The 71512-nt window shown below is 40.2% G+C and overlaps 3 protein-coding genes and 1 non-coding gene across 9 annotated transcripts; all 4 read left to right on the top strand.

Annotated features, from left to right (window-relative positions):
* The first annotated feature begins 25416 nt into the window (after positions 1–25416).
* Positions 25417–25489, top strand: trnat-ugu (transfer RNA threonine (anticodon UGU)). The gene has a single exon. It is a non-coding gene; the product is annotated as a tRNA-Thr (tRNA).
* A 1024-nt stretch (positions 25490–26513) lies between these two features.
* Positions 26514–32017, top strand: zc3h14 (zinc finger CCCH-type containing 14). Of its 3 annotated transcripts, none has more exons than XM_075459389.1 (17): positions 26514–26643; positions 26970–27012; positions 27095–27209; positions 27300–27340; positions 27490–27658; positions 27752–27974; positions 28198–28361; positions 29008–29108; positions 29204–29362; positions 29483–29551; positions 29777–29921; positions 30033–30238; positions 30374–30512; positions 30604–30743; positions 31166–31248; positions 31335–31441; positions 31793–32017. In XM_075459389.1, exons 1-17 carry the CDS (start codon positions 26608–26610, stop codon positions 31794–31796), a joined length of 1944 nt encoding a protein of 647 aa, XP_075315504.1. In that variant the 5' UTR covers positions 26514–26607; the 3' UTR covers positions 31797–32017. The 3 variants fall into 3 exon arrangements, with proteins under 3 accessions (XP_075315504.1, XP_075315503.1, XP_075315502.1); XM_075459388.1 differs by having other exon boundaries at positions 27752–28073; positions 30036–30238; XM_075459387.1 differs by having other exon boundaries at positions 27752–28073.
* A 6387-nt stretch (positions 32018–38404) lies between these two features.
* On the top strand, positions 38405–44223 carry batf (basic leucine zipper transcription factor, ATF-like). Its single transcript, XM_075458996.1, has 3 exons — positions 38405–38694; positions 39611–39715; positions 43102–44223. The coding sequence occupies exons 1-3, from the start codon at positions 38422–38424 to the stop codon at positions 43303–43305; spliced, it is 582 nt and encodes a 193-aa protein (XP_075315111.1). The 5' UTR covers positions 38405–38421; the 3' UTR covers positions 43306–44223.
* A 189-nt stretch (positions 44224–44412) lies between these two features.
* flvcr2b (FLVCR choline and putative heme transporter 2b) lies at positions 44413–64841 on the top strand. Of its 4 annotated transcripts, none has more exons than XM_075458659.1 (11): positions 44413–45505; positions 48602–48743; positions 52309–52449; positions 54092–54159; positions 55000–55103; positions 56794–56904; positions 58345–58450; positions 58753–58864; positions 60703–60758; positions 62704–62858; positions 64401–64841. In XM_075458659.1, exons 1-10 carry the CDS (start codon positions 44918–44920, stop codon positions 62782–62784), a joined length of 1509 nt encoding a protein of 502 aa, XP_075314774.1. In that variant the 5' UTR covers positions 44413–44917; the 3' UTR covers positions 62785–62858; positions 64401–64841. The 4 variants fall into 4 exon arrangements, with proteins under 4 accessions (XP_075314774.1, XP_075314772.1, XP_075314775.1 ...); XM_075458657.1 differs by lacking the exon at positions 44413–45505 and adding an exon at positions 47045–47858; XM_075458660.1 differs by lacking the exons at positions 44413–45505; positions 56794–56904 and adding an exon at positions 47045–47858.
* The last annotated feature ends 6671 nt before the right edge of the window (positions 64842–71512 follow it).

Raw genomic sequence — 71512 nt, 5'->3', positions numbered from 1 at the left:
TCAAACTAAATAGTCTCATTAACTCTTGGATGAATTACAGTGCAATTTGGTTTCAAATTTCAACATAAGATTTGGCAATTCACTGGCTTTTTACTTAGCGTCACCATAAGCATAAATTTATGTACAACGATCATTACTGGCTAACTTCAGCTCGGCTAAATTTCTGACATGCAGGAATCTGAGGTGGAAAGTCAAGCATCTGGATCTATAGTCTTTATCTCATAAAGTGATATTCAACTCCCAAAATTACTCCCAACTCGACAAAATTATCCTCATAAGCTGGCTTTCTCGTCACAGCTTGCTACCCATCATGACATAACTTCACGTTCTCCATAACAACACTAAACGAAATTATACCTTAGAATAATGGTGAAAAAGTGTGGGTGTGTAAAAATTTTTTTGCTGAATATCTCCTTTAATTTCGTTTAATGGTAAATTCTGTATTTTAGATTACATTAAGTGAAAGTAAGATAACAGTGGGTTTTATGCAGTCTTAAAGTAGTCCATGTTACTTTTATTTACACAGTGATTTTTTTGTTGTTGATAAAAAACAAGAAATATTTTGCAGAAACACAAATTAAAACTTTGTTTATGTAGTAATGTTTACTCTAATGCATAAGGTACAGGACATGGAACGAAAGTAAGACTGATGAACAGGTGGCGGACGCTGTATCCTCTCCAAAGTTGTCTGCAGCTACTGATCTTGCCGTTGATAAGTAAGGACGGGTGACGAAATCACTGGAGAAAAATGAGAAACTATCATACACTCGTGTTTAAACCAGCAACCATCCAGACTCCTGGTGCAGTCGGTTATCATCAACATGCTGAGGCCAGCATCCTAATGGAACAAATACTGGCTCCAATACAATCCAACTGCAGACTTCACTTCTCAGGCCCCCCATGTGAACTCTTTCCTCAGAGCTCTGCACTCTGAGCCAATCAGATTTGATCACAAGTAGACAGCTTCTACAAAATGAATGGACCAGAATTTTACTTATTTCACCTTAACCCTCCTCTAAAATCCATTTTTAAAAAGATTTGAGGCCAGAACTAAGCAGTGTAGTTGCTTAATTGCCATTCATATTAGAGGTATAAGGCCACATTGAAAACCCTGGTCTAACTTAATCAGCAGAGGAAATGAAGGACAGATCAAACTTTAGTAATATACAGTTGTTGATGGCAATTTGCTGCACATAGCTCTGATCTGCTAAAGAAGAAGCAATTTCAACAGCAAATCTTGTCGAGACTGTAGGTGCTACCAGCCAAGGCAGTGAGACTTGTGAACTTTGGGATCTTCACTGGCCAAATCAGAAGCTGCTTTTAGAAAGGACATAGCCTCTCCCAGCTTGAAGCCACCCGAGAGGGATGCAACTCTTTGCTTGTCAGTGCTAAAAACTCAGTAAACCGTGTTGACAAAAATGGAACATCTTCGCAAAATGCCATTTCACAGCTGACACTGAGCCCCTGTTTTCACTTCAAATATAAAACCCACCAAAGCTAAAGTTTCTCAGAGTGAGTAGGCCTTATTAGAAAAACTGCACTGCCAGTCACTGAGACTGAGAACATTAAACTTCTGGTTGCTCAGCGGCGCACAGGGAATCAGCCTCTGGCACCGTAGACACTTACAAAAGGCCAAAAGGGGAGCCAAGCGAAGCACACGCTAACATGAGTAATGACATCCAGCTGCTGATGCACACACACATGGACACACACTCACCCTGTTAGTCCACAATTCAGTAGTCTGTTTGTTTAACAAACAACATTATTATAGCTTTAGAAATCCTAACCAGGTGTTCTCTTCTGTGTGACAAATTGCTGTGAGTTTTGAGCTTTTACTCATTATGGAACAAGAAACTATCATCTAAACAATCAACCAACACCTTTTAGCTGCTTCTCAGACTTGTTTGGATATTTGCAAATGGCACAACCTTACTCATCTGGACAATAGTTGTGGGGGGAAGACACTTGTGTAGAATGCAATGCAATCAGTGTCTTGCATTGCTTCTATAAGTCTGTGGTGGTGAGTGCAGTCTGGTTTGCAATTGAAGCAGCATCACCGGAGCCGGTGACCCGGTGAAACCAAGCAAGCTGATAAAGAAGGCTGGCTCTGTCCTGGGGACTTCTCTGGAGATGATTATCCAAAGAAGAATGTTGCAAAAGCTGCTCCATTACATGGACAATGCTGCACACCTTCTAGGTGACATAGTGATCAAACAACAAAGTGGGGTTCAGTCAGAAGCTTTATTCCAGGAAGTCATTCCTGTCAGCAGCAATAACATCAATAAATTGTCATTCAGTTCAATTTGACTGTTGGATTTCATTTTCAGTATTTTCAATATTTTAGATAATCTGAGATATGACACCAAAGCACAAATTTTTACTATCTTACAACTGTGTTTTCAACCAACTTGAGATGTTGCATTAGTAAAATCCAAATAAATGTTAATGGACAGCATTTTAAAACTGACCCATTCACACACCAATTCATATTGTGATTCTTAGTTTGTACTGTCTGAGTCGGCCTACGCAGTGCTTTTTTCTATCATGCTACACACTTACACACAGATAAACACATCGAGGTCAATGTCAGTGTATAGTAGCCCGAGGACACTTTGCCTTGTGGGACTGGAATGGAACCTCTGACCTTCCGAGTGGCACACTACACCTACTGTAGACACAGCCTCAAAAACGAACTGAAAATGTTACAACGGCAAGGTGTCAAATGTTGAAAGCGAGAAATTGATGGCAGCAACACTACTGATACTCCAGTTTTAAATGTGAGAATGTGCCCTTGGAGAAACTGGAGTTTTAAATTTGAGGACGTGCCCTCTAATAGTCTTAACAAAAGCAGTCCTGATCCAGACAATAATTTAATGGGCACTTCCTTTGCCCAAGCTCCAGCTGTCCTCCGAGTCTCAGGAAATGTGTGTTGGGAGCTTCTGGGTAATCTTGTTAAAAATCAGAAAAACAAACAACAAAAAGTCTGCCTCTGCACAGACTTTGGTCAACTGTGTAATGATTGGATGCTACTTTCTTTTCCCCAAAATCATAGACACCTCCTCAGTACAAAGTTTAAAATTTGAGATGATATCGAGGTGCATTACTTTATATTTTCTGTTACATATATGGATTTTCTGATTTGAAAACCATTGCATTTGTTTTTTTTTTCATCATTTTAACCACCATACCAAGTTCTATGGATAAAGGGTATTGTAATGCAAGAATGTGATGATTTCCATTTCCATGTGTGCATCCTTTTGCATTAAAAAGACTAAATCCAAAGCCCTTTTTTTTGGGTAGAGACCTCACTTAACCAGTTTCTAGATGAGCTTGGACAGTGACACACTGGGGACTTTCCATGCAGTTCTTATCTAACACTAAAAGAGTTGACGTCATTGTCCATAGAGACTATCCTAATGCAGATATACTCACAGCATTGTCTCTGAATCTAAACGTAAACAGAGAGAGGAGTCCAGTGGGAATCCTTTTACTCTGTCAGGCCCACTTTTCTGTTCAATAAGCTGGCTTTCATGCCTTATTGACATATGCCTCTTTGTTTGTGTTGGTGCAGATGTGGGGGGACTCTTCGTTTATCTTGTCTACACGCTCAAAAAGCCATACCAGGCCAGTCCCAGAGATACACTTTAAAGGGAGAGAATTTGGGGTTTGTGGCCACTATTTGAAGAACAGATTAATGGATTGTCCCATCCCAGAGAGACTTCTCCATATATCATTGAGCCCCCACTGTGTTGATAGTATTGGAGCAAGACGGTCCAGTATACATGCAAAAGTCTTAAAACATTTTCAAAACTCTTAAACCCACAAAAGGTTTAAACTTTATAACCATCTAAAGTAATCTTACTTTACTTTGTGGTAAATTATTTGACATTGTAGTTATATTCAAAACAGTGAGAATAACACTCTGGAATTTCCATTTAAATCTCACAGGCAGACTGGACACTATGCCGAGTATATGTAGAGACGTAAGACAAATGCCTGAAAAACCCTGCAGTTCATCACGTGACACAACAACCTCTTAGGAGTATTTCACCTGTAAGTGACAAAACCCGCACCAAAGCCGTCATTTAGGATTGTTTGATTGTCCTTGTGCTTGGACTGCTTGAGGTACTCGCAGTATTTACAGCTTGGCCATCCGAACATTAAGAATGCACAGCATGAGGTTTTGTTTGGATAACATAGTTTCCGCTATCTATACAGAGACAAAATATGGGAATCAGGTGGGAGCAGCTGTGCTACAAGTATAAACAGCTTACCTATTAGACTGTCACCAAACTGTGTTCATGATTCATTCGTATGCAAAAAGCACATAAATAAGGGATTTTGGCAAGTTCTGACTTCAGTGTCAGTTGAGAGGAAGAAGAAGAAACCACTGTTTGAGGTTGTGAGGCACCAGCTGCGTTTCTCTGTCCAGGCAAAAGTCTCAGACAGGTTTTTTTTTTTTTAACATTCACTGTAACCTGAGATTGGGGATGAAGGGAATGGAGAAAAACAAACCCTTTCAGTGTGCTGTCTGTGTGCATTAAAGAGAGTGGGATGGATTAGTGCAGGGAGGGTTTGTACAGCATCCCTGCCCCCTCATTTACAGATAACGCCACGCTCTTACAGAAGGAGGTAAGGGAAGGTGTAAGTTATAGATGAAGAGAAAGAGGAGATACGACATACTTTAACAGCAACATAACCTTAAAGTGGACTAGAATAAGATTTAATTTCCATTGAAGTGAGGTGCTATCTGTTCTCAAGCCTATGGGCCTAGGGGTTCTGTAAACTATAACTGAAAGACATGTAGTCAAGCACCATGGAGGCACATGATGAGAACACAAAATTGAAAAGTGACCGTACATAATTGAAAAGGATGCAAAGAGACAAAAAACAAACAACACAAGCAAACAAAATATACAAACAGACTGCAAAGAGATGCAAACAACAAGCATGAGAAGCAAAATGATAAGAACAGATGCAAAGAGCATGACAATAGACATGTAAAATGACTTCAAAGAGTTGAAATGTCATTACAAAACAACAATAAAGAGGCGTCAAATGACTGTGACAAAGTGACAAAACAACACCAAAAAGACGCAAAATTACCACAAAGAATGAAAAAAAGGGTTAAACAGATGCAAAAGATAAAAGAGATGTAAAACGAGCACAAAGAGACTCCAACATGGCAAACAAAACGTAGCTGAGAAGAACATGCAAAGGAGCTTCAAAAAGATGTGTTAAAATGACAACTATGATCGCAATAGACCATTAGGGACCATCAGAGGCGGAGAGCTGCAGAAAAACTAAAAGAAACCATGTGACTCCACAGACTTAAAATCTATGTCTGTTTGTCTTATTAAGAAGATATGTTGAGGGATCAAACCTCTCAGGAATAAACAGGTATTTCAGCGCATAGTTAGCAAGTCCATACTAACTGAAGCTAGATTTTGAAAGATTTTTTTTGAGACAAATATCTGCTTATGTGCATTCAGTGGTTTCATAATTAAGACTGTCTCGGCATCTCTGCGCACACATCGTGGGCACCAGCTGTAATCCAGTGCTTGACCCCAACAACCCTCTGACCCACTTTGCAACCTGCACACAAGATGGGGTGGAAAAAAAATGCACGGTAAGAAAAATGATGAGATGAGAAAGATTAAAATTTTGTCCCACAGAAAACAACATTAACACCAACCAAAACAAAGGGGATATCCTGTTTTTCCAGAGCCCACTTCTCCCAGAATAGCACAGCACGGCAGGGAAGTTGTTATCGCTCTTATCGCAGCCTGCATTATAATGGGCTGGGTGACAAGGAAACATCATGCATTGTTTTCTCCCGGGCTTCCTTTCAGACTAAAGGCTGAAGTGCTTGAGATCGCTCTGTACTGCTGGTATCACTGTTGCTCTCCTTCTGCATAACCCACCTCATTAAGGCACAGTATCTCCATCAGCTAATGTTACACAGGCCGCGCCTGCAACCTTATCTTCTCTTGCCGGAGCATGTGGAGGAGGGTGTATTGTCCAAACATGTGCAGACACACTTATCACATAATCTCACCATCTCCCACTCTAACTGGTGCAGTGGCATGTGTACAGCATTATTTGCTGAAGTTACACAACCCCTACACTCCTGATAACCACTTTATTTTTGTAACAGTAGCATCAGCAGTGTTTCAGAAGCTATTAATAGCAGAACGATACGCACACTAAGATGCCCATTGCGCACATGCATTTCATAGCTTGGTAAGAATTTCAGGCATCCATATAGACCGCACATTGCTCACACTCAGCAATGGCTTTTGCGCCCCTAAACAAGTAAACTCGCACACACACGAGACACGTTCACACATCAGATACACCCATATCTCTGTCACTCTTTTGAGCGTGCCATTTCTCATATCCATACTCACTGATAGTTTGGTATGTAGAAGTATCACAGGCTCATAACAAGCAGCTTTACATGCAGCAGCTGAAGCTCTGCTCGTGTACGTGTCGCTGGGATGCCTCACTCCATAAGTAAACCCACACTCCAGGTATCTGTGGCATGCTATCCAGCCCAAGCCAGGGCCATTGTGCACTTGTGCGAGAGTCAAGGCAAGCTTGACAGGAGGTCAGAAAGTCAGCAATTTGAACAGCAAGGTCAGAACTTTCAGTTGGAGGGCAGGGTGAGCAGGCAGTTTGAGGAGGGATGGTGCTGCAGCTTCATTAAATCTTAGGAGGGGCTTCACTTCTTTGAGATTTTGTTGTGCTGTAAAAATTTATCTTTGGGTGGCAGGATAGAAACTCTGGCCTTTGCCAAACTGTCAATGCCAAGTGTTACGTTTGTGTTGTCACAGCATCTGCCCATCTGATGTGTTCAAATTTGTAAAAAAAACAAAAAAAAAACATGACGCTTGTGGAATTTTAAATCATGGTTTCAACATTTTGAAAAATGTCACTCAACTGTTAGTTGAATTTTGAAAACACCATGATTTACATTACAGCAATTCAAAAATAATTCTCATGGCCTTGAAATGGCTTGAGCATGACTGAACCTTTTTCCTCACCGAGGGAACGGGGATCACGCTCACAGCGCATACAAAATATCTGTACATCTCCGCTCTGTCACGATCGTCAGGGTTGGTTCCTCCAGTCTTCTACGTAGAACATATGGGATGTTGATGCAGGTGGTGCTCTGCAGATGTAAAGCAGCGACCCCCAGCCATAGCACTGATGGCTGCTTTTGCTAATGTTTTGTAACACATAAAAAAAAAATCGCATGACTGGGGGGGACTCAGAAGACATGACACAGTACAAATTTACTAACTGATCAAACATGCTGCAGCCAGAGTTCTGATGAGATCTAGCAGGAGACATCATATTTCTCCAGTTTTAGCTTCTCTTCATTGGCTCCCTGTCAAATTCAGATTCAAATTTAAAATCCTTTGTCTGACATATAAAGCTCTTAATGACCGAGCTCCCTCAATATGAGATCTCATATTTAGATATTTTGCCAACAGAGCTATTTGCTCTCAGATTGCAGGTTTACTTGTGGTTCCTAAAGTTTCTAAAAGTAGAATCAGAGTCATCAGTTGTCAGGCCCCTTTCTGGTTTCTTCCTGTTTTTTCTTTCCAGTCACCTCATGCATGCTCAGAATAGGAGATTGGATTGAAGAGAAGTTTCAGTGCAATCTGTTGGTTTCCTTGGCTTTAAATATGCAATCTCTGCAAAAAAAAGCTTGCCCTGAATCCTGTTATTGTGAGCATATTGTTATTATCCAATATAAACAGAAGTCAGTTTAATGTTAGCTACTGTAGATGTAAAATGAGAGATCCTCTCAGCTCACTTACCAACTCAAGGTCATTATGGAGAAGCAGCACTGACCCCGAATGCACTGCATAGTGAAAGATGTGCACCTGTCTCGCTAACTGTTGAGGCCAACTGTCGAGACCGAACGGTCGTGGGAAAAACTCAGAGTACGCGGTGCTGTGATGTTTTGTTAGTCTGCCTCAGCTGAGTGAAGAGATGTTTTGCCAGCTGAGGGATATAAGCTAAATTTACAACCAAGCTCATTTGACAAGCCAAATGTGTAATACCTCTGTGTTAAAGATCAACAAGGGCAAGGTTTTAGGAGGATTTTTTCGAGGTTTTCTTTTTTCTGGAAAAAAAACAAACAAATATGAATTCTGATGTGCATATAATCATATTTAAGGCAAGGCAAGGCAAGTGTATTTGTATAGCACAATTCAACAACGAGGTGATTCAAAGTGCTTTACAGATACATTAAAACAGTAGAAATAAAAAGCATGATTTAAATTTTAAACAAAAAAGAGAGAAATAAGAACAATAGATAAAATCAGATAAAATCAGTTGTTAAAATGAGATTAAGTTTTGAAACTCAAGCTTCAGATTTGGAGCTTTATTCAAATGCAGCTGAAAATAGCTGTGTCTTCAACCTGGACTTAAACACACTGAGTGTTTCAGCTGATCTGAGGCTTTCTGGGAGTTTGTTCCAGACATGTGGAGCATAGAAGCTGAATGCAGCTTCTCCATGTCTGGTTCTGACTCTGGGAACTGATAGAAGACCGGATCCAGATGACCTGAGGGGTCTGGAAGGTTCATACTATACTGGGTAAGGAGGTCATTGATGTATTTTGGTCCTCGACCATTCAGAGCTTTATAGACCAGCATCAGAACTTTAAAGTCTAGTAGTGGGATTTTTGACAGTGCTTGACCCAAGACAGAAAGAAAACATTGCACTAAATAAAACCCTGAATTGTGACGAATGGTTATTGCATTACTTAAACTACAGCATGTATTAGTTTAGAAGCAGCTGACATGGTTTGGCATACCATATTTCACACATCACCCACACTGTCTGGATATGGATGCTGGAGGATAGATATCTGTCTTCAGTTTGTGTGCCGGTGGTAACCCATATGTTTCACGTGAATTGATCACATCTACTCAGTGACACGCAATGGGAGGAACTTCACAGAACAGTTTTCCTGTTGAGCAACCCCTTCATACACATGATTGTCTTAATGTGTCTGACTGTGAGATCACTCCCTGGTTATTACTAAAGAGAAGAAGTTGTCAGCTTTGCAACTATACATGTTTTTTTTTTCTTTAAAGGTATGCTCTTTGACATTCCCCTCACCACTCCTGATTAACAAAGAGTTAGCAGCTGTCTAGCACTCTTGCACCTTCTGATGAAAAACTGACCAATCAGAGCACACTTGGCCTTTTGGCTGGAGGGCCAGAAAGAGAGAGGAACTATTTAAATTCATACAGTTAAATTCACACTACAGTTTTTCTAGTAATGGGTCCTTGATTGAAACCCTTTGCAGAACAGGCTTTATGGTTAGGACTAACACACGACTTCGCCAAACACAACATCTTTGTCAACAATCCTTGGGTTGCTGGGGTGTAAAATTGCTTGGCTGCAATAAAACTCATCCTGACTGGTTTCCAGACCAAGTGTTTCTTTTTCCTTCACCTAAAAAAAGGTCAAACCCAACCCAGGAACCAGCATGAAAACTTGTTGGTCAAAATAATTATAATGTTTGCACTTTGGGTTATAACTGTGCACTCTTTAATCCAAATGGTTAGTTGGATATCCAGGTGTGGGTTCATCAAATGTGAACATGAGCTGGTTTATGAGGCACCTAGAACAACTCAACCAAGCAAGGCAAGTGTTTCTGAGCTTTGAGGTCAGCCCAGTCTCAACGTTGAATGGCCATGAATCAGTGAACTTTGCGGTCATGCAGATGGAAACGAGTTATGTATTTTTATGTGCCATCCAGGATGACTTTCAAAGCAATGTATTTCAGTGGGACTTGTGGATCACCAAGGGGACACTAAACCAGTCATCCAGGAATGCGGTACATTATTAGTGTCTGTTTTAACATAAGTTATGATGTTTTCTTAACCCCATCCCTTCCCTTTACAGAAGAGCTTGTAATGTGCAAAACTGGGATGAAACGGCAACTTAAACCCATAAATGACATTTGAAAGAAAAGTTGCTCCAACACCAAGTTATTCTGAGCTCTTCTGCAGATGCTGATGCCTGTTACATAAGTTGGAGTGATCCATGTTGAGACTATGTATTCCTGTATGTAAAAATGTAATTATAAAACATAGATAATCATGTCCCTGGATACGAATCAGTAAATTAAGTTTGCATATTAGTTTTGCTGTGAGAGTGGGTTGTGGAGTAAGACACATGGGATCCTCCAGCACACAACTTGTGGTTTCATCGTGACTCTCACCTAACACCTTTTAGAAAACTTTAAGCAGATGGAAAAACATGTTTTCTCTCTTTGTTCTGTCAGATCGGGTCACGAAAAGTCAGCTTTGGCAAGCAAAAGGTGACAATTGAAGTAAGCTCACAACCAGCTGTTCTCAGTACAAATTTGGCTGAATCAAAGATATGAATAAATGTTTGATTATTAGAAATAATGGTTATAATACAAGCGGATGTAGTCTTTTTTTTTGTTTTTTTGTTTCACAGTATATCTAAATCGGTTGGGTGCAATGCCAAGACTCTATGTGAGAGTGAAGTTGTGAAGCGGTGCCAGCAGAATAGCCAGGCCGCAAGAGGAAGGAGTATTGTTCTTGGCATGGATAGAGGCGACCAAATCCAAACACTCAGATGGACTCCAGCAGGCTCCAGCAATAATACACACACCGAGGGAGAATAGAGGTCACCTCAGGATACACACACAATAAATCCATTGTGACTGGCTGTCTCTTTTCAAAGATATTTAACTACTCACAGACCTTAGGCTCACTGAGGAGAAGTACTTGGTTAACAGTTAGTCTCCGAAAATGCAAATACCAGTTCCTCAAGCAAGCACAAGGGGAGGTTTTAAAATCAATTGTGAGCAGAGTGCAATGATGGAAAAAGCAGACTTTCAGTCATTAGTCACTCAGCATCAATACAATTTACGATGAAAGTACAACAACACTGTCTGACTTAAAAATGAATGTATGTGCTACTCTGTATGTGCAACTAAAGGAACTGCTGCATGACTGTGATGCACATCGGAATGTCCCCTTTGCAAACTGTACAAACACCAATTCCTTGCAATCACTCCTGGTATTCTATTTATCCTACTTCTACACCATCTTCATTCAGATGACGCGAAAATGTCAATTTGTGAGAAAACTTGCATGCTCGGGATTACACGAGTATATTATCATTTTCAAAGAGTCTACCTGTGGTTATAATGTCAAGAAAAATGTAGACGCACAGATGCACACGTTTCCACTCTAACCACAAAACAAAAAAAAGGTGCAAACTCATTGTGGCACCCACAGAAAATCACACATTTATCTGCACGCCGTAGTTGAAATAAACTTCCACATTCACAGAGGCTTACAGGAGGCCTGTTATAATCTACATTTCTCTGCTCATATATAAAAGTCATAGGGTTTTATGTAGAAGGTCTATGAAAGCTTTCCTGCACTTCCCTGAATGAGAGCAATCTTAATCTCCTTCCATTTCCGTGTTTTTCTCTCAGGACAACAAAAAAGCCACAGCAACCATAGTGACAGAGAGCAAAGGAAGACCTGGCCCGGGCCTGCCACCTTCTGAGCTTTCTGATTGGTTGAAGAGCTTTGTTGCCGAGTGGACGGGGAGGCAGATAGTTCTCTGAGCGTTGCCGTGGACGCAGAGCTATCTCAGCAGTCCTGTCAGGGTGGATTTACACCGCAGGCTCAAGACTGACTGCTTTTTCTATTCCTGTGACACATTTTACGGTATGATAAAAGGAAGGCTCAGCAGTATGGTTCATGTTGTTAATGTTAGTGAGGTGGGCAAGAGATCTGCCAATTGATTGTTTATTGACTGAAGAAAATTTCCATATTTTCAGAATAACTGCAAATCACCCAACTCAACTGATATCTTATGGTTTTTACATTGTGATGAATGTAATTAAGAATGTCATGGAGAGAAAAACGTCAGCGCTTGTGGATGTATGTAACACCTAACATTTACGGTAATTATCATAAAGATCATAAAGATCAAGGGTCGCTTTAGTACAAGGCTTTTGAGAACAAATAATGTAAAACGTAATGTAAACATTAACACACCAATCCCCACCCGGACAGACACGGTTAATAAGTTATTCTTAAGGTTGAGGGTCAGCAACAAACTGTTCAAGAGTTCCTTCCATTAAATTGATTGATTCAAGGTCTTTCACAGTAATTAAAGGGGTCCAGTATTGTTTTCAACGACAGCTGTTTTGCAAGTTGAGAAACAACAAATAGAGCTTTTACGGATAAATACGAATGAACACATTCCTTTATATGCCAAAGAAGTTAAGACTTTGTGGACATGTGGTAATAGTTTCCTATCTTTGGCCACCCAACAAGCACAATATTCGTACTATCCTAACCCCCAACTTGTTGTTGTTTTTTCATCATTATTCTCTTTGTTCTCCTCTGACTCCTGAGAGAAATATCTGGCTTCTGCTAGATATCAGAGTGTGTTAATCAGACAGCAGGTACAAGTGGCTTCAATGAAAGAGCTGAGAGGGAACTACGAGATGTGATGATCTCAGGCAGGTGAGGATTCTCCCTGGATTTGTCACTATGAGCGTAACTTTTCATATTACGCATAGGTACATGACCTGTCAGTTACATAAAATATAGATAAGATCAGATTTAACTGCTCTGAGCAACTGCAACCGAAGCTTTCAGTCATGTTTTTGTGGCCTTGTTCAGAATGCCAAATTAAATTGGCATTAAGTTGAGTTAAGTTGGACTGCACTGCACAAACTCAAGCCGGTTTTCCAAAAATACACAAAAAGCATTACGCTCCATTGTATGGTGGAGGAACATGTTAAAATGATCTGCCGTGTCTATAGACACGACAACCTTCTGATCAACTGACTGTAGTGTGTGAAGAAGTCATGCTTGTTTCACATCTGTCTGTCAGACAAACATATTAAATTACCAGCATCTCATCCTGGGCAATGATGACTTCTGGGAAAGGGTCGGTGATTCAGTCATCAGGAGCAGAATAGAAAATAATGTAGTTTTTCAGGTAAAGTCAAATGTTCTATCATCAAATAGGTAGCGTTCACGCCTAAACCTAATTAAATCTCTGTGTCTATTTATCACATACCAATAATTACCTGGGATAAAACAAAAACAACCCCATTAATCTGATCTAGATGAATATTGGACTAACTGTATAACATATTATTTCTATTTAGCAAAGAAATGTGCTTTTTTTAGTTATTTGGTTTCTGTCTATTCATCCATCTATCCTTAAACTCCATCCATCCATCAGTCTCTCATGCATGGTATCATGTCCGGGATCACAGGGGATTTTGATGCCAATGCAACAAGTCATCAGTCCATCACAGTCTTGTCTTTATGCCAAAGTTCAGGTAGGAAATCGTGCAGATGTGAATCTGCTTTTGGAGCCATTGTTAGTCATCCTACACGCATATATTACAGCCCTGAGGCACAGTGTCGATAGATGAGGTTAAAATACAGTGAATAGCAACTGACAGTTGTTTCCTCTGTAGGAAGGAGGCATACAATGAGTTCTCTCACTCTGTTGTTCCCAGACTGGGTCCAGATTGTGGTGATGACTTCCTATGACTCCTCTGACTCACTTTTGTCTACATCAAGGATCCACAGTATGTTGATCCAGACCCCATGTGTCTGCGGTGAATAAAGAGAAGTAAGGTCATAAGGCACCCTGTTTTCACAGTTTTTTTTTTCTACATTGCAGGTATGAGAAAACCAAAACTACACACAAAATATTCACATATGGTGTAGTGAGTAATCCCACAATGTGATGGCAAGCAAAGAAAACAAGATAAGAACTGAAAACATCAAGCAATGCTTCTCCGGTTACATTCCAAGACAACAAATGCACGTGTAGGATGGAGGAAGGCATATAATTTGCATTGCGCAGTGGATTTTTTTGACATTTCATAAACTGAAATTCACACAGGTAAAAGTACAATGTAAGCAATCCAGCCGGCGTATTCATGACAGGTATGATAAATGCACTTGTAACTACGTGTTTTGCACAGGCGTGTTTCATACAGCTGCAGAGTATGTGCTCTGTAATTATCAGACAAAGCAATGACCCCTGATGGTTGTTAGATTCTCCAGGGAGCAGCCCGAGGCGTTCTCACACTGCATTCAAGGTGAACTTTCAACTCACGTCAGTAACACAGAGCAGACTGGCTTCATACAGAACTTTAACACAAACACGAGAACATTTGCAAAGATTCATAAGTACATGCATACAAAAGCCAACCGATTCAAACAGATTTATATGTTTTTATATGAGTTTCACAAATGTAATAATATCATAACTGAATCAAGAGTAAGAAACAACAGCTCCAGTTCAGACACATCAGCTTATTGTGAATAGAAAAAAATTTAGGTTAATCCTATCAGGTCTTTCTGCTTGAAAATTAACTTTGATTATTTGTTTGATATCATAATAGTTGCCTTTTACTTTCCTGTCAGCCAATGAAGAGATTCTTTAAATGAAAACTTTCTTTGAAGCTCAGTAGCTTTATAAATCTGCTCTTCTTTGTTTTCTAAAAATAAATCTTAATAAGATGCCTCTAACACACCGTTAGAACTAGTTTTAGCATAGAACCGCATCATAAAGATAGTCAGACTTTTTCTTGAAGAAGTTGTTTCAAACTGAGACACAACACTGTTGGATGTCTGAGGCCTGTTCTCTGGATGTTCTGGCTTCCTCCCACAATCTAAAGACAACTTTCTATTAATTGGTGATTTTGAAATTGAGCATGCATGGTTTTCTGTTTTTCTCTGCTCACCCTGTGAAAGACCAGAAAAAAACCCCAACTCTGGTACATTTACAGCAATATATATTTCAGTGTACACCGTCCCTGTTAAACGAACAATAGTAACAATGATGATAATCAGAATTTATGACAACCTATCAACCAATGTCAGCTGGAATAGACTCTTCTACAACCCACTAAAAGAAGGAAATGGATGGAGACTTGGTGCACTTACAATTGTGACTTATTTCACGTTGCCTATGGTAGGCAAAACAGTCTCCAATGTAAGACTCTCAAACTGAACCTGACCTCGAAAAACCTTTTACCAAGTAAATGAGCTGTTTTTTTCTACAGAAGTAAAAGCTCCACAGCAGCACTGAAACCGGTAGCTTTTCATCGGTGTGTGGGGTTAGTTTTCTATTCCGTAATTAAGACAGCTGATAATGAATGAAAATGCTCAAAGGGCTGTCTTCAAATTTGAACCGAATTTAGTACAGTAACTGCATGTGAAGGTTAAAAATGGCATGCATGATTTTGACTGTTGCAGTTCAAAATAATGATTTTTCACTGTGATTGTGTTTTTGTGTCTTAAACAAGTAGTGTTGCTGTTTCGACCCAACCAGGAAGTGAGAAAAGTGTTTTAATAAAGTGCTGCTGTGTTATTGATTGAACATATATTAGTCTTGATCTCACGTGACCCAAAGGCCCATGATTGAAAAGCGCAGCGTTTAGCTGCCCCCCCCCCCCCCCCCCCCCCCCCCCCATGCCCTCCCTCCACCCATCCTCCTTATGAGGACGTTGCGACTTCTCAAACAAAACCCTTGAGAATGACATCTGCTCTGATGGGGAAATAGTCATATGAGTTGTATTTCCCTTCTGCCGCTCGGAGGGGGGGGCACTTTATGCCTTTATGAGCCTTATTCAAGACGATAAACAAACAACTTATATAACCATTTCAGTTGAAGGATTTGTTGGCTGTGGATTGGAAAAAAAAATGAGCAGCAAGGTCCAGTGTCCTTTGGTCTGCTAATTATACACTAAAAAGCACACCCGAAACTCATGGCTCATGGGGCTATAAACTACATCATTTTTTTTTACTGTGAGTTTTGGCCTCTGCTTTACAAACTTTTGTTCTTTTGAATGGTATAGGCTGGGAGATTTCCTTGTTCATAATTCAAATGCTGATGGCACCTTTGGCACCAAAAGCAGTGAGTGATATTTCCCTTTAATAAAGGCAATCATTTTCACATTATTACCTTGTTAAAATAATGTGCTTTTAATTGTGTATCAATGTGCAGCCGGGTGTTGAGGCTTGGTTTAACACTGGGATTACTTGGAATAAGATCATGAAGGAATTCCCATTTTGAAGTCCCTTAAACTCAATTAGGCTGAAGAACTTGCAGGGACCGTCCCTCGGGGTATTTCTGTTAGAGCACAAGACTTGGAAAAAGTAATAAAGACAACAGTAGGAGCATACTCCGTGGTCCTAATTGTCAGCTCCAGCTGCAAAGAAAGTCTTTGGTAGACATTATCAAAAACGGGCCAGCGAAAGCTCAAAAACCACAAAGGGTAATGTGTGTTGTCAGTTTGAGGACGACTAGTGAGTTATTTTGGAAAAATGTCATCAAAACAGCATGGATACAGGGCAGAGAGATGTCTTTCTGTGATTAGAAGGACATTAATGTTGTATCATTTAGCTGAACAAAAAAGCTGACTTTTCTGTAACAGCATGTATGAATGTAATTGTGTCATTGAATTATAGTCAACTTAAAAAAATAAAGGAATAAAATCAGCCAAACAGCAAGTCAAGTAAACTAGCCTTTCTTTTCTGTTTTCGGGTTCTGTTTTTCATTACTTAACACCCGTGATCTCCCACAAGCCTGTCAATCCAAGTGCAGTTCTTCAACGTTGGCCTCTCCTCTCCTGTCCAGTAGTGTGTCTGACAGCTTTATTCATGCAGTAACACAAGCCGGGAAATTCACACAAAGGTAATTAAGCTGGAAACCTAAGGCCACTCCTCATTCACATCAGACTAGATACGTAATTATAGCTGCAGGCTTTTGAGGGTACCAGGGCAATGAAAGTGCTGACAGACAGGCTTAAATGATAGACTGAAAACTTATATTTAATTTGCTCTTTCACCCTCCTGAGCTTTATTTTCGCCTTTAGCAGCCATCCTTGCAGGAGTGTCTAATTACACTGTGGCAAGCCTTTGCGTGTACCAAAAACACCTCCAAATGTTTCCATTTTCATTTAACTATTTATTTAATCTATTTATATCAACAACAAAAGTCAAGTTTCAACAAATGTTGAAATACCATTTTAGGTTCCTGAAAACAGCGAATTAAAACAATTCCTTCCCCCACCTTTGGCAAAGAGTCAGGGCAGGAGGTCTGATGCGGTGCAGAAATGGAGCAGTGTTAATGAGGGTGCTGATAGATAAGTTGGGAGCACAAGGTCATAGTTCAGACCTAGAGGCCATGACCACAAAACGACCATTTTAGCCCATATGTTGTTTGGACAGTCCTCGACATCTGCAGGATTCCAGATCAGCTCAAATCCATCTGCTGGGCATTTGCACAACGTAACGTCTCAATCTCTTCTAATTGCTGTTTGAATGAAGATAACTGACTGCTGAAATGGCAGTGCATCAGCCTGTCACCAGAGCATAATGACTGTACACCCATGGGTAGGCAGGCCGCCTGAAGACAGAACGCTTCTACTAAACCACTTTTGTCAGACTAACAGCTATGAATATCAAATGCATGTAGCTCATCCTTTAGTTCACCCATTTCCCAAGAAAATAAGATTATAATGATGTCATGTGGATATTGGAGATTACCTGGACAAAAATTAGGCAGAATCTTTGAGGTTATGTATAGTTAGTTTCAGGCATCAAAATGATTTGGTTGAATTAGGGCAACACTATTTTCTTGGCACTAAAACTTGTTGAATTTATTTAGGACTCATAGATATGGGTTAGAAAAAGATTATGTTATAATTTTAGAGTATCATTTCTCTATATGTACCATTGCGAGATGACGCTGAAGGCTTCTCTCTGCACTGATTTGTTATGTTAACGGGTCATGACAAAAAGGCAGTATGTGACATCAGAGTAAGAACAAATCCGATAACGTACATGGGCATGGCTCAGGTCCGGGACAACGAGGCTGAGGACCTTGACTTTAGCAGTGAACTCACAATGTCAGAGAAGCCCTGATGACTCGTCCCGAAAGCAGTTTCCTGCTTGCTTTCTCCTTGGAATTTACATTTTTGTACTTTCATGCTATTCAAATGGATCCAAAAAGGCACAGAAATCTTACTTTGTGCTAGATTGGAACTGAATAAATAAATTCTATAAGCTCTAATATCTATGGAATGTGGTGCTCAACATGAAAAACGTGGAGTGGGTGGTTATTTACGTGCATGTAGAGCTTTAACAGGTTTTCATACAATAAAAGATATGAGCAGCTTTTCTTACAGCTAAGGATAGTAACAGCACTCAGTCTCTGAGTACTTGCAATGAGTCACTCACAGTGAGAAACTTTACACCCACAAACTGTCTAAATGAATATTTCCTGTTGCAGGAAAAGTCCTCTTTGTGTGTGTAGGTGCATCTCTTGTGATTCAGTATTAGCTCCTGTAGGACAGAAGAACATTATTTTTAGAGAATGATAAACTATAGAATAAATAATCCGTCACGACAGCGGTGAATATTCTTCCAAAGTAGAAACAAGAGCGAAACTGAAAGATACTCAACTCACAGGCAGTAAATTGAGCATTAGCAGACTACTTTCCATTATAATGATGCAATAAATGAAAACTAATTATCTGTCCTGAAGCTTAATAACATCTCCAAGTCTAATCAAAAGAATAATGTTAATTATTGAAAGATTTTCAATGACTATCATATTTGAACAGTTCTTCTTAACCACATGTGGTGTCTCATCATAAAATTTCCACCTTCTTTGGTCCACTGATGAAAAACACAGCTCGGCTTCCTGCTAATTCTCTAATTAAAGCCAAACAGGCGCACAGCTGGCTCCACCACATAACCAGTGAGCCCCTTCACCAAGGCTCACTTTATCAATAGCTTATGAACTTCCTAATTCTGCCTTTATGGGGAGATTATTTGTTGAAATAGCCCGTACCTATTGTGCTTTTGATGTAAGAGAGGTGATAGAAGCGCTGTTCAAGAAAAAAGCAAAAAAACAAGTTTCAACAGTTTTGTTTGCCACATTATAGATGATAATGTTATGGGAATATATTTTCTAAGTGTTGTTTTCCCCCCCAGACTGTTGTTTTCTGTCAGTCTGTAAAATGTTTGGAATCTCTATTCCTAACGTGCACGATTCAGAGGAAAACTCTTCGCCGTACACATATGCTGTTCGTTCAAATGTACTTGTTGAAGCCAACCAGCTGTGAATGTAATTATCTGAGGTTGTAGCACATTTTAGCGAGGCATGCCAAGCTGTGAAGGTTTTTTTTTTAGTTTTTTTTTTTTAACAGGCTTCAACTGCCCAAGAAGATCCAAACAACACAGAGTACCACAGATTTAACAAATGATCAAGGTTGTGGTATTGGGGCCCATGCATGTCTGAGAAAGAAAAGCTGACATGCTTTTAATGTTCTAACATATCAGAGGTGATCATCTGGTGTTCATCTGAGGCACGTTTTGGTTTTTTTGACAATAGAAATTTAAGCAACAGCTGAGAGAATCGAGCGGGGATTCAAAAGCAGCAAAGCTTGAACTATTTTTGTAGAAGTAGTAAAAAAGGAGAGAAACACATGGGCAGCGTTAACCCTGAGGACTCCTTCCACAAATCAAGGTTAGAGAAGACTGTGCTTACTTTATTACTGTCGGCCTAAATCAATACGCTGATCATACTACTGTTTTAACTAGACTGTGGCCTCAATGCAACGTCTTTAGTAGACAAAGGCACCCAGGAAATAGAAAAAAAGAAAAGAAAAAACTCAAACTGACATTGTACAGAATGTGGATGTTATGTAAATTAGATGCGGTTCTGTCAGAGTCTGTCTTCCTGTCAGGTCTCATTAACATGAGTACTCAAAATGACCAGAAATGCTGCATCCTACATTAACATGCCAGATGTACCTCATGTTTTTTTTTATGAGCCTTGGTGTTGCTTGTGCCTGTGCCCACTTAGCACAATATGAATTGGCAGTCACCCTGTGATGTTTGCTTTCTGTTTTCAAGACATTGTACTTTGATATATATTTGATGTCGAACATTGTAAACATCCTTCTTATGATTATGTCTGCTGGACTTTCCATTCTTTGAAAATATGTGCTTTAATAATCTTTTTTATTCATTTATTTGCTCATAATCAAATCTGCAGTGAAATACATTTGAATTGTGCCTGTAGCATAAAGCAGTACATTGGGGTTTACAGTTTTGATCAGAATTATCGGCACCCCTAGATTTCCCACTACATATGTTGATCATATGTAATATTCCATAATAGTGGAATCATTATGACAGCCTGTTGCTGATACCCATCTAGATGTGTTTGCACCTGTCTGCTGGTAGCATTTGTAACTTCCATTTCTGTGCATTCAAGCTCTCTAGGGATTGAAAGAGACCCTTTTTTTATTTTTTAGTTTCAGCTCTCTCTGAACATTTTCAATGGGGTTCTGGTCAGAATTTATTGGTGGTTATTTGAGAACAACATTTTCCTTTTCAACAACTCTTTTGTATTGTCGGGTGTTTGTTTTGGATTATTTAGGCTTTTGGCTGCTAAAAGACGTCAGAGCTTCTTTTCTGGCATCAACACATTTACCTAAAATACAGTTCTCTGATGTCATCATTCCTTTGAGACATTTAACGCCTCCAGCAGCAAAGCAGCATGATAGAACATCCACTATGTTTCACTGTAGGTAATGCCCTTTTTCTCGTGGGTTTTCTATTGTCACATTCAAACAAACTCATGCTCTACTTATCCGAAAAGCTGTTTCTTGGTTTCCGTATTAAAACATTATCCCAGATGTCACTTTTCCATGAGGGATTTCGTCAACAGTTTCCTTGCAGGTCTTTGTTATCAATGCCCGGATCTACCGCCTAATCTCTGTTGGAGCTCTGCGCCGACTACATCATGCCATCAACATGCCATCAACATGTGGCATGTAACTCTTAACATCTGCTGTCAGACACTGTCTCGTGCTAAACAAATGCAGAATGGTGCCTCCATTTCTTTAGCTTAAAAAAGTATGATCCAGCAGCAGGTTCAGAGCTTTTATGGGGGAGTTTACACACTTGGCAAAGCAGTGGCACCATGATGAGTTAGAAAAGGATGTTGGGGAGTCTGTGCTACAATTGGGCTGAAAATTGTGTCCCTTTGTCCAAATCACAAATGATTTGTTATCATTTGTGATTTTAGTCTCAATAACATCTCTCTGACCACAGTGAAAGAAAAACAAGAAAGAATAAGCCCCCTTGCAACAAAAGCATAATTCATGGATTAATCAGAATTATGTGAACACTGAAGAGTGAGCAATGATGAGTCTTCTTTGTAATTTTTTAAATAAAAAAATAAATATACTGATTTAAAAGGAAGACAAAAACTTTGTCAAGTACACATATATTTCCCTACATGGAACCTTTTGTTTAATTTTTATCAAAATATCCCTTTAACCCTTTTGACAACTCAGCACCGAACAGTAGTTTGAAAAACTTGGAAAAACTTCTGTCTGCCATCATTTAACTAAATGCAATTTGGACCTAAAATGCAATTGATCCTATTTCCAAAAATTCATTCTTAATGTATTTCATTTTAAGTGTCTCGTTTCTGAATGACTCAATGGAAATTAAATAATCTTGTCTGAACTAATAAAGGACAGGTTCAACATTTTAATTTCTGATGTGTCTAAAGTTACTAGCTGCAAATAAAGAAAGCCACATAACCCCAAAGTAAGACCACAATGTGTCAATTTGAAACAAAGAAGAAGTAGTGTAGTAATTAGTGAGCAGTAGAGGTTTTGGTAGGCAGATCTGGTTACCTTCTGATGGGGCTCGGCTTGCTGTCTCCTGTTGCCATTCCAAGCTGAGGGCTGCAGCTTTATATGAATCAAACAGGCATGAGAATGCTATCAATCTTCTCATTAAACTCTTTTGCTTGAAGGTGAATCCATATTTTTTTTTTAAAAAGAGAGAAATCCATTATCTGAGCAGCTAATCAGACTGGTATATAGTTTGGCAACTGAAGGCTGTCCTCATTTAATCCAGAAAATCCATGTATTCTTTACATATTTTTGTATGGATGTCAATAGAAAGACTGGGGTTTTGCTAATAAGATCAAATCTTCTAAAGAACCTAACAAAACATTGCCAGTCTGTGTGGGTGGTTGGTTTTGTAAGAGAAAGAAAGCAAATAATGATAGAGAGAAAACATCTAGTCCTTAGAAATTATACTGCTCCCCTTAGGGTCAATTAATATTGAAAAATGGATGCATTCTCACACCAGAAGCCCAGGTAATGCAGGCTATAGAGGTCGCAATGTTCCTTAGATTGCAGCAGAGATGTGCCAACCACTTTTTTGTATTATTCTCCAAATATGTAGTTAAATACCAAATCCATCCTTGACCTGCACTCCTGCAAAACACAAATATTTGAAAGTTTTTCCAGCTGTGAAAAACTGACTCGTCATATTGGAAAGCCTGACCCACTAAGTCACTGAGCTCAACTTGCTGCAGGTTTGGCAGCAGTGCTTAGGCCAGCTGTAAATCCTAATAGGCTTTCACTTTCTGTCCAAACAAATGGCTAAAGACTGCACTCCAGTTTTTGCCATTCAAAACTGGATTAATTCTCAAACATCTGGATGTAGTCTTATGCTGCGCTGTCCTTTGAACACATTAGTACACACCAATTTAACCAATTATTGCTGTTATTTTTCTGCAAGCCAATAATCTCTTTTGACATCTCCTCTGTTTCGCAGTGTTTGTGCACAAAAGTTGAGCAACGGTTCCACTGTATGGCCATAGGCAAGAAAGTGTGTGTGTGTGTGTGTGCACAGTATAAAGTGTTTGTATGCTGGCACCCGGCTTTAGCGGCCTCATTCATGCATGTGTCATCTTGTTCAGGGAAACCAGTATAAGGTTTCTGGACATTGTCAGAGCAGGTGCAATGAATTATTCTCCCCAGTCGTGTCTTTTCTAAAAGCCTTCCTCCATAACCTCCCACCCCTGGCTCCTTTTTTCTGCTCCTTTCCAGCCTCAAGGCAAGATCTTGACTTATCTTAACAGTAATGTGACACTGAAGAGCTTTGCTCTCTCCGGGTTTTAGAGGATGAATGTTGCAGAGCCTCACTGTGTTTCTGGTCCAGGAAGAGGTTTTGGTTTCAGGACTATCGTCATCATTGCACATGTGGTTTAAAGACTTTGCAGACGTTATTCGGTTGATTCACAACTCAAGTCTTTTGGTTCATGACATTTCAAAGAAAAGGGAAGTACAGTTACCACAGTCCTCTGTAGGTGTGACAGGGAGACCGATACCAGCCACAGAAAAGCTCATTTGTGGCCATGTGCATACAGTGCAGATAGTGACTCGAAGCAGCTGCTGTTGGAATTAACATAGATTTTTCTCAGAAGTGTTTTTCACACAGCACTCTTATCTTTTGTCTCGCGAGTGGTCGGTTTGAAAATTTCCGTGCAAATTACATCCATGCTGTAAAAAAAAAAAAAAGAAGATTTTTGAGAATCATTGCTAAGAGTCACACAGTAAACAAACGGAGGTATCCAGACTCACAAGGTTTGCCGTAGTTTGTGTCTCATCATCATTCTGCCTTTCTCCTATTGTTTCAGTAGATAATCATTCCGCTTCGGTGACAAATACAATGAAAGAAATACACTATTTTGAGCACACAGCACAGCAGAGGTACATACAGTACAGGGACCTAAACATTAAAACATTGGAGAGCACACAGCAGACAACCTGCGGAAGACTGGCTGAGGCTGATGGTACAGTACAAGGGATGTTTGACTCTGCTGATGGATGTTATTGCAAGACTATTGTTACATGGGTCACTGCAGAGGTCCTGCCTCTCCCGTGATCCAATTAAGTAGTGAAATGAACAACAATGAGCTTGAGCACCTTTCTGCCCCCAGCTGAATTTGTTTCAGTCACTTTCCAGTGTTGCAACTGAGGCCATTCAAGGCTTTCCTTCACTGAGAGCAGACAGCAGGGCCGTTCCCCTCACACTTCCAGTTTACCATTGAACATGAATGGAAACCACAGTAAATTTCGGTGTGCACAACTACTGAAGTGAATATTAGGTTTATGTATTAGCACACAAGCGCCTTTATACCTGCAAATTAGAAAAAAGAAAGATGTCACAGAAGTGATAATAATAAGTGGAATTGAAATCACTTCATACAGATTGTTTTTAAAAATTCAGGGTTCGGTTTCATGTAATTGACACAAATGTGCAGTTTGATAAACAGTCAGTGTTCAACAATTTGTGCATCAGTTTTGATGAAAACTGTAAACAAAGCAGACACAGATGAAGCAGACGGCTGCGATGAAGAACGTGTTAGACGTTTGTCTAGACTGCAGGCAAGATCCTTCCCGTCATTGTTGGTTGGCATTGAAAGGCTGCAAAACAGGAAATAATTGCTGAGTGAAAACATTCAGCTATGGACATTAGAAAGTCATAGACACATGCAGTAAAACTCGACACTTGAGTGCTGACATTACATACGTTAAGTTTTTCAACAAAACATTTTCCAAAGAGGTTCACTCACCTTTTGTTCTATTTTGTTTTTTTTCGCCTAAATTTACAGCACAAATTTATTGAATTAAATCCCTCTGAATTAAATGGTGCCCGAGCAGATCATCCAAATAAAAAAATACAAAGTAATTTGTCAATTTGCAGCATAAAACTAACCAACTGAATCCTGATACACCCTTGGCTGTGTGGATTCAGGGTTGCATACTGTTACATACCGTTGCATACTGAAGTCTCTTGTGCCATCTTGTGGATACAGCATTTAGTTTGAATCTTAATGTTTGCTTTTCCATCGAACCACAAACATCTTCTTAATAATCCACACTTAATTTTCACCTGACTTTAGATAGACCAGACTATTCACTGACATTGCACCTTACAACTTTTAAACTAATGCATTATTTGTGGAGGGATGTGGGGAGATTTGCAGACATCCTTTGTTTTTAATTTACAAGGCCGAGGGTTTGATTCTGGACTTGATAATGTGTTCAAACGGCTGACTTCTTTATGTACAGCAACTTCTTGGGTTGCTATGTTGTCGGCTCATATGTATTGCTTTAATTTTTGGTATTGAGTGATAACAGCTGGCATGCTATTCATGCTTTGTACAGATGACTTAATTTTACATGTGCCATTGATGTGTTTTAGGCTGCTATCAAAGGCAAACTCCAAGAGCTTGGTGCATACATTGGTAAGTGAATAAAACTCAACCAGTTCCTGTTGGGCAAAAGATGGTGTGTGATGCAATCCAACGTTACATGACCAGACTATCTATAGATTTAATTAACTGACATTACACCTTACAACTTTTTTTAATGAATGCCTTATTTGTGGAAGGATGTGGGGTGATTTGCAGATCAGTTGAATTATGTAAATGTATTAATTTTTATTTTTATTACTTAGCACACAGGCTCCATAGCTCAGGGGTCAGAGCACTGGTCTTGTAAACCAGGGGTCGTGAGTTCGAATCTCACTGGGGCCTAGTTTCACCTTTAGTGACTTTAGGTTACCAAAGGTGAGGTGAGTGGATTAACCGGAAGGCTGAGCAAGATACTGTACCATGCCTCCCAGGCGCTGTGAGTGGCTGCCCACCAGTGCATGGGATCTGTCTCAAATGCTGTGTGTATGTGTGTGTTCAACCTGTATGGGTCAAATGCAGAGAGTAATTTTGTGAGGCACCTGGCTAACATGATAATAAAAGTAATCTTAATCTTATTTTCATTAAGTAGTTTTCAGGTCAGCTGGCCTTAGAGGCATAGATACATGATACAATTATTTCTGCCTATCTGCTCTATCAACTTAAATGAGCTAAAAATATGAAACAAACGTGTTTAGTTTTACAATATTCACTAAATTTAATCAAGAAATGATGCACACTTTCGCATAAAGGGGGATTGATTTGTCCTTTTTTTTTTAATCACAATGGTAAAGACGAAAACTGTTTGAAAGGATCTAAAAAACATTCCAAAGGCTACAAATCATTCGCCAAAGACCTTCAGAGCCCCGATTAAACTATTTGCAATGTTATCAGTGTTATCAATAAAGTATCTGTGTATCTACATGTAAACCATGTGGAAGAAGTGTGAAAAAATCTGTGTGGATTGTGGAGAAAATTCAAGAGTTCTGAAGTCAGCCTGTCGGGGTTATAAAATGGACCTTCTAAGCCAGGACAGAAGCAGAGGCAGAAAGAAGTCAGGGGGATCTTGGTTTTTGGAAGTGATGGTGACCATTTCATGCTCATAAATAAAAGCAACACAAGTTATGTGATACGATAAGATGTAAACTGAGAACTGAGGGGGCCGGTTGCTGGACCTTTGGAAGAGTAATGTTGTTCTATTATTGCCTTATATATGATTATATCTGCCTAAAACTCCTGGGTTTACTTTGTCACGTTTTGCGTTTAACTTGCATGCAGGTCGGTTAAACTTTTTTCTTTCTTTTTTCTCTCTTTTTTTAAGGGCATTACGGTAAACGTTTTTCGTATCTATTCCGTAACCTTCGGCAGTCACGTGATCTACGTCATTATTTTTCCCTGGCTGGTTAGTGGTGTTGTAGAAACAGTTATTTCTTTGTTAAATTACTTGAATATAAAAAGCAAACATGGAAATTGGGACTGAAATAAGCAAGAAGATCAGAGTGAGTAACAATGCTGGTTAAGTTTGAAAAGTCTGCCTGGTTTACGTTAACGTAACTCAGACGCTGCTAGCTCATTAGCTTGCTAGCTTGACCGTTTCAGGCAAGCAGAATATCATTTGTTATGATTTACAAGGCCGAGGGTTTGATTCTAGACTTGATAACTTGTTCAAACGGCTGACTTCTTTATGTACGGCAACTTCTTGGGTTGCTATGTTGTCGGCTCATACTTATTGCTTAGATTTTTGGTAGTGAATGATAACGGCTAGCATGCTATCCATGCTTTGTACAGATGACTTAATTTTACATGTGCCATTGATGTGTTTTAGGCTGCTATCAAAGGCAAACTCCAAGAGCTTGGTGCATACATTGGTAAGTGAATAAACTCAACCAGTTCCTGTTGGGCAAAAGATGGTGTGTGATGCAATCCAACATTATGTGTTTTCACTTGCAGATGAGGAGCTCCCAGACTATATCATGGTAATGGTTGCAAACAAGAAAACCGCCCAACAGATGACTGACGATCTCTCACTTTTCCTCGGAAACAACACGGCTAAATTCACAGCATGGTACGATTAAAGCAAAGTTTTTAGTTTCTTGGTTGCAACAGGATAACGTCTACCTTTTTATTCTAACCCTAATTTTTTGGCTTATTTCAGGCTACATGGTGTCTTAGAGAAATTAAGATCTGTTGCTGGAGGTAAGTCGGACTCTAATAAAAGCCTTTAAGGATCTCTGCATTTTTATTTTTTATCATTTAGCAAGTTTGTCTGTTATAATGATATGTTGTCCTGTAAATTATATATATTTCATGTTTTCTTCTCCTACTTGACTGCGTGTTTCTTTCAGAGCCTGCATCCCTCAGCCAGCTGGAGTCTGACACTGTAACTGCTGCTGAGACGAATCAATCATCTTTAGGTGAAAACGGACGAGCAGACGAGTTGAAAGTGTTGACAGTGTCGAGCTCGCGATCTGATAGGACTGAAGCCCGCGTGTCCAGTTCTGCTCATGAAAGCAGGTTAATTAAAAAAAAATTGTACTCGCACTCTGAATCACAGAGTTTACACGTGGATTATCTTAAAAAACATATTCTTCATTTCGTTGTTAACAGGAAAGATGCTTTAGACATGGCCTCCTCCAGACTTACCTCAACTATTAAGCCCCTCATGGAGCCCCTCCCCTCAGAGGCTATTATCGACATCAAACCAGATATAGATGATGATCTTATTGCTGAGGAACCTGTTGAAATTGGCAACAACCACGGTCGTTTACGCCGTGCTGCTAGTAGGCCCACCGCTGAAATCTACAGACCCGGTCAGAGCAAGTTTACCTCAGTAAGTACTGTGGACATGTATCGACCCACTGAAGGATCGTCTCATATGAGGCAGCAGGATGGCAGGAGCAGCAGAACCTCCAGAACTGGATCCAGCAAGGTGCCGGGAGGGCCTCTTTTTAACACGAATCATTTCTGCATATTATGCTCAGTTTTTGTTGGCAACATATTAGAAAGGTGTGATGAGGGCCCCATAATAATGTTGTTATTCATGTGTTGCACAGCAAGAAGAGTTGTCACGGAAGCGAAAGGCACCGGTAGCAAGTTCTGTCACACGTGTGAACCGAGCAGCAGACGAAGACAGCGACGATGCTGAAGAAGAGGAGACAAGTTACAGTGGCCGAGGCCTGTCCAGCAGAGTGTCCCTCCCGTCCAAACCAGAACGGAAGTCAGTTTTAACACCTTACATCTCATTTAAGATTTTTGCCTATATATACATAGGGCTGTGACTCGATTAAAATTTTTAATCGTGTTAACTACAGGCTTTGAAATTAATTGATCGCATATACTTTATCCTTTAGAAAATTAACATTTTCAACAATATTTCAACAAACACAGAACATATCCCTATTTGAAATCTGAATGTAGCATGCATGAAAACACAGTATATAGAATCTTGGATGTTAAGCTGCGTTGGGCCCCCGTTAGCTTCCACGCTAGCTGCTACATGTTTAGCGTTGAGGTGATATTTGAGGCTTGATATGCTGCGGTGATGCGCGAATTCCTTGTTGCATAATCTGCACACAACCACGCTCTTGTCGACGCTTCCATCCGTCTGTATTTAAAAATAAAAAATAAAAAAAATTATAGTGTGCGATTAAAATGCGTTATTTTTTTTAACGCGCTAATATGTGTGTAGTTAATTAATCGAAATTAACGCGCTAAAGTCCCAGCCCTAATAAATATATATATATATATATATATATATATATATATATATCTTCTGTATTCCTTTGTATGGCTGTAACTTTGGCTGTAACTTCCTTTGTATGCTTTCCTTGATTTTAACAGTGTTGCGGTTTGTATCGTTTCAGACCTACTCTCCCACCAGCCAAGCAAGCCAATAGAAATCTGATATTGAAGGCCATCTCTGAGGCACAAGACTCGATAACCAAAACTACAACCTACCCAACGAGTATGTTGTGCATTAAGCCTTGAACACGCTGTGGTTTAACTTCAGGACATGAAGTTATCACTTATCACTACCTCTTATCTGCCCTTCCCCTGCAGTGCCGCAGAGACAGACTGTTCCTGTGGCGCCTCGCACTCGCCTGGCAAGCAGTGATGAGATGACTGCAGCCATCCAGCTTGTCCAGGAGCACCTTCACAGCTTGGCCCCCAGGGACCAGGCCTACGCCACTGTAGATCTTCCTCCCTCCAGAGCGACAGGTGTGCAGAAAGTTTAACTTGGCTTTAACTTATCAAATATTATTTGGAATGTCTTCTTTTAATGTGCTCCGCCAAATTCACTGTTTAAGGTGATGCTTTTATGTTGTGCTTTCCTTCCAGCGCCAACCAGATCGTTAGCTTCACGCCTTCAGTTGGAGAACAGTGACAGAAGAGAGCAGAATGAATATAGTGAGTATTTCTGCTTCAGTCTGCCAGTTTTAGACAAAGTTTCTGTCTACACCAGATGATGAAATAAAGGTTTTTATGAATGTTGATTATTCTGTCACTTTTAGTGGGAGCTTCAGGGCCTAATAGGTTGAACATTTGGTAGATTTTCTCCCTAAAAAAAATGTTTAAACAACTTCAGAATCCTCAGATCTGCTTAAAACTTCCTGCTTTACATTTTTGCATTAGTCATCCCTCCAGGTGGGGAAGTCACCGCCAGCTGTGAGCCAAAGACATGCGATACGCGCTCTTTCATAGTGAGTCGACCACTGATGGAAGAATCTCCTCTTAGAGTTCCAGTCCAGCCTGCTTTACCTCGCACTGTCCAGGCCAGGTACACTCCCAGTATTGTACTCAAATATTGTTCAACCTAGCCATTCATCAATGAGGATAGATGGGTTCCACTGTAGGATTGTCATTTTCTCCAATGTTTGTCTCACACTAGTAGAGAGGGGGGTGATTCTGCCAGTCCCAAGTTCATAGTGACATTAGATGGGGTACCAAGCCCGATGGGCAACCTTGGAGACGGAGATATGGAGCTGGATGATGTGAGACCGCCCACAAAGGACACCGTTTTATCTGGCCATGTCCATAGAGAGTCCAAACTCAGCATCTTTCATAGGCTTCAAGGAAGAGTCGCCTCATCAGAAGGTGGGGTCTCAGCAGAGTTTTTCTTTACTGTACCCTGAGATAAAACTCGATTTATCAACCGGATTTCAAAATACAGTTAGTAAATCAGTGCATTAGTCATTTTATTTGCCTCTACCTTGTGTCCCGTGTTGACAGATGAAAGGATAGACATTGAGATGACTGAGGAGGACACCGTCCCTGGGAAGAAACAGAAGGTCATGGAGCGCTGCAAGTTCTGGCCAGTGTGTAAAAGTGGAGATGAGTGTTTGTACCATCACCCGACAACTCAGTGCAAGTAAGGAGTGGTGTTAAAAACGGTACAAATGATGGGGGATTCAATCCTTTTAATCACGATTCTTTTGTGTGTGTGTTTTATTTTTCCGAAGGACTTTTCCCAACTGCAAGTTTGGGGATAAATGCTTGTATGTGCATCCTAATTGTAAATACGATGCCCGTTGTACCAAGCCAGACTGTCCCTTCACCCACGTCAGCCGCAGGAGCGCTGTTGCTCCTCCACCCAGACCAGGTGACCCCTCACTGCCTTTATCGTTCACTGGGTAAACACGTACTGCCTGTCCTGCTGGGCTTTTCTTTTTACTCATACTGCACTGAGACGTTTTCACCAATAATCAAAAAAAGGTGGCATTAAAAAGATTTTTGGTTGTTATGTTGCAACTAGAATGCCAGGATAAAATACGTTCTATTGAGATAAATTAGGTGTTAGTTAGCACCTTCCTCAGCCATTCTCACATCCGTTTAAGGTTAGCACGTACCTACTTTAAATATAACGCAGCTGAAACTCCAATCAAGCTGCCAACAGTTAAGTCCCGTTTTTCGTAAAACAGAATAGAAAATGGAGGCTAAGCTACATCTAGGACTGGAGTAAATCAGCAGAACACACAACTTTCTGCTAGTTTGTATCTAACTCTTTTTTTTGTGTGTTCACAGCAGCGCAACCTGTACAAACTACGACCGTGTGTCGATTCTTCCCAGAGTGCAAGAAAATGGACTGTTCGTTTTATCATCCCAAGGTAAACACAAGTGTCACGTAGCACGAAAGCCATTTGTTACACGGGGGATTTGTTGCCGAACTGACTTTTTCTCCCCTTATCTTCAGCTTTGTCGCTTTTCGACGCAGTGCAAACGAGCCGGGTGTACCTTCTACCATCCAACCACAGCTGTGCCGCCGAGACACGCTCTTAAGTGGACTAAAGCTCAGAGCAGGTGAACAGATGGTCGTACATCAGATAAAAATCACACAGTATTTAGTTTCACAAAGACAGAATTTTTCTCAGGCTGTGGATAAAGGAATCCTTTACATTGTAGAATCTCCACCAAACCACAAGGATTCAGCTCAACCTCTACATAACAAGGCTTCACCCAATTAAACGCTTTCATTCATGATCAAGAGAAAGCCATTCGTTTTCATTGTCTGCGTCTCCTAATTGTGAAATTATTTTTAGATAAAATCAAAGAAAAAGTCATCAAGAATCAGGCTGATGTGAAGCTTGTTAAGAAATGTTGGAGATTTTTTTTTTTTTTCACGGCACTAATGAACTTCTTTCTGTCTCGCAGCTAAGTAAGTCCAGAGAGTCCAGCGGAAGCTCGGCGGTCAACGCGTCAAACTGTGGAGGAGCTTTTTTTAACTGTTGTTTTTTTTTTTCTGTAGGTTCATCTTCTGTTTCGTTTCCTTTTCATGTGTTGTTTTGGAATTATTTTTCAAAAAAGTATTTTGTAAGTTGAAAGCTGGAGGTTTTTGCTGATGTGCCCAAAATATTAAAAACTTACATTTGATGTTTATATCTATTTCATGTCATCATTGGCCTCTTTGTTCTTTAAGATGTTGGTTTATTGGAACAGTCACCGCTGACAGGCGATGGTCTGCTTTTCTAACCGTGTGATGAGACCAAGTCAGTGAGGATAGTTGGTGGCTGTTTACCTGAGTTTTTTTTTTTTTTCTCTACGGTTGAATGAGATCAGGTGCAAGTCATGAACCATTTGTCAATGAAAATATTGTATGATGGGCGTTTACCCAAAGATCTTTGCTAGCTAAGGAAACCAACAGATTGCAACAAAACTTCTCTTCAGTCCAATCTCCCGTCCTGAGCGTGCCTGAGGCGACTGTGGAGAGGAACCACTCCCTTTTAACAGGAAGAAACCTCCATCAGGACCAGAACCAGGAAGGGTGGCCATCCGCCTCCACCAGCTGGGGTTTGAGAAGACAGAAAAGAGGGGACAACAAACGGCATAACACCATTCAAAGGATATCTGTTGGAACAGGGACACAAGTTAATGACCACAATAATGCCAAATGTACATAATGTCAAATGAGAAATTAAACGGTGGGGGGGGGGGTTAAGTGAGGAAAGGTGTGACAGATGAGGCCTACAGCAGCTTTACTATGGGATGTTTCAGGATCACCTGAGCCATTCCTAGCTATAAGCTTTATCAAAGAGGAAAGTTTTAAGCCTAGTCTTAAAGGCAGAGGTGGTGTCTGCTTACATTTACTGGCAGCTGGTTCCACAAGAGAGGGGCCTGATAACTGAAGGCTCTGCCTCCCATTCTACTTTTAGAAACTCTGGGATCCACAAGTAAACCTGCAGTTTGGGAGCGAAGTGCTCTGTTGGGAACATATCTTACAATGAGATCTTTATATGATGGAGCTCGGTCATAAAGAGCTTTATATGTGAGAAGAATTTTATTCTGAATTTAATTGAACAGGGAGCCAATGAAGAGAAGCTAAAACTGGAGAAATATGATCTCTCCTGTTAGTTCTCATCAGAACTCTGGCTGCAGCATGTAATTAAACATTTTAAAAAAATGTAAAAAGTAAACCATGAGTGTAACAGTGGGCCAAATCAATCTGCATCACCTGCAGTGTTATTATTCACCACTAGCTGCCGCTTATACTTCCCGGTGACGTCACATTTGTTACAGTTAAATAGTTTGTGTGACTCTTCTTTCTCCGCCGGGCGTGGTGGCGCGCGCCTGTAATCCAAGTTACCGGGAGGCTGAGGCTGGCGGATCGTTTGAGCTCAGGAGTTCTGAGCTGCAGTGGACTATGCCGATCGGGTGTCCGCACTAAGTTCGGTATCGATATGGTGCTCCTAGGGGAGCCTGGGACCACCAGGTTGTCTAAGGAGGGGTGCATCGACCCAGGCCGGAAACGGAGCAGGTCAAAGCCCCCGTGCCGCTCAGTAGTGGGATCGCGCCTGTGAATAGACGCTGTAGTGCAGCCTGAGCAATACAGCGGGACCCAGTCTCTTTTACGCTCATCTTTAAGCTACTGTCACGACACACACCGAATATTATGCCTTTACATCACGCATAAGCTTTTTTATCTTCTTATTCCCACCAAAAACCTCCACAAAGTAGCTGTACTGCTTGTCCTACAGCACCTCCTATTGGAGGATAGCTGCCACTACATCAACCTAATTCAATTTTCCTGGTGCCCCAAGTGGCGACAAACCACAACTACAGATGATTGTGTTGATAGTTTAGTCTAATTCAGTTTTTATAAAGAGTTCTGAAAAGCCACAGGAGGCAACTTACATTTTCCAAAAAAGCTACAAGGATTTGAGATGGCATATACAAGCATATTTGAGTTTTCATGAAAGCTTACTTTCTAAACAGTGGGTTAATATTGGATTATTTTTGCTACTAGAGAGGCTACAATCAAACCAGCATTTGGGGGAATAGATAAACACTTCTAGCAGTTTCAGTCTATGAGATATATTTACTCGTAACAGGTTGTACATTGTTGAATAGCTTTTTTTTTAAATTGGCAAGTCTTTGCAAGAGAGTCTGGCTCTGCCTCGGATACCTGGAGCGGTAACATTGCTGTAAGAGACAAATAAAACTTTTGCCGTGGTGGACTCCGCTTGACATATTTCAGTGCTCTCAACTTACAGTGAGAGCTCATTTTGTTAACATCTCAAAGATCTGAGTTATTGTTCCCACCGCCATCTGATACTCAAAATAACCAGAGACACGTGCATTCGTGTAAAAGCGGGTTTTAGACTTAGAAAATGAAAACAAAACTTTTCAAACTTTTCATGCAGGCAGTGTTTTTATTCTGGCTGCTTTCTTTGTGATCTGCGGTCAACGAAAAGCCCCCCGCCACACAAACACCCCCACAGCTGATCAGACGTCAGACTGACATTTATCCCACTTTGCCTGGTTTCAGTCTGTTCTGTTTCAGGTATACTTTCAGAATGGTGACATATAACCCAACAGAGGTTGTCAGTCAACAGGTGTGTGGGTGTGCAGGGCATCTAAGCAAAATGGATATAGTTTCATCTCCCTCTTTTTACATTATTTCAGTGTGAACATGCACTGAGGTATGATTGGTACAGAAAAAAAATAGCATCGCTGCGCATTTAGAGTGAATTTAGAGGGTTTATTTGTGAAAGCATTCAAACAAGTGTTACGACTGTTTATTTTCCACCTCTGACGTCACGTTTCTCACAGACTGTCAAAGCCTCTGTATGAACTTCTGCTTCTCGCCGGGTGCTGTGGCGCGCGCCTGTAATCCAAGTTACCGGGAGGCTGAGGCTGGCGGATCGTTTGAGCTCAGGAGTTCTGAGCTGCGGTGGACTATGCCGATCGGGCGTCCGCACTAAGTTCGGTATCGATATGGTGTTCCTGGGGGAGCCCGGGACCACCAGGTGGTCTAAGGAGGGGTGCACCGACCCAGGCCGGAAACGGAGCAGGTCAAAGCCCCCGTGCCGCTCAGTAGTGGCATCGCGCCTGTGAATAGACGCTGTAGTGCAGCCTGAGCAACACAGCGGGACCCAGTCTCTTTTACACTCATCTTTAAGCTACTGTCACGACACACACATTTTGTCTTTACATCACGCATCAGCTTCTTTATCTTCTTATTCCCACCGAAAACCTCCACAAAGTATAGCTGTACTGCTTGTCCTACAGCGCCTCCTATTGGAGGACAGCTGAGACAACTGCTGCTACTGAAAGTACCATCTGTGTGGCACTTTTCTTGAATAACTTAAAAAGGGCTTTACAAGATAAAGTGATGACCATCCATCCATCTATCCATTCTCTATACTCGTTTTATCTGATTCACTGTTGTGTGGGGCGCTTGAGTCTGTCCCAGCTGCTATCGGGTGGGAGACAGAGTACAACCTGGACAGGTCGCCAGTGATGGCAGCTCCTTTTCTCAAAGGCGACAATAAACAAAAGTGTGCATAACTTTTCGAAAAGTCCAAAAATAAAAATGAAAAAAAGACCTGATATCCGAGATTGTTTTAAGTAGGACAATAAACCAAGACTGAACGACATGTTTGTTTGGGCATTACAACTGAGGTTAGAATCTAATAGGAATAATGACCTCTGACATATCATCATTGAATTTAAGAACATTTTTCAGCCATCTCGGATTCAATGTCAGAAAGACAAGCTGTGAGATTAGCAAGGCTGCTGAGGTCTGTGGGTTTTTCTGGCATGTACAGCTCATCAGCGTGAAAATGATTATGGTCTTGAATAATCTGGCCACAAGTCACAAGTCAGCTGAGCTGTCGAGAAAGTAAAGTTATTCAGAGAGATTGAAAAGGTTCTATTGGAGAGATATGAGGTAATAAGGTAAGAGTTGAATCTTTAGTTACTGCCGAGGACTCTTAAGGATGCAGGAGGTTGTGTTGTGATTGACAGAACTTTAATCTAAAAGGACTCAAATCAAGCAGTCTCGTCCATCTGTACTTCATCAACCTCGCTCAACACTGCTGCTGAAGGTGTCGCTACTTTATTGCAACACATATTTGTGAGAAGTATTCAGCTAAACAACTCTAAATAAATAGATTGAACCAAATAGCCTGACTGACAGTGGCATAACCTGTTCCAATGTGAAATGTTCCCACTAATTATTTTTCTTTACCTTCCCTGAAGCAGAAGTGTAATAATTCAAATTCACATCGATCATTCAGACACCAGCATGAGGAAGTTACCATTTCAAGAATTTCTCCTTACCTGGTAGTTGTGACATTATGACGAAGTCGAACATTGGAGGACTGACGTCGGGGATGTTATTTGTTGCCTCATATCTGACGCAACATGCAAAAGTTTAAACATTTCAGAGGGTGCCCATTTTATAACAGTGAACGACTTTACTTGTATTTGTAAATGGAGGTAAATCTAAAGAGTCGCTTTTTTCTTTTAGCAAGCTATTCTTTTAAAGGATAAGTTGTAGACGTAAACAAACAATCTGGTTTATGTAACTTATTGTCAGTAACATCCCTCACTATAGCTTGCAATTACGCGTGATCAAGACTGGGCCAATCAAAGTGAAAAAAGAAGGGAGATTTTTACCGACTGGACTTTACACATTTGGAACAATGACTCATAAATGTTCTCCATTTTGACGTGATAATTCAGCAAACAATATGCGCAGTTACGTTCATTTTTGTACTCAAAAGCATCTGCATGATTCTTATTAACTGCTCATTAAAAACCTCCCACAGTCATTTCCAGGGAAGAGAGACCACATATAAGGGTATCTCAGATGCTGCCCAAACAAGGGTTTTTCCAAGAAAGCGGGGCCTGATAAAGAAGAGTGAGCGCTGTTTACAGCTGTACTTAAAGTTTGTCAAAACCACTGTCACTTTTACGAAACACGACTCAGGATGGATGTTACATGGGCAGCTGTGTAAAGTTTAAACTTGGCTGCCGTCGATAAACCTCCATCCACCCTCACGCACCGACATAAAAAGGAGACTGGAGGAAAAAAAAAAGGACAAAAACAGTTACAAAGCAGATGCACAGTTTGACACTGTACACTCAACATTTTTGAAGTGCAAAATCTCTCAGTGGGTTCATGAGTATTGCTAAGGTATTTCAGGTTTCTCTGAATAAGCTGGAAAATGCGCATTTGTTTTCTCCCAGCTCAGTATTTACACTATATCGTGCTCCGTCCTGGTTACAGCATAACTGAACTAATCAGCTTTTCTCCTTTCTTTTCTTTTTTTTACAGTTTCAACTCTGTTGGACAGCGTTAAATGCCAAGTATTAGAAATGTCTGCCCTTGCCCAAGCTCTTCAAAATTCCTGTGATGGTGGAACATGTTTTTGTGTGGGAGGACTGTTCTGCCAAGCAAAGCTGTTTTAGTCCTGATTCTTTTTTTTTCCTTTTTTCTCACTAGAAAATCTTGTTCTTGCACCACCAAATGCTTTCTCGTGATGGGGGCAAACAAGAAAGGACCCACAAATAAAGGGCACAGCCAGCTTTACTTTCGTCACACTCTCACTGGACTTAACGTGAAAAAGTTTCCTTTTTGGCGCTGAAGTCATAGTCCTAGAGTACAAAGATTTTTTATATTTCCAGCATGTTCTTCCCCCTGGCACTGTGTACATTCAGTCTATTTTGCCTCCTCAAATTGTACATTTTCTTAAGGATTCCCCATGCTTCAACATCTTCACATGCAGTCATTTATCGTGAAAGGCAACAAGGGAATTTGAGTGGGGCTTCTGGGGAGCCCCTTGAGCATTTCTAAATGCAAAAACCCTTGACATTGCCTCACCAATATGCAGCTGGTTTATCGCAAACAAGACAGTGTGGGGCACTTCTGGAAATTACCATGAAACGTGTAGATATTCAAAAGCTAGTCATCCATGTAAAGGTTTGGGATGTGCTGTCTCCTGAGGATTAAGACAAAACATAGCATCTTAAGCCAAAAAGAAAAAAAGGGGAAGAGGTTATGTCTATGATGCCTGTTTTACAAACATATGCTCTCTCACCAGCGCGCATTATCACATGTTGAAAATAAAGCTTTGCTTCAAGTTGAAGTTTGTCTTTTCTGAGAAAGTGTCTTAAAAATAAATTGAATCTCATTGGAGCTGCATCTGAAGAAAGTTCTTTTTCAAACGTAAGAAAATGTAGCATTCAAAAGATTATGCGGGGTGTTGAACGTCGCGTTGTATTTAGTAAGATTGTGACTTAAAATCTCACTGTGTTCTTTTTCTGGAGTGTACACGATTACCTTATGTGCTTTAACTTTCCATCAGACATGTGACTTCCAGTCTAATGTAACTTACCCAGATTCTTACCAGAAGCCACATCAGATACAGCCAGATACAGGCAGACAGCTAGTCTCACAGTGTATGTGTGTGCGTGTGTGTGTGAGGAAGAGAGAGAAAGAGAGAGAGAGAGAGAGAGAGAGAGAGAGAGAGAGAGAGAGAGAGATAAAGGAAGAGAGCATGGGCGAGAGGGTGAAAGAGAAGGAGGAGTGTCAAAAAGGGAAAGAAAAAAGGGAAGAAAGAGACTCATTACTCATTAAGTGGCAAGCCAGGTTCTTCTCAGCGCACATTCTGCGACAAAGACTTTCTCTCTCACGCACACTTCAACACAGTCAAAAACACAAAGCAGAAGTGGACAAAGACACGGGGTTTCAGTCGCTGTGGTTTGCTATGGCTCAGGGCTCTGACAGCAATGACACAAGCTACAAGTCTCCATCACCTGGAAGTAGGCAGGTAAGAGAGCGTGTTCGTTTATTTTCTCGAGAATGTAACCAGCTTAGTTGTTTCTTCTGGTCACTGAAGGAATGTCGAAGTGTTGAGTAGAAAAAAACAAAACACGTCTGCCACTTGAATCTTTTACTGGAGGCTTAGTTTTATGCACACTTTGTGGTTAGCAGCGGAGCCCATCACCAGCCTCTGTTCGCTCTTTTCACAGTTTCTCAGTGTTTCACACGCACACATGGGCTGGAGGCATGACTCGCTTCAAGTGTAGGCTTTTGTGAATTGCTAAATGTATCACTTGCCAAAGTAATGGGAATCCTTTGTTTCTGCAATTGCTCACAGTGTGAATGATTTTTTAGAGCTGAGAGGAACAAACATCATGTGCTGTTGGTCATCCTCAGAGATAACTGAATAATTTCACGTGAGCAAGTCTCCAGTATCTTCTGGAAATAAAGTCATATATGTAAGGTGTTAACAGTTACTTTAGTTAGGAGGATATGGTGGTTGGAGGGGATTTCAACGATGCCTGAACAGACAATGTAGATTAGGTCAGATAAATTGCATTATCTCTTTGATGTACAACTGACTCAGCATTTTGAAGCAGATTAGTTATTATGATACCAAGAAGTTAAACATTCAGGACATGAAACAGGGTGTGCGTTACACCTAACCGATGACTCAGCCACTCCCGGGCCCTGCCCTTCCTATTAGATGCAAGGTAAAGCCTGTCTTCTGTCAAACTGCCATTAAGACACATAACACTTCCATTTTGATGCATAGAGCCACCAGCAGTTGCTAGTAATTCCAAACACCCGGCTTCTTACGAATTACGAATTCGCCTTCTCTGGTACCAGAAAACTCCATGTGGCCTTTGATATCACTTTATGTTTTTTGTCACATCAGCTTAACCTAGTCGTCTTTTTGCTAGAGCTCCTCAGACGATGCGAAAAAGGTGATGCGGCGGGAGAAGAACCGAATTGCTGCACAGAAGAGCAGGATGAGACAAACCCAGAAAGCTGACAGCCTTCACTTGGTGAGGACACCTTTTGTTGCCATAAACATCCCACTTAGATGTCAAAAGTACCACAACTCTTACTTTTAAGACAACAGCCAGAGAGAAGTTAGTAAAAAGTGGAACTATTGTTCTGAACACAAGCCCTCCGGATTTCATCTTGCATGCACACACCGTATCCTTGCACATTGTAGACTAAGAGAATGGCACTCACTTAGAAGGATATGTAAGAGTTGTCATCTCAGTAGCTAGCTTTGAATAATGGTGTAAGAGCACGAATGAGAAGTCGCTGCGAATTGATCAATTTCCATTCTAACTCTATGACATATGGACATTTATTCTCTGCAATGCTGTCCAAGAGCTCTTGCATCACTTTAAGCCTCTGGGAATGGGTTTGTACTATATTTACAAAATGCTACCTGACCATGTGGCGATGTGTCATGGCTTCTGTTGGGCTGCACACTTGGACGCCGCTCTGTGTGTTTGCAGAAGATTAAGGAATAAATTAGCACGTGTGGGCATTCACTCCCTTTTTGCAGCAGAATCCAGCGCCAGAGATTGCAGTGCTGCTGGGTGTGATGACTAAAGTGTGTGTATGGCCTCCTCTATTTGTTCATCTTCTGCTTTATTTGATGTTGTGGCTCATTTCATGTGGCGGTTGGCATCTCTGTCATTTCAGATGGATTAGTCGGTTTGGGTGTTTCTTACCCATCCCGTGTCCAATTACCTATTGAAATCACAGATCCACCTCATGTTTGACTTCCTAGTTCGATAAAGAAGACTTTTGCCACACCATACTCTGTCACTACCTTGTTTCCAGAGAATCTGTTCCTGTGAACTTTATCAGATAAACAGAAGAGATTATGACCTTCAAACGAACCACATTGTTGGCTATACTAGATCCTGAGTTACGGGTTTGAAAGCATGAGAATCGTTCCAGTGAATTATGGTGTATATTTTCAAGTCTTAAAACCCTGTCACACTCACACAGAACACCAGGGGACCACAGAACACGCTCTGTGGTTTTGCTTTCATCGTCTCACTAGATAAACAGGAAGGTGAATTTTCCCTCACTGTGACACCGTGGCTTATTTCCTGTTTCTTCAGTAGTATTTTCTTCTGTGTAAATGAGCTTGAATGTTGTACGTCGTGGGCAGGAGGGAAGAAAAAGTCAGTCACTTCTTGTAAGAGCTGATAGCAGTGGGCTGTATTTGGCTAAGTGACGCATGTACAGGGGTTTGCCCAAAGGTTATGTGACAGTAAGGCCTCGCAGCTTTTGGTCTTGGTATGATGACCTTTTTCAATAATCCAGTGGAAGATTTTAGCTCCATCTTTCCCACACAAAAACCAAAAAGAGAAAAAAAAGTATTAGGCACTGATATACGCTTTGCTGTAGTTATGATATCTTGAAGTTGATGATTATTAAGAAAGACACCTTGGCTCTACTTGTTTTGGAAGATGTAGCACTAATATTGTTTGAATGGCAGCTTCTCACACTGTGGTGCTGTTGCAGGAAGCTGCAGGTAGGTTGTTTATTTTAAATCTTTGGAATTATTTTTATACTTTATCTTACAATATAGCAAAGCATGCTCTCAAGAAACTAAAATCTTCATTCAGGGTAGAAAGAGACAGTAAACCTTTTTAGTGGCTTGTTGATCATGAGGGACCTCTGAAATAAATGCAATATACCACTTTTATTTTGTTGTTTTTTACATATTTAACTACTTATGACTAAGACAACACTTTTTAATTCGATTTTTTTTTTTAGCATAGCCAGCCTTGTTCTAAATTGACCATTGGAGTGAGCATATTCGTGCCTGTTTTTTGTGTCTCATCAGTCTCAGTGGGTTGGTCCTGGAATAGACTGGCATTTTGGACTTGGTCTTTCACCGAATGACAGCAAGGGTGGGCTTCAGCTTGTGCTCAGCGTGACCAATAGCTATTGATACAGCATGTTGATACACACATGAAAGTGAATGGAAACTCGTGGCTGACATGAATTTACAATTAAAACATCATTGGCAGACAGAGTTTTACTTTGAGCTAGATGCTAAAAGAAAAATCTTTATGCTAAAAACTTGTTCATTTGCAAAGCAAAAAAAAAAAAAAATCGATTTTTTTTTTCTTTTTTTTTTTTTTTTTTTAAAGGTTTATGTTAACTGGACTTAACATTTGTTAACATTTTAGCATGCTAACATTTGCTTAATACCAGCAAGCAGAAATGAGTGTTCTTTCATAAGTGGACTAAAATTTGACCTGATGATGAAAACCATGGATTTCACCGTTCGGTCGAAAGGAAACATAAATGCATGACCTAAAAAGTAAAGGCAGTCTTTTTTCAGTAGTTCAAAAAAAAAAGTGTAACCACACTTGTTAACCCTTGGAATAGGAGATCACTTCAATATTGAACAATTTCAGTTACTGTCTCTCTTATCTTTTTAAGGTTCTTCTGCTTTCCTTTAGTCCTTTCTGTTCATGTCTCTCTTAGTGGAGAAATGATTATTCAGTTAGTCAAGATAAAGACTGACTGGCAATGGGTTTTGTGATCCCTTACAGCACATGTGATGTCACTTCTATTAGTTTTCTGAATAATTACAAGCCACATGAAACACGCGATTAATGGAGAAACCGTTGGATGATTAATCCAGGGTTAAATAACAAAAAAAAAAATGAGCTCCACAGTAAATCACTGATTTTACCAGCCTTGCAGTACAGCACCCGGGTCATTCTTTAAAAATGTTTTCCCTTTAACACATTTTTGTGAAAATGTCATTTTTACTTGAGTTTCAAAGATTCAAATTTGTCTGTATTGTGCTTTGAAAAATGATCAGATGTCAAGCATACTTTGACCATGTGTGTGTTAGCCTTGTAAGACCTTAAATATTTTTCAAACCTCCAACAAAGAAAATCTTCAAACTCAGTAACAGCTCCACAACTGTAAGGCCAAACTGGGTAAGACCAGGTTCTTTAGATAAGAGACATGTATTTATCTAAGAAAAAAAACAGATTAGAATAAAAAGTTAGAAAAAAATACAGATTTCTTTTTCTTCTACCTAATCAAAGCTGTGAATTGGCGAATACAAACGAATACTGAGACTGGTGTTATTGAACCTGTTCTCAACTGCTGGTCTGCCAAATCTCTAACAGAAACAAAGGACAACAAATGCTATATTCATTTTATTCTTAGTAATATTGGGCGGCCTGACGGCAGGCTCAAGGGAAAAAGAAGTTAAAGCACAAAAACATGTTCTTTAACTTCCACAGACAAAAAAAATATTATGCAATAGTTTTGCCTTTTATGTGATCCTGCCCTGCTTGGACTAAAGCCAAGACAATATAACCGCTTTTATTTTCCTAATCAATGGCAGCTCAGCTCTAACATCCCACCTCTGTGTCTTTGTTTCCAGGAGAGTGAGAACCTGGAGAAGGAGAACGCTGCCCTGAGGAAGGAGGTGAAGCAGCTGACAGAAGAGGCCAAATACCTGTCGTCTGTGCTGAGCAGCCACGAACCTCTTTGCACGGGTCTGGCTCCTCAGACCCCCGACCTCCTCTACCCTCCTCATCACAGCAGCTACCACCAGCACATCTCCGTACCACACTACCAGCACTGACCTGCCCGACTACTGAGGATATGCTGTGAAACAGATGACTGATCTCACTGGAGAAAGGCTGCCCGGAGATGTATCTTTAATTGTTAAGACCTGATTAAGGAGTAACGTGACAGGCCAACATTTCTGTCAAACAAAGAGAGTATGGAATCAAAACTTTAACATGCAGTACTCAAAACTATTTATTTTGCTTCTGCTCATCTCTTTTTGCTATTCTGATTGTGAATCTTTCTGTGACCTTAAACGACTTGATGAGTAGGATTTTCATCCAGTCTATGTTTACATTTGGGAGAAATGACCAACCGAGTGTATGTCTCGGTGACTCAGGCGATATTTTTGTAAATTGCTTATTCTTAGTGTCATAGAGAGAACCTTTGTCACCCTGTCATGTTTTGTGTTCCTCGTGTTGTTCATGTGTTTTAGCGTGCATCTGTTCATAGATAGTGCACAGGAGCTTTTGACAGATTTGATTGTGGACAAAGAGAATGTAATGTCATGATCCTAAGAAGGTACCAAAAAGAAAAGGGAAAAAAAAAAAGGACTGACAAGTGGGCATTCAACAGGTCTTGTCTGATGTATTTATTAAATGTGTTACCTTTTGGATAACCCTCTGTGACCTCCAAGGCATTGTTTTTCTTTGTCAGGACAATGGGGTGTGTGAAGTCTGTACAGGTGCTGATAACAGGAACAATGTGACAGATGTTTTATTTCTCTGCTGAGGGAGTCCCCATAGATGGCACTGTTTACCAGTATGAGAGATGAAGTTACAGTAGCTTATGTCTTCAAGCATATAAAGCATTTATAGTGTACTCTTTGTGGAAATGAACTTATATAAACCTTGAACATTGAAACGAGGCTGTTATCTCACATCTTGCTTGTATTTCAGTTATGACTACCGAAATAAACAACCTTTTATCTAAAACAGGAAATGAGTTTAATAAAGTGGCTATATTTGGTATATTTATTGCCATGTCGCAAACAGCATGTCGAATTGGATATCTCTGGAAAAAAACTATTTACGTTTTCGAGTGTATCCGTGTCATGTATCTCTGGGTTGCACACTGTTCAAAAACTACAATGGGACTGTTGATAAAACTCCGCCCTTGTGGCCGAGTTTATCAACTTCAAGATCCCTAAGCGGCGGTTTTAAGTCCGGGTGGAGGGTCACAGCAGGCGCCCCAACACGTGTGATCGCTCGGAAAACTCGACCTTCAGTAGCTATATTTATTCATGGCATAATCGGATACTCTACATTTGTTAACTTACTCGTGTCTCAAGCGAAAGTTGGGGTCCTAAACTGACGTCACCCAGGGGAGGAAATGTGTTAATGGAACCGAGAGATCTGCATAAACTGGAAGTTGTACATTTTAAAAATCTTTTCTCGGTGGCCCAGATAGACAGTCGAGAGGTTTGAAAGAACGTTTGTATTTACCTCCTTCATTTTTTTTTCTGAGGGATTAAAGCTGTAGATCTGTCTTTCGAAATAATTTTGGGGAGCGCCGAATGATCATCTATGAAAAAGTGCGACTTTCAGCCAGTTTCAGTTTAGTTGACAGTGACGGGGTAGAAGAAAGGTGAGTCTGACCTACATGAGTGGCTACATCGGGAAGACTTGATGAATATGACTGAGAAACAAGCACAAGAAGACACATGTGAGGAGCAAAGTAAGGCGAATTTGGAGAACCATCTGAAAGTTGATGCGGGTGACGCGGCAAAGCTTACCGGCGACCAGACGCAGGAGGTCGGCCATGCCTCCCTGCAACCCATCCGCCTGTACAAGCGGCGCTGGTTCATGGTTCTCCTGTTCAGCTCATATTCACTGTGCAACTCCTACCAATGGATCCAGTACGGAATAATCAGCAACATTTTCATGAAGTTCTACAACGTGGACGCCTTCACCATAGACTGGATGTCTATGATTTACATGCTGACATACATTCCCTTCATCTTCCCGGTGACCTGGCTGCTGGACAAGAAGGGGCTCCGGGTGATTGCGCTCGTGGCCACAGCGCTCAACTGCGCCGGGACGTGGATCAAAGTGGCCAGCGTCCGACCCGACCTCTTCCCAGTCACGCTACTGGGACAGTTTTGCTGCTCGTGTGCGCAGGTGTTTATCCTCGGGATGCCGTCAAAAATCGCCTCAGTTTGGTTTGGGTCGGAGGAAGTGTCCACCGCCTGCTCGATAGGAGTATTCGGGAATCAGGTAATCAAGTCACATTAGGTGATGCAAATGTGTCTTGTTAATAAGTTGGTCATATGAGCTCTTCACCTGACTGGTTTCTGAAGCGGTCTCCAGCCGCACAGGTCAGTAATCACGTCCCCCTTCTCTTTGGCACGTTTCCGTTATTACGCACGATTTCAGTAAATCTCCTCTGTGTCTAAGTATTGCACATAAGAGAACCAACAGCAGTAAAACACACACAAAAAAAAAAAAAAAAAACAGCATGCAAGAGGAAACATGTATTTACAACTGCAGGTTCTGGTCCTGGCTCAGGGAACACAAAGAAAAAGAATTTAGAACACATGAAATTCAAATGAGCCATTATTGTAGTATTTATCCTTTGTGTCCCTTTTTTTTTTAAATATATAAGTTTATATGTCATCACCATGGACTTCAGAATGACATCAGCCAGCGTGGCTTAATTTGGCACATTCAGATAATAAGAGGAGCAGTTCCTTCTTAAATAAGATAAGCGCTGTAGGACGCTCATCTCTGTGCACTGGGTGAGCTCACCACTGCACTCCTTATCATACTCTTTTATACCATTAATACAAAAATATATACATTTGATTGCACTGCCCAATGCACAGCCATCTTTTCATAACTTCCTATTGTTCATTATTTTGTTACATATCATTGTGTGTATAGTGTTTTTCTTTTATGCCCTCCAAAATAGAAAAACTCGGGCAGAATTACAAAGTCTGCTCATAAACTTGTCTTGAGTTGACATTGTTTTGAATGTGACTAGCAGTCATTACACATGAGTTAAACTGTAATATGGGATATTACTTGAATGACCACACATAGAAACCCAAAACAATTTTTACATGAAGATTCACATTTAATCTTTGACAAGCAGCTAAAAGCACACGAGCTCCGGAGTTGACACTTAAAGTTTCTGAACAAACAACACCTGAGTCACTTTATATCGACTCAGCAGTAAATGTCACTGAAAACTCATCATGCTGTGCTGGGAAATGTTATAACAAAGAGTAGGAGCGGGGTTTGTGGATCCATCTTTTTATAGATATGAGCAGGCAGTTGTAGACTCTCTGATGGAGTCATAGCTGTAGGCACAGGCTTCCCTTTAAGAAGTACTTGAGAAAATCTGCTTCACAGTGTTACGGCATACTCCTCTGCAGATCCAGTGTAGAGCCTCCAGGCAAGAGGGCTCATTTTTGTAACATCAGATTTTTCCTTTGTGAGAAACACCTCGGAGAGCTTGCACACGATCCTTCTCTGAACATGGTGAACAATAACAAAAAAATGACCTTTTTCGGCAGCTTTTTACATTCAAATGAGTTAGCTTACACAAGAGATGTAATTAAAGTTCAACATTTCGTCTTAGCTTTCTTCTTTAATGTTATTTGGCAATTTAGCTGAAGTGGTTATGTTAATGTGAGTTGGTAGGAGTGGTTTTTAACAGAATTGGATGATTTCCTAAATCAACATCACATGATAGGAATGAAGGTAATGGACATGAGGATATGCGCTGTTGAGGCTCAGTGCCATCACATGCAGTGAGTTGAAACAGGACTGGGGACAGCTGTACTCACTCTCTTACATTTTTCTAGCACCAAGCAATTTGCGGACAGGACAGCAAGCTGTTAGGACACAAGCTCTGGAATCTTAAAACCTCTCACCTCGTTCTTTCCAGTCAGTGCACAGCTGCTTCAGGACAGTTGAAATGCCACAAAAGAATTCTTTGAAAGGAAACCATGCAAATTCTGAGCTCAGTGGTGAAGAATGGCGGCGCTCCAAGGCTGCAAAGAATCTCGCTTCAGGCTTCACCTCGCCGCAGTGGAGTTCGGGACCTTTAGGCAGAGACCTCTTCACTGGATCCCAAATAGACATTGAAACATTAAGTGACCAGACAGAGGTTGCCTCAAGGGCTGAAACCAAGCTTTACCATCGTCGCTGGTTGATGCTGTTTCTCTTCAGTGCCGTCTCAGCCAGCAATGCCTGCACGTGGCTCCAGTACAGCATTATAAGCAACATATTTATGCGCTTCTACAACATTGACTCTCTGGCTATTGACTGGTTGTCCATGATTTACCTTCTCACATACATTCCACTTATTTTGCCCGTCCTCTGGCTCTTGGACAACAGGGGTATCCGAGATGTTGTCCTTGTTGGGTCAGCCTTTAATTGCATTGGTGCTTGGATAAAAATTGGTAGTGCCAGTCCTGATATGTTTCCACTGACCTTCTTTGGCCAGTTTGTGTGCTCAGTAGCCACAGTGTTTGTCCTAGGTATTCCGTCTTACCTTGCATCAGTGTGGTTCGGAGAGACAGAGGTTTCCACTGCTTGTGCCATAGGAGTTCTGGGAAACCAGGTTTGTCTTCAATAACAAATCAAGAATTTAGAGTTTGATATTTTTCTGCCGCAGGGTTTGCACAGTGAGGCTCTGCCTCAGCTGTCTGTAGATCACGCAGAACTGGAGTGGATGCCAGAGTCAAATAGGACTTTTAGCATCTTGGTGTCAGAGTCCAGAGAAAACTGTGTCTACTATTTGTTGAGGCCTTTTCATTGTGCTTGGTCTGTTTTGAAGTTAAAGTATAGAGTCCTTCTTCCCAGATCATGTTATGTTGATTCAATAACAATGTTTCACTTAATTTCACATGGTTGCAATTGAAGCAAAGCTTTTAAATTAAATACATATGATATGCCCATCGATGCATGGTTAGATATTACATAAATCATTTATTGTTTAATTCGATTCTGTCGCCAGAACTGGACATCACTTTGTTTATTTTCCCTTGTAAAAGTCACCCGCGTCTTAAAATTGCAATTGAAGTTTGCATCTTAAAGCCATCCTGATGATGAACATTGAATGTTAGACATTAAAACATACAAATGTAAACTTGTCACATAAATGGCAATGTTATCTTGTCAATATATTGGGTGAAAAACAATTTAGTCTAGATCTACAAGACCAGAAAGAAGGGTGAAAAAAAATGTGTCAAACAGAAACTGCTATCACTTTTGATAGCACAATAATGTGGCATTTGTGCTCACTTCTTATGTATTAACCATTTAGTCATTTGTTTTGTTTTAACTGTGCATAATTTCATACAGCTTGGTATTGCCATCGGGTTCCTTGTGCCTCCTATTCTGGTGCCTAATGTAGATGACATGGATGAGCTGGCTCACCACATCAGAACTATGTTCTTCATAACAGCAGGAGTGGCGACGTTTCTCTTCATCCTCGTTGTGTTTGGTAAGATAAATGCACTACATATTGCCATGCAAATGATTTTGGTTGTGTGCCACCTTTAAAGCATTTACTTTTCAATTTTTTACATTTCTACTTCTACTTTTGTCTTTTATAACACAGTGGTTCTAAAGAAACAGGTAAAATAGTTGTTTTATCAAAAGCTTCGGGATCATTTCCAGTCACTCCTCCTCCCAGGGCACCAATCGCAGTAATATTTTAACCAGCAATAAGAACAAAACTATTTTAACTGATGCTGATGATTTATGACACGCTGGCGTTGTAACTGCATTTAGCTGGTCAAAAAGAGGGAATGACGACTTCTAGTTTCGGTATCTCTTGTGGTTCTTGAGTGATTTGGTTCGTGTCAGCTTACTCCCATTTTTCATGACTTCCCATTCGGTTTACACCTCTCTTCCATCCACACTCCATTCACTTCCATAATGGAGTGACAGCACATGGCTTAACACCTCTGGAGATACAACCAAAGCTCTCTACATTTTTAACCACCATGAAGGATAATATTTTTGTTCTTGCAGCCAGGTTGGTTCTCACGTGAACGTTAATTAATCACTGGTTTTACTATACCGTGTAACTGGCGAATTTTTGTGAATGGATAAAGATGTTAGTGATGAATGAAGCAGTCAAGTGAGTAAAATTACAGTGGCGTCATGGCTGCAGTCCCCCTCACTTACCCGCTTCTCTTATTGTGCTCAGACTTTCTGAGGCGCAGCGTGTGGGACTTTTTTCCGCTCAGGTCAATTTGAAAACCTTATTCAGTGAATCTGCACAGTGACAGTTTTTTCATCTACAAATTCTTGACGATACGGTGTGCGAGAAAAAAACTGATGATCTGCACCAGGGAGATTGAGAAAAAAACACTTGCAGTCGAAGTTCAGTGAGGAACGTCACTGTTAGTTATTGACGCATCAGAAATAGAAAACCAATGGCCACAAAAGGACTCAGCACATTGTGGAAGAGGGAAGTGACTTGACTTGACATGAAAGACGGGATATGAGAAAATGCTTAGTTAAAGCCGTCTGTTGTATTTGTGCACACCCTGCATTTTCACTCCCTTTTGTCTTTCTCCTTCACATCCCGACTTCAGAGCTTTCATTTGTTTTTACCTGGCTTCATGGCCCTTCATAAATAGCACGTCCATTTCTTTTATCCTTTTTTTTTCACTTATTGAGAAAACTGGACTTGCGCCCTGTATCATTTAGAGAGAGGGTAACTTCGTAATATAGATGTGAGTTAGAACTATGGTGTGTTAGTGTGTCTCTGTGCAGAACTCTAACTAACCAAGAGTAACAAGTCTGACGAGAAAAGCTGCTGTGATGTCTGGGGAAAGGGTGGGTGTGGGCATTCGTAAGCATTCCTCAGCACAAAAGGATGCTTGTGAAGGCATTTCCATGTAGTACCATGCACAACATTTACACTGTCTATATTGTCTATGTGAGTTAGTGTTGTGACTACAGTCTCCTGTTTTAATAAATTAGCCTGGAATTCAAACTTCGGCCCATTTCTTTGCTCATGTGATAAGCCGGACAGTGTGCTGTGTGTGCTTTTTAATCTGACTGTTCTTTCATGGTGTGATTTTAGTATTACAAACCTCTTTTACACGTGACCCACTGAAATAGTTAACAATGTTTTTAACCCACAATGTCTGCTTTCTTTGCCGCGAGTGAATTGAAAAGACACATACCACTAAGATGTCTGTGTGATAAGTGCAGTTGCTTGCAGAGGTTTGTGCACGTCTTTTCAAAATCAATGTCACATGAACGGTTAAGAGAGCAGGGGACAAACTGATTAAATTAAAGATTAAAATGAAAAGCTTGCAGATCACTTCTAGTGATCTCAGAAACCTCTTAAACTTTAATTAGCTCATTTGGCCGACAGTTGTAAAAAGCCAGGTGTGTCATGATCCATGTTTTTGTGCTTTGATCTTCTTGTCCTTTGGGTTTATAGTCTTTGCTGCGACTGAATCATTTCTTATGTCCTTGGTTTACGCTGTTCTGTGCTCTTAGTTGGTATTTTGTCTAAGCCTATACGTTATCTTCAGTTTTCCTGCTTTGTCCTCTGCTCAACTCCACTCAATCAGCCACAGCTGCAGTCACCTCCGAGTTAGTTCCCCTTTGTGAATCTCAGGCCTGGTCAGATCCTTGCTGTTACTTCATCAACTGTTATCTCTCCATAGTGCTGTTCCTAGCGTTTCCCTTGTGTGGTTTATTTTCTGTTTAGTCTTTTGTTTTTTCAAACTTAAGTTAACAGTTTTTTCGGCTCAGCCGTGTTATGGGATTGTTTTAAGGTAAAGACTTTCCTTTGAATCTATATCTTCCAATACCATTCACTACAGGCACCGTGACAAGATGATGCAAACTTCAAACTTTCCACAAGTACCGTCCTTTTTAAAGCTTATCCCTACAGTCTTTAATACAGACTCCACTCTCATAAAGTGTGATGAATATGAGTTAAGTTGCTCTTGATTTTTTATTTTTTATTTTTCCAGTGAGACAATCCACACCAATTGGCTGCAGTAGTTTCATGATATGACACATATAAACTCATACACACAGCACACTCTCACGCATACATGCAAGATGCCATGTGTGAGGGCTGTCCTGCTGGCAGGGCCATCTGTTGTCCTGCAACAGGCCAGTGAGTCAGCAGGGCAGACCTTCCCAGAGCTGAACAATTTGCATTTACTGTGTGGAGAGAGGTGAAAGTTTGGCAGCGACACTTTGTTAAAAGGCCGAGTTAACCTCAGAGACAGTCTGTTGCAGTGATATTTGAGTGGTTCAAGTCGGCTTGATAAGAGGAATCACCAAGGTGTTAAAGAAAACTAGAGCACTCCAAGGGTTTGTTTGTAGAACAGTGACCATTTATGCAGTGATGGCTCAGATTATGTAATGAAATCAGTTCATACCTCCCCACTGGTTGAACAGCTGTGTCAGAAAGAAGGTTAGTTTCTTGGGGTTAGTGAGATCTTGTCCCTGACGCACGTCCAGGTCAGATTTGCTGGGCTGGCTGAGCTCCAAGAGACACAAAGAAAAACATCTGTGGTTCCCCCATGCGGTACGAGGGCCTGTACTGCCACCTCGGAGAGAGGACGCCTGAAACAGCTTACATCCCTTTAGATACAGACAGTCCTCAAAGCAACGTGCCAGCTGACACTCACTGGGGCAATTCAGTGGTTGATTAATTATGTGGATGTGTTCTAGTACTCTCTGTGTGTTTGGACCTGTCCAGCTGTGCCCGACAAAATAACTCAGGCTCCCGACACGTTTCGGATAGAAATCTGAGGCCTTGTTTTTTTTAAGAATCAAAGGTAGTCTATAAATACCTCTTTCCTCTGTTGCAGCTTTGACTTCAAATATACTCAACAACAACACCATTATTTCAGTCAGATTTTTCTGTCTTACTAAGACTTACTAACTCCTACTGACACTTTAACTTATTAGTAACGATGACATTTCTAGAAATGAGATATCCTTTTAAACATATGTTGCTCCCACTTCATCTGCCGTTTTGATGCTTATAAGGTTGCCGTTGGGCTTTCTATATTTGTCAGTTTTCCAGGAACGTCCGATAATTCCTCCGACTCAGGCCCAGGCCACAGCTCGCAGCATCCCACCTGAGCAGTACTCCTACATGGCCTCCATCCTACGGCTACTGCGCAACAAGCCTTTCATCCTCCTCATCATCACTTATGGTTGGTCATGGTCATAGCTTCTCACCTAAGTATTATAAACGAATGTCCTCTTTGTCATTATTATAAGATGTTATCATTATCATGTAAAATTATATTACCCAGCTCTTTAAAATTGATTCAAAATGGGATTGATATTTTAGTTCAGCCTTAATTTGTGTCAAATATAGCTTGAAACAGGTGGGCGGTAAACATTGCTTTGGTTTATTTTTGTGACTGCACTAAAAGTCTGACTCAGAAGGGTCTCTGTCCAACACTTTCACCCTTTACATTTTTATGCAGCGATTTTACAGCAATAATGTTAGCAATAAAACTATCAGATTTCCAAGAAGGCCATAACCCTTTACATTTCAACGTGTAACATAGTTTATCTTATCTTTTTCAGGGCACACAAACTATAAGTTATAACAATATTCATAAAAAATAAAAGTGAACGTGTCCTGGAAAGGTCCAAAGTTTGTCCATAGTCTGACAATGTTTAACAAATGTGTCAACTCAATGAGACTGAAAGGTCAAACACACGGTTGGTGGTGACGGGAGTCTGTTTCATCAGTTACCGAAAAAATATAGATCTAATACTGAGGTCAGTTTTCAAGCAGATATTCTAAAATATAAAGGCTTTCTGCCTTTGGGATTTTTCTAAGTGGATATATTTGATCCAGCAAATGAGCGGGAATTCTAGGCTCTTAGAAAGTGACCATTTTTCAACCTTTTAAACTGCTAATTGATTACTGGAGAATTTGGCAGATTGATTGACATGAAAACGACTTGAGCAGCAGCTTACTGAGGCTTCCACTCAGGCAGGATTGTGAAATGTCCGCAGCGCTGAGCAGCAGCTCCGAGCCGTTTCTGCTTTGACCTTCCTCCTTTCATTTCACGTGACAAGCACAGGACAAAAGCGTTAAGAGTGTCAGAAGTGACAGCGTCGGCCTCTATGTACTTCTTTAATGCTCCAAATGACCCTTGGGATAACTCTGCACACTTCACTGATCTCTCTGCAGGCTGCAGCCTCCACCTGTCCCTGCCAGTTTAACTGAGCTGCCGCTGCTGTTGCTCAGTGTCCAGCTGTATGAAAGAAATTATTTAAATGTAAATGTACTTTATTTATACAGCCCTTTACAGCCAATCCTTACGGTGTACCAAAGTGCTTTACAGCAGGTAATAAATAAAGAGAAGAATAAGTAAAAACAATAAAAGAACAGTGAAAGCAATAAAATACAACAAAATCGAATAAGATAAAAGTGTCATCATACTACTGGGTATTAAAAGCAATCCTAAATAAGTAGGTTTTTAGCCTAGATCTGAAGAGGCCCAGGTCAGAAATAAGACGCAGCTCGACGGGGAGCTTATTCCAGAGCCTGGGGGCAGCGACAGAAAAGGCTTGGTCACCCCAGTGTTTCTATTTAAGGCTATAATCTTTGCATAAAATACAGTATCTTTTTTATTAATTGTTTTAGCAACGTCTATGAGTTGTTCTTCTTGTTTTTTTTTTTAAATAAAAGAAATATATAGTTTGGGGCCCTTTTAATTTTTGAACCATCCTGATTAGGGTCAGCTAGAAACAAATCAAAGTTTCCATAGAGATATTTTTGTTCTGTGGTTTTCCGTGTGCAGGTGTTGTGTGAAAGCTTGTCTCCTCTGACAGGTCTGAACGTGGGTTGTTTCTACGCCGTTGGTACCCTTCTGAACCGTATGATCATCGAGCATTACCCTGTAAGTTCTGCAGTCACCTGAAATGATTTCTGTTACACAAAATTCTTGGCTCAACCAATAATTTTTTGCATCTTTAGACACAGTTTCACATATTGGTAGCTTCAACCCAGGGCTTTAATTCCCACAACATTTTTAAATTGGCAATATTTCTGACTGACGATGCTAAATGTTGGTTTTTTACTCAATTAGACCTTTTTCGCTTCTTAGCTGTTCCTGTAGGAGGTGAAATAATGATAATTTCATTTTGGCATCTTGGTAATAAACAGGGGAATGGGATGATTTTCGCTCTCGAACTGCAGACTGCGGCAAAAGTCAGTTTTATACCCTCTCGAATGTATCTGTCTGCCGACCTCGCAACCTCTGCAAATTACCGTTTTTTTTTCAACTGAGGCAGACAGACATGCAGTCCTCCAAAAAAGCTGACAATGCACAGGCTCCAGTGAAGATGCTTCTTAGTGACTGCTTAAAAAAACTTGCTTGAGATGTTGGCAGGGAAGGGCCAACGACAACTGGAATTCAGATAAAAAGAGGAACAAGTGTCAACACAGCCCAGAGCAGTTCACAGCTCAGGTTGTTCTAAATATTTATGATACTGCCCCCAACTGGCAGCAAAAGGCTATAACATCTAGACATGCAAGGCACCAAGAGAGAGCATACAAAGATCTATGTTCAGCCCCTGAGTGTTTAGTTATTGAATAATGTCTCTGAAACTGAGTTTACGCTCGAGTTCTCTTGTGCTGCCGTCCCTGAAATGATTAATTATAAGATTATGTCTTTCCTTGGCACATATGTCTAAGGTCACTTGTTCTTTACTCTGTGCTGTGTTTTATGACTGTGCAGGGAGAAGAGGTGAATGCTGGGAGGATCGGCCTCACCATTGTCATTGCAGGGATGGTTGGCTCCCTCATCTGTGGTGTTTGGCTTGACAGAACTAAAACATACAAGTAAGTCACCTGTAATAACTGGAAAACACGAGTGTTGCAGAACTTGTTCAGCAGAACTTTCTCCAGAGGCGCCGTTGTGTTTGGGGACTCAAAAAGATGGTCAAGTTAAATTTCATGTAGAAATGAACTGAAAAAACACAGGCCAGTCTCACCAGAAACTGTGGATCTGAAATGTTCTTCCGCCGTACCAATACGTCGTAGTTTCATAATCCAGGAGCATTTAGGTTGGCAGTTATTTTGGGTTAGATAGCATTGCATCACGTGACAGTAACCACAAATGCTGAGTATGAAACTGTTTAGTCTGTCACAGTATATAGTTCTGTAACTGCAACCATGTCATTAACCATGTACTTGCAACTCCTAACTCTTACCATTAGTGAGTGGGAGTGAAGTAGAAAAGTAAACGTGGAAGAAAAACACCAGGAGTAGAAAAGTGAAGGACCGTGGCAAAGATTGTTAAGGATGGGATTTGGACCTTCAAAAGGTCAGGGCTTATGGCCACCCACCAACTCCTTCTTCCCCCTAGCTCTGCATTTTCATCCTTGTGAAGAGTGGCAGCTTTTGGTATCATTAACATCGTCATCTCGTGACAGGAGTGGAAATCCCATCAGCAGCACGTTGGGAGGAAGAAAAATGCAACTATTGTATAATTTTTCATTTTATTATGAGCTGTATTTTTCCATGGACCAGGCTACATATTGACAATCTGTCAAGTTCAAGTAAAGTTTTGGGTGAATGATTGATAATCCAAAGTATATGGCTCCACTTTTTTTTTTACACGTTTTATCTGTCATGAACACAAGCAATTGTCTTTCTGTGTGTCTTTACCCTTCTCAGCTTGTGCATTGTTCATGTTTTAGCTGTTTGGTCTTTATCCAGGTGCAGCATGCTGTTACATCTGTGACCTCTCGACCTTTTGCTCCTGCCTCATGGGCTCTCAGCCTGAGTGCTGGACCCCCCCTTCACACACACAGCTGTTGTAGTAATAGAGTTATGTACTACAAATTGGATAATAAAGTTGTGTTTGTGACTCACACGCAAAGGCCCTCTCAGTCTCATCTGGTAATGTCATACAGTATTTGAGCTTGCCAAGTGAGGCTTTTTCGGCAGTTCTTTGAATAAAGTGGATTAGCATTTGTTGTGCTTTATTTCTATTGTAGAGCTGTGGGTGAGGATTATTTTGAACACCTCTGCCATTTGGCTCAAAGTTTTGCTGTTGTTACCGAGCTTGAAAAGTTTTCTCAGGTGCATAATTTAAAAGTAAAATATTAATTTCTGGGTTGAATTTAAACTAGTTGCTCATTCTCCAATACCGTGCAGTTAATCTGTTATTTTGAATTTAATTACAAATCCAGGATTTAAACGTTCAGCATTCACATTCAGTGTTTCTCACCCCAAAGCTTGGAATGCTGGAATGCACCGGTTTGCTTATGCTCACTGACCACGTTGCTGTGTATAGTCTTAAACACATGATCACTATAAGAGGTCAACACAATCCTGTTGAAAATATTTGTGAATGAAACTGTTGCTTTGTAATGTCATTGCATTTTTTTAATCATGTGAGAGACTATCGTGCTGTGCAACAGTAACTGTTGTGACATGAAGACTCTATCCAGACGATTTGAAATGTTCCACTTCATCATGAATATTCCAGGGCTCAGTGTTGTGTTTCCCATGTGTGTTCTTCCAGGCAGACTACTCTAGCAGTCTACTTCATGTCTTTGGTGGGGATGATTGTCTACGCTGCCACACTCAGTCTAGGACACCTCTGGGTAGTTTTTATCACTGCTGGAGCTCTTGGGTATTCTTTTATTCTTTTTATTTTCTCTTTGTATAGATAATCTGACTAAAAGTTCTAAGTTAATTGAATGCTCACTACCTCATCCTTCCCTTCCAGAAGTGTAGAAAAACTATAGTGCCTGCAAAAAAAGGCCCACTTTAGGATCAGTGTTTAGTTTGTCCCCTCTGGGTTTCCATAGAAACGTGGGGAGGCAGCATTGAAAGGGCCAAACAGAGGGGCTTGCTGCATTACTTTATTTTATGTCTGGGCTAATAGATCACCCTAAATGTTTCACACAACTTAAAACTTGCATTTTTTTTATTGTTTTTGTGCATTTACAAATGTGTACGGAATTTAATTCAAAATACCCTCGATTCTCGTGGGTTGTTAAGCTTTCATCGGGCTCTTTATGTGCATTTTCAAAAGATACTGTGTTACAACAGAATTGATCTTGTTCCATCCTTTGTCCTCCTCACTCGCAAGTGAATATCTTTCGCGAGGCATGGCTATGAGCAGATGTTACATTCACTGAAGAAATGGAAAGTTTTGCATCACCCGGTTACAGTAAGGTTTGTTATGGCAGCATATTTGAAAAACAAAGTGACAAAAAATATTCTACAATAAATGTTAAATGCGTAGCATTAAAACTTATTATCCTCTATTTTCTTTGGCGTTTTTACAAAGCCGTAATTATTTCAGTCCGTTTTAAGTTCAGTGTAAATATACAAATGTGACTAAATCCGACATTTTACCCTTAGTAAACAATAAGCAGTCGGAGAAGTAACTAAGTAACTGTACGTGGGTGCTATACATGTGCAGACCATTTACTATATCAAGACTTTTGTTATACATTTACAGCTTTAAGTTAGAGCATTGCTTATTTCAGCTTTGACCTGATAAGCATTTGCACAGAACCGGAGGTAAAGTTTTGCTTTTATACCCACTAACCTGGTATTTGAATTCAGGACACGCAAAGCAAAGAGAATACTGCTCTCTGTCCACGTTCAGCATTCATTTGACTTTATAACATTGCTTTAGCTTATTCTTTCTAATGTGGGCAGTGATGGGCATCAAGAAATCTGTACAAAGAGAACCAACAATATGCAACAGCGTCATGTGTGCTGCTATGTGTTCTTGTAATCAATGTGTACTTATTGTCATTATGGAGTGACTCACGCTGATGTGTTCTGCTGCCACGAACCTTCTGATTAAGTTTCACTTGTTGTCACTTTAGTGAAAGGACAACATCCTGCACTTTGTTTTTAGAGAAGTGGACTGTTTAAAGTCTAACATCACCGGTGTCATGTAGAAATAGAATAGAGCATTAATCTTGAACTTGTGCACTATAATGATGTGAATGTAAACTACAGTCTATAGCAGTGAAGGTACATCTGTTTCTGAAATATTGTCAGAGAAATGTAGCTGCGGTTAGGTCCTCTTGTGACTCTTGTGTGTGTGCAGGTTCTTCATGACGGGCTACCTGCCACTGGGCTTTGAATTTGCAGTTGAACTGACATACCCAGAGTCGGAGGGAACTTCCTCAGGACTACTCAACTGTTCAGCACAGGTACAGCTCAACTCCCTGCAGGGAAATTATAACACAGTGGAGTCAAAGAACCCAAAACAAATACTGGATTGTATGACATCTGCTTTCCTTGTTCGATAAATGTGGGTCACTAATATTTTTCAACTCTGTATCAGTGTTGGTGTCCTGGGATATATATATATTAAAAGAACTGATAGCTCAAACAGTATTATTAGCCTTTGATACTGTGTGACTACAGTAGCTTTATATTTTGTATCTTATTGTGATTTCGAGTGCGTGTAAAAACAGCTTTACCCCTAACAATCCATGATCTCTACACACAGGTGTTTGGCATTATATTCACCATCTGCCAAGGGAGGATTATTGACAAGTTTGGCACGCTGGCAGGAAACATCTTCTTGTGTGTCTTTCTTCTAATAGGCACAATTATGACAGGTAGGACCTTAGTGACTGAAAAACGATGCGGACTCACTCATACAGAGATGCATGAGCCTTTACATCTTCTGTTGTAGTTACTCACGCTCCTGTGAGAAGATGATCAATTCCTAGACTGTTACTGTGTTCTTTGAAAAGCTATTTCAGGGTTTAATGCTAGGAGATCCTGTCAATGTTTTGGAAACACTGTTTTCAAAATAATGACAAAGAATTTCTTATTATTTGTCATAAAGCCTTTGTCCTCTTCACTCACAAGTGAATATCTTTCGCGAGGCACGGCAGATGTTACATTAACTGAAGTAATGGAAAGGTTTGCATCACCCGGTTACAGAAAGGTTTGTTTACGCAGCATATTTGAAAAACAAAGTTAAAAAAAATTGTCCTGCAATAAATGTTAGATGCGTAACATAAAACATACACACACAAATATCTAAATTGATTTGTTTAAGAATCAAAACGTAAGATAACTACAGTGATGGAGTCTGTATTTAGCAACCATCAACTGCTACAAAATGCCATTTGATAACGTTTGCTTTAAAAAAAACATATAAAACAAGATGTTGAGATTTTTCCACATCCCAAACACTTTGACAGAAACTCTAAAGTCATCTGGTGACAAGTTGAGGTTTAGGACAAATCCCAATTTCTTCCTTTGGCCCTTTTCTTTTGCTGATCAAGGGGTAGTAACCTTCAAGCCATCCAAATGCCCCATTTGAAGGGATATGACCACTTTACTTTAATCCCCAGAAAAAGAAGGGGTGCCGCATCCCTTCAAAATGGAGGGGTTGGGCTAAGTGAAAGGGTCATGGGGGAGCTCTCAGTGCTATGAATGGGGCAAAGATTTTCTTGTTATGCATAAAAGAGATTATCTAAGTGGGGACAGATAATCTTTATTTGACTATCACCTTAGAGATCTGCCTAAAGTTAAGGGGCAAAAAGTGTATTGTATGAATTTGGAAGGGTAAATGCAAGTAAAGAGAGAGCAGTTGACAATAGTTGCAATCCTAGAACCAAAAATATGAAACACAGCTTTTAAGAACCTCGTGGAGATAAAATCTAGCTGTGGCTGCTGCACAATTATACACACAGTAGCAGTGTGTTTTCAACCATAAAAGGTGACACTTCATGCCTTAGTCAATACAGAGCCACTAAAGTGTTTTTGCAAGGCCCATTGAGGGGTTTATGAACAAAGTATAACCACAAAAAAAGGCATTAGCCACTGAGGCACTAAACCTTGTGCTCACTGGAGAAACATGAATTTTAAATGGGACTTCTCTGCAATCAAAGGTCAGACTGACTCACTGTCTTTGTAACTTACTCAGAATGTTGTCATATGAGTGGACTTCTTGTAGCCAGTTTCAAAAGAAATAGAAATGTTTTGAGGAAAACCACCTCCTTTTTAATTTGTAATAACAGTTTCTCATGAGGCTGATTAGGTGCATGAGAGTGCCACGCAAGTCTTTTATCAAACGTTACTATTTGTTAAAGTTTCTCTTCAGGTGGAAAATTAAGTTAATTATCAAGCTCTTTATGTAATTGTGCATGATCTTAGTTGGTCACGAACTAAAGTTACCTTCAGGTTTGGCATTTGTTGCTACACTGTCATTGGAAATATTCAACAAAGTTTATTATAATTTAATGGATCCACTGTTCTTTTGAGCCACCTACTGGATAGTCGCAGTTACTGCATTGTGTCAGAAACATGCATGTTTTTTTTTTGTTTTTTTTTTTGTTTACACAGATTAAGGACAGCCCTCATTATTATTTATATGCTCAGTTAGTTTCAGTAAGTACTATGCATTATCCATCCCGTTCACTGTGTTTTTATTTTTCTGAAGGTTTAATCAAGTCTGATCTACGGAGACAAAAGGCAAACCTGCTGACCAAAGCTGCTGTAAGTGTTGAAGCCAGCCGAGGATGTGATGCTTGTTTGTTTGCTGGGGATATATGGGTAGTAAAGGAAGAACGTGGGGTGTTGCTTAAAGTGAAAACAGCTTATTTTGCGGAAGACATTTTGACATTTTACAGTGAGAAAGATATGACAGCAGATAATACAAATAGTATTATCAAATATTAGCATTTGATATTAAGATTAATGGTGGCTGGTGGCTGAATGATATTGGGTAACACTTGTAACAACTGTGAAAAGTTAAAACGTCTGCTGTGAAGTGAATGTGTTCATTGTTTAATACTTTTGCTAAAGTTTCCATGTAGGTCAGTCAGTCTGTCACATGTGCACTTTCTTCGGCTACACAAATAACCAACCCTACATGTCCTATTGTGTCTATTTTTGCTGTCATTTTGATTAGCCTGCATGTCTATGCCAGTTATGCAAAAATTATTTTGAAGTCAAAGTAACTCTTCCCATTTGCCTCTGAGGTAATTGTATAAGCAGGAAAGATGCTTGGAAATGACTTAAGTGAGGTGAAGATGCATATATGTTTAAAAAAGTTTTAACTAAGAAGCATTTGTCTACAGCCTCTCAGCAAGGAATGTCTTTGTGATTTTCTCTGCCCTCAACCGGTTCCATCAAACACATTTCTTACTATTTCTCGGTGGGTCTCCGATCTGTGGTGAAGTTATGAGTGCTGACAGTCAGATTTAGTGTAACACAACTCAAATTGTTCAATTATTTTCTAAATATGCCTGAGTCACTCGAGGCAATGCATCTAATCTTTTGAGACATGCACTTGTGCGCCTTCTGCTGGACAGTTTTATGAGCTCAACAGTTCTATATTACAGTACTGTGCAAAAGTCTTAACGCTATCCCTCATCTCTTTAAATTTTGTTTCCAATCAGCCACTTATCACTGAGTTGAAAGTAATTCAAGCATAAAATAAGTTGCCAAAGTCGAGGGATGAGCCAGTGTTGTTTGCACAGAACTGACAACTTAGCAAAGAATCAATTTTAGATCTTAGATCTTTGAAAAATGCAAAAGATAACACAGTTTGACAGACATGAAATTATATTTTTGCACTAACAGGGAGACTCCCAAAGAGCTAGTAGCTGATAACTTGGTATATCTCAGCATGGTGTGCAGTGTGTCCTTAAAAAATGTAAGGAAACTGGACAAGTAGCAGCCAAAAGAATAAGGGTCAGGCCTTAAAAACGATCTACAGCAGATGGGCAACTTCTGAAAGTGATGTCCATAAAAAAATAGAAAAAATCCAGCAAAGACCTGACAGGACCTGAGAGATGCATCTGGACCCTCAGTTGATCCATCTACTGTTCCCTGAAGCCTCATCGAAAACGGTCTCCATGTAAGGGTGGCTGTCAAGAAGTCATTCTTAAAATTGGAAACGAGGAGAAAAGGCTGAGCTGTGCCAAATGACACAAGAACCGGACTGAAAATCAGGGAGAGCAGGTCTTATGAAGGGATGAATCTTCCCCAGAGTCTGAATCTCAACATTATTGAGGCAGTGTGGGATCATCTTGACAGAGAACGGAACAAAAAGCAGCCAGCATCCAAAGAAGAGCTTTTGGATGTCCTTCAACAAGCCTGGAGAAAATATTCCTGAAGACTACTTAATTACAAGAAAGTTGGTCTAAGAAGAGTTCAGGCTGTGTTGAAGAATAGAGGTGCTCATACCAAATATTGACTTTGACTTTCAATAAATTGCTGCAATCATTTCCTGTTTGGCTGGTAACATATGAAGAAATAGGTGTGTGGCTCAAGAATTTTTGCTCAGTACTGTACATGCTCATACAATTTCTGAAGAAACAAAAAATCCCCAAATGGGAAGTCAGTTCAGATCAAATTGTGTTAAACTTCATCCCAGACTGGAGCCTCACATCTCTATTAATGCTGAATGAGAATTGATCGGTAGCTGTTGTTTTAGGAGGAAAGGCAGAAGTTGGGACAAGACTATGGAGCCACGACGCTAATCTCCCAACAGCAGACTCCTCCCTCTCAAGCCTGATCAATCAAACTTTTCTGTTTCCACAAAAAAAAAAAATCTCCTCAAATCTTAGCTCAACAAACGGAATCCCAAAGGTAGGAGCACAAAGCAATCACCACACACTAATGTCAGTCACCTACTGTTCACCCTTTCACCCTGCACTATTAAACCTCCCACCTCTATTTCTTTGTTTCTCACGATCGACACTCACCTTTTCACACAATCACACAAAATATGATTCATTTCACTCCTATTTCACCCTGGCTTACGATAATGTGTTCATGCGATCTAAAGTAATAAATAAACCCATCAAAAATCCCACAGCAGTTGTGACCAAACACTAGAAAATATCTAATCGCAGTACATGGGATTGGTAAGGATCACTGCTACAAAGAATGATTTTACTGTGCAGTTATTTGATGGAATCAGATTAAGTGACATATCATTGTACAGGCCTTTAACAAAGAAAGCATTTTGACATATAATTGTAAGAAAAGCAAAATAACTATCTGGATGTCTATCTATCTAGGCTTAAAATCTGCCCACAGAGTATTACTGTAATTCACTAAGGAAACTATATGAAAGCTTCAGGAGTTTGAGGACTGCTTCGGGTAACTGTCCATGAATTAAAGTCAGAAACTTTTCATTTTTGCTGGATTGACTGACTGTATGACATTTCCGTTTCATATTTTATGTTTTGTAAGGTCCATTCCTGCCACCATGTGTTTGAAATGCAAGCCCCAGTGCAGGAACTCTGTTTAGCAGATGTCAGCACACCCTTCATTGCTGAGATTCAAATAGCTTTCTTTCAATACTTCGTACAAATACCTGCAGAGGTGTTCTGACACGCTTCTGAGAATCTTTTTTAGCTGCTCTCTGCTGGAATGGGTTTGTTGTTTTCCCTTTCCTTTGAAATACCTTAAAGGTGTTCTGTTGGAATCAATTCAGGCAACATACTTTGCTGGGTCACGACATTTTTCTTGTTTAGAAGCTGAGATCTTGAAGGAGTACATCATCGTCATATTGGAAGATTCCTCCTCTCCTAATTCTGGACTCTTGGAGTCATCTTACTCTTTTACACCCACAGCTCCTTTTCATCACACACCTACCACGTGTGTGCGTTCACTATATAAATTTACTGTGGTCTTGGCCAGGTTCACATCAGACAAACTGGAGATCATCTGATCTGAATCAAGCTTGATATCTATCTCCCAGTATTCAACACGTTCTGTTTGTGTTCTTCAGCAAAGTTTAACGTACAGTTTTGTACAGAAGAGCAGTTAGGATTGACTCCACCCCTTTGCAATCCTCTACAGGATAAAGCAGACACAATGGATAGATCATTTGAGACTCATCAAATTAAAGGAAGTTATTTTACATTTAAACAGAGGTGCATTTTTTGATTGCTTGTCTGCTGGAAAGGTGGCTTTTATTTGGAAAAAAAACCAGAACATTTGCATACTTTTGCATATGACTAATTCAAATTTCTTCAGTCTGTGGTGACAGTGTAACATGCGACATGTAATCTTGTTTTTATTCAGACTGTTCCTATGAAAAAATGCTCATCAGTTGTCTATAAAACTGAGTTTGTTAAGTCCATTAAAGCATTAAATTAACCGGCCTTTTTTGTTTGATAGGGACCCTCTGACTGTGACAGTGTAAGCATGGATCCACCTTCTGTCATCAAAGAAGCCAAGCTGTAGACACTACAATGAGCCGAAGAAATGACTTTAATCTCTCTCCTGTATTTGTCGGAATCACTGAAGATCAGGAAACTTTTATTTCCACTTCCCTTCTAAGAAGAGTTAAGATGTACAGCGATTGAAATGCTCTCTTATGTATATTTAAGTTCAAATTAAGTGCTTTCACTAAATCTGCGAGACAAATTTATATCAAAGAAACTTGTTCATGTAAATACAGGTTGCATGTTTTTTATGATTAGATTTAGCAGAAGATGATGACAGGGATTCTAATACAAGATAGTTCACAGTAAGGGAAATAGAAAAATGTCCAGGAACTGCAGTTGTAACACTGTTCATGTTTACTCATTTAACATGAAATAAAACTGTTTTGAGAAAGCTTCATTTCATCATTTTGAATCACGGTTAATATACAATTTATTTAATGGCGAAGCTGACATTTTAATGCACTTTCACTGTGGTTAAAATCAAACTCGAACCCAGATGCACCACACCTTTAACAAGTCTAAGATGAACTTATTTGCACAGCACTGCAGTGAGATGAAGGATAATGTTTCAGTCAAATTTGACAGTATTGAATTCCGACGCATTTGAGACAAACAGAAAAGTGCTGCTATGACCGAAGAAATTATGCTTCACAGTTCTTAAGCATTGTGTTTTAACTGCTCCAGCCTTCATCACATATATTATTTGCTTATCACAGCAGCATCTAGATAATCAAACTAAACATATTCACATCGTATCTGTGCGGTAACTACTGCGTGGTTTGCTTCTGACTTCATTAGAATTCCACGTTTCAAATATATGTGAATGCAAGACTTGTACGTGCCTCTTTTGGCCTAATGGTGGTAGCCTTGTTACATGGAAAAGATGTGGTTCCTCTCAGATGATCATCTTGGCTCAAAACAATTCCAGTGAGGAGCAGAAAAGAACAAAAACAATCAAGGTATGCTGTTGATATGCTTGGTTATGATGTGATATTAACTTGAAGGTTTGATGTGTTGGCATCAACTTTGACAGTGTCCGGTACAGATTAGACTGAGAGAGTCACAGTGTTGTTCTGAATACACCAAGTTGATACTACTGGAGGAAGTTGTTATTAGCATTAAAAGATAAAATTGCCTCTGAGCAGTTCTGTTATGAGATCATCCTGACTTAAAGCCAGTACTGAAAGAGCAGCTCCCATTTGACTGATTCTCTGATGATCTCATTGTTCTCTATTTAGCCTGTGACTGGTCCCTGGCACACATTTGTTTTTAAATTTTCTGTCATGGGTTTTTCTTGGTACTACAGGTTCATCAGCAAACTCTTTTGTACACTATATACCGTGGAGTTTCCCTCTTTTGAGCTTTATTATTGTGGAATATATGAACCGTAGACACAAAGGTCTTCAGAGGACGAGCAGGGTGTGTGACCTCAGGCTTGTTGGGGAAACTGTTGAATGTCTGCCTACCCAAATGTAGAAATGGATGTTTGAATAAGGCCCTTGTATATGTTTGACATTTCAGAGCTGCTTGGAAGAACTTACTGTATGTGCAAAAGTTAAGTCATTTGGTCAATGCTAAGTGTGTCTACTTGTTTGCTGTCACCTTTTGCTTAGTTGGGTCCCTGAAACCCAACAAGTGTCTTTTGTATGCAGTAAAGCTAGATCTAATTATGAAACAGGCTTTACCAAATATATTTTATTCATGTTAGATGACTTGTGTGAACTTGTAAAGTAGTGACAGGTCTTTATCCTCAATTGCTAAAATGTTTGCTGCCTTAGTATTACAGACAGATTGAAAATCCAAAAACTTTAATGAGCAATATGAGCCATGTAATTTTATGAATATAGATATACTGTTTATTTGGAAATTGTGAAGAATTGGGAAACAAAATGTTAAGAAAAAGTGAAATAATGAGTGGGTAATAGGGACATTCATGAACATGATTCAAAGAGATCTGATTAAAAAGCCACAATAAAGCGATTCAAGTCAATATGCTCATAATAAGGTTACTGTTCATTTAGGGCTTTTGAAACTGACTTAAGATTGAATGGAAAAATGAAGATAAAAGGACAGAAAAGACTGATTCTAATTGCATATTTGTTTGTTCAAATCTCAAACTTTGAGAAAACCCAGTAGTCGTGAAGTAAACTGCAGTCAGCATCCTGTTACCCATAACTGACCCTAACCCTTCTCTCTGAATTCTGTGGATTTGCGCAAGGGACTCTCTTGAGCAAGCATCACAAATATGATAAAATGTCATTATTAAGTTAAATTATTTGACAATAAATTTAAAACTATAGCCTATATTTGTCTCCCTGCCTACCTCTGGCACATCATTAAACTAAATGTCAAGATTCATCACACAACACAAGACTGCTTAAAAGAAATTGCAAGATGTAATTCCTCTGCCACAAATGCCTCATATTTGTCAGAAAAATATGGTGAAAATGAGGAAGTCTGAGAATCCTAACATGCCGGTGAAATTTACCTAAGATGTGTGTCATAACCTAGAGCAAAAAGTTGCCATTCGACAAAGACTGTCAACCACTAAAAACTACACCTGAGCACCAAGCATCATTCAGGTAAACATGCGAGTCTCATCGCCTCGCCTTCTGCGCTTTGAGCAGAGCACACTGTCCAACCATCAAGTTGTCGTGGAGTCAGCTCTCACAAACAGTCTAATTTCTCATTGCTACAAAAATTCTCATCAGTCTCCTGCCAATGGACAACTGTCCAAGTTGGCTGGGTAAAGGAATAGCCAGGGGCTCACACTGATTTGGCTAAAACATTTATATCAGCTCTGTTCTTTCTTTTTTTCTGGGTCAACTGATTGACTTGCAACGATGTTTCTTCCAGCAATGAGGCAGTATTACTTTGAGGATCTGTTGCATGTAATCAAAGTTTCTGCGCTTCCTTTTCCAATGCTGTTGAGTGTGTTTCACAATCGCTAACCACCACGCCACCGTGCAGCCCTCTGAAATATAAACATATTGCATCAAATCTTTTTGAACTCACAAACAAACACAGAGAATTTCATAAGCACAAGCACTCTTAGGTTAGAGGGAATTACATGTTAATTACTTGCAGAAATCCTTTAAGAGTTCAAAAGTGTTGAAATTTCTTGATGGACATCACTACATGTAAGTATCGAATGTCTCTGCAGAAAATTGATGATAATGTCAAACTTCTGTGTGCTTGTCAAACATCATCAAGTTTTGTAACTATTTTTCAATCTCTAGCCCTATCCTTAACAGACAAGAGCTAGATCTTCTCTTCAAGCTTCAACTAAGGAAACAAAGCATGATTTCTAAAGCAGAAAATCCCCTTAAAGAACAGCTAACTCAACCTAATTGGTACCTCATGATATATACTATAATAGGGCCCATCCATAGACATTTATAGATATGGCCTCGTGGTAAAAGTAATGCCATAGATCACTAGCATTACATCAGGATGGGTGATGATATGATGATTTATTCTGCAGCTCATGATGGTAAAGTGCATAATTTCTAGAGCTTGGCCACTCCTATCTCCTTCCTGTCACTTGTCAGATATTATCAACTATCCACACTAGGATCCATTCTCTACCCACAAACCCAAAATACACAGTCAAAATGACGAAGACTATGTTTAGCCTTTCTTGCATTCTGTAATTCAGTTGTGCGATGTTTATCACAAATGAGGCTTGGGGACTGGATTGTAGGCCTTCTCACAACTGGTTAGAAGCTTAAAGTAAACCAGCAATTTGCCAATATCCCCGCCAGTTAGTGTAGGAGTATAGATAGCCATCAGGCGAAGGAGAAATATGGAGGGAGGAGGCTGAGGTGAACTCAGCATGAGGCAGTGCCTCCTGTTTGTGTTGCCTGTTCAAACAGCAACAGAGATTGATGGTGCTGGCCATGCACAACACACAGTTGTAAAGAGGGAGGTGTGTGCAGCCGGGCACAGACACATGGGCGGAAAAAAAAGGCAGAAAGATAAAGCCTCATTTTTTTATACAGATCAGGGAGACAGAGAGAGAAAAACTTAAAAGGGAGAAGTTCAACGTATTACTAGGGGCTGAAAGTGAAATACAAGTAAGTGTGATAAAGTCATACACAGATGGCAACGTGGTGTACTTTGGAGAGGCTACTGAATGAGCACCTCATCCATACACATTCTGCACAAATCTTACTCACTCACAGATGGACTGCAGAGAAGGGAGGTGCTGTTGCTGTGAAGTCAAGATGTATTCTTGATATATATCTCTGATTTGGAGCCAGAGAAGCTGTACTTGGTACCAACACGTTCTTTTTCCTTAACTCAAATTGAAAAAAAAAAAAGAATGGAAAGACTTTTTTGTAATTTTGTCGCTTTGTTTCCAATTAGCGTGCGCCTGCGTGTGGTCTAACAAAGCTCAAACTAGCAAACACCTAAAAGGAGTGTGCTTCTGTCCTAATCATGCAAAAACTCACATGAAGCTCATACTTTGTGTGTTTTGTGTTCTTTGTGTGTGCCAAGGAGTTTGCAGGCGGAGCTTGAAATGAAAAAAAAAGAATATATGTATCATTTACAAGCAGTGACTGGAAAGAAGACACAGCTCACCTAATTGTACAGATTGTTATTTCATATAACACATCCCAGTTTAATAAAGACAGTTTCATCAGTTATCCTGATACATTATTATTTTTCCAGTGAGACTAACAACATTCACACAAGCTTTTCAGAAATACCTCTCAAACAACCTAAAATGTTCAGTGATTTTTAAAAAAAAGATGTGGCTTTCTTAGAAACACAAAAACAGGGCGTCACATGGAGTGTTGTGGCTGTTTTGATTAGGGACTGCAGTTGGGGACTAATTTCTTCCAGTGTTCCTCCTCGTGTTGTTTTCATTTTATTGTTCATGGGAAAAATGGCTCAGCGGACAAAAATGGAAAAATCACTTAATTTTCCTCCACTAGAACCGAGCTACTGTTTTGGCTTTTACAGCTCACCCACCGCCTACACAGCCTATTCAGAGTCTGAATCTCCATTAAATGCCTCATGTTTGTGGGCATGGGGAGGTAAAGGTGCTACCAAATCCTTTCAGTGGAACATTTTCTACTGTGAAGCACACACTTTTTATGACAAGAGAGGTACTCATGAAATAGTTTGCAGAAAAAAAAGCATCTCTTTGATTTACCTGATTTAAATTTACTTCAGGGGGCATGAGAGGCCTGGGCCATAGCTTTTGGAGGAGGTTTGCGCTGGCCGCTTCAGATTTCAAAGCTGGCAGGCTGATCAGAGTGCACAAGGTTTGTGAGCCTTGGCATCAGCACACAGCCCAGATTAACCTACACAGTAGTTAAATAAACACACATCCACGCATGGCCGCATGAATGGACGTTTCATCACTGCTTGCTAGGTTTCCGTGATTGTACTGGAGTAACACTCGACTGCACTCCATGATGCAATTAAAAACTAACATACCAAACATAAAAACATATGTGGAAAACTGACTAGCAGAGAGGTATTAGAACATACATTGTAGTCTGAAACCTCGCCAACTTACCTCACATTTGGGGCTCTTTCCATGACTTTTTTCCTCAAGTTTAGTTTTAGATGGTTATCAGTTTTTAGCTGCTTCCACTCTTCACTCATCAATCCTAGCATTGTGTACTTATGTCCTGGTAAAATTACTTCAAGACTAAATTAGCTTGACCCCAGTGTGTGCGTGAGTTTGGGACAGAGTGGGGGCTGACTTTCAGACGACTGCAGGACAGCAGCTTGGTGGGGTGTGAGGTAAAACCCCATGGCTTCAGGTCATGTTAAAACAGCAGAGACAAGGGGGTAGTGGGGGTCATGTGTTTGTATACAGGGAACCCCAGGCAGCTCAGTAAAGAGAGCTTTATTATTTAGGCCACTGCCAAGCAGAGATCAGGGTGGAAAATACACAGGATCCCCGGCGCCAACTCCCTTGCTCTTGGAAAATCCGCCCCAGGACCGTCCAAACGTCGGGCCTGGATTTAATCACCCTCTGTGGCATTTGTCCTCAGTATAGCAAGAAAGCTACAATCAATATGCATTAATGTCACCCTTGATCCCTCCACCAGCAATCGTATCAGAAAGACCCACTGTGTCCTTGATATATCTACTTTTTCTGAGCACAAAGTTTTAGACTGTTAAACTTGTTTCCTGTTTGACTTCCTGACCACATTCATACACTGTTTCAATAAGACACAAGATGTACTTACCAATATAGTGATAATTACATTTGTTCTGTAAAGTTCCCGCAGTGCCTTAACTAATGTCTGACCACTGAGGTGACTTTTTAAAACATTGTTTTTCCACATTTCAGGAAAAAATAGTGCAGTGCTTACAGTTTCAAAGTGGGGATTGAATTCAGTGAACCCGCAGGGATTGTAATGTTGGAAATAGCTGAAAGCTCTCTATCACAGTGAAGCTGTCATCGTTCCATTTTGCTTCTGGATAAATCCAATAGCAAAGTGCTTATTCAGAGCCAAAGTGCTCTTCAGTGCACAGATATCCTGGACAGCTGATGACATGAAGTTCAACATAACTGGTGGTGCACGGTAATCAAATAGCCCCTAAATGGACAAATGGCATGATGCCACAATGGTCTTTTGTGGTTCTGGGGGGTTGTGTATTTGTTTGTTGCTGGAAACTTCAGCACACCTTCAAACTGAGGAAATAATTAGAAATATATAACATACAGTTTTTGATTTGCTCATTTCTTTTACAAACTATCCCTGAAAATAAAAAGTGTGGGAAAGTACTATCTGACCTCTCTGAAAGCAAGGGAACTGATGACTCTGTCTACATTAAGAGACAGTCAGAAAGCAGCTCAATGCATAATTTCTGAACTTGTATATGTTGCTGGTTTTATGTCTTTTCAAATTGCTTTGTCTGAATATGTTTCGAGAACCTCTAAATTGTTATTTTACGCCTTCATGAAAAGCACTAATTTTCGCAAGGTTTTGTATGCACCTTAAAGGAGCTTAAATACAAAAAGTAATTTCAGAGCTCAAGTGACATCATCTCAATGCTTTCTTTGTCTAAATGAAAATCCGAATCACTAAAAGG

This window comes from Odontesthes bonariensis, chromosome 24, assembly GCF_027942865.1.
Source record: "Odontesthes bonariensis isolate fOdoBon6 chromosome 24, fOdoBon6.hap1, whole genome shotgun sequence".
In the NCBI taxonomy this organism is placed as follows: Eukaryota; Metazoa; Chordata; class Actinopteri; order Atheriniformes; family Atherinopsidae; genus Odontesthes; species Odontesthes bonariensis.
The sequence above is the reverse complement of the archived record's forward strand: the minus strand, read 5'-3'. Positions and strand labels throughout refer to the sequence as shown.

Coding starts and splice junctions, on each gene's coding strand:
- zc3h14 (XM_075459387.1), top strand. CDS start 26,608: ATGGAAATTGGGACTGAAATAAGCAAGAAGATCAGA. Junction 29,552..29,776: donor AAGAGAGCAGAATGAATATA/GTGAGTATTTCT, acceptor TTTTTGCATTAG/TCATCCCTCCAGGTGGGGAA. Junction 30,513..30,603: donor CACCCGACAACTCAGTGCAA/GTAAGGAGTGGT, acceptor ATTTTTCCGAAG/GACTTTTCCCAACTGCAAGT.
- flvcr2b (XM_075458657.1), top strand. CDS start 47,211: ATGCCACAAAAGAATTCTTTGAAAGGAAACCATGCAAATTCTGAGCTC. Junction 55,104..56,793: donor GACAGAACTAAAACATACAA/GTAAGTCACCTG, acceptor GTGTTCTTCCAG/GCAGACTACTCTAGCAGTCT. Junction 58,865..60,702: donor AATAGGCACAATTATGACAG/GTAGGACCTTAG, acceptor ATTTTTCTGAAG/GTTTAATCAAGTCTGATCTA.
- batf (XM_075458996.1), top strand. CDS start 38,422: ATGGGCGAGAGGGTGAAAGAGAAGGAGGAGTGTCAAAAAGGGAAAGAA. Junction 38,695..39,610: donor CATCACCTGGAAGTAGGCAG/GTAAGAGAGCGT, acceptor TCTTTTTGCTAG/AGCTCCTCAGACGATGCGAA. Junction 39,716..43,101: donor AAGCTGACAGCCTTCACTTG/GTGAGGACACCT, acceptor CTTTGTTTCCAG/GAGAGTGAGAACCTGGAGAA.